This window comes from Scomber japonicus, chromosome 14 (genome assembly GCF_027409825.1).
Source record: "Scomber japonicus isolate fScoJap1 chromosome 14, fScoJap1.pri, whole genome shotgun sequence".
In the NCBI taxonomy this organism is placed as follows: Eukaryota; Metazoa; Chordata; class Actinopteri; order Scombriformes; family Scombridae; genus Scomber; species Scomber japonicus.
Genome location: NC_070591.1, coordinates 13,744,450 through 13,812,957, shown reverse-complemented (window position 1 = coordinate 13,812,957; position 68,508 = coordinate 13,744,450). Strand labels below are relative to the sequence as shown.

The window sequence follows — 68,508 nt, the reverse complement described above, 5'->3', positions numbered from 1 at the left end:
GATAATTTAGGGGTTTTGTAGGAGATCATTGTTTCCTCCACAATATCATCCTTTATTGTCCATGGTGGCAAAATGTCATTCGCTTCCTAAAAATGGGAATGCAAATATCGAATAGAGAAGGAGGAGGGGGGGGGGGGAATTAAGAAAGAAAAAAGAAAGACAAAAGAAAAGCTGTCATTTTGACCGATTTGACACATGATGGATGGCTGAGCATAAAAAAGGATATCAAAGAAAAATATCAGGAAACACAGACACAGAGAGGGGCAGACTTAAATGAAAGACGTGAAGCTTGGTTTGATTCACACAATGACCAGGGCCAATAGGAAAAACCCTCCCAGTCTTGAGGAGGGAAGGGGGTGGTGGGGATTCAAACTAAGGCAGGCTTTACAGTGAGTCAAACACTTGCAAAGACAGACTACAGACAGTCTCCACAGCACTAAGATATGGGCTTACTGTGACTGAATCCTGGAGCTTCTCTATAAAACCTGAACAACAACAAAAAAAACTAAAGAAAGCTAGACAGAGACAAAACGCAAGAAAGAGATACAACTAGAACAGGAAGATGGGAAACTGATCGTGTCCAAGATTTTGAATTTTTAAGTGGGGGGAAAAAAAGAGGACCAAGGACAAGCCTGAGGATACTACAGATTATGTTGCCATGGAAACCAGAACCTGGAAGCGGACGCAAGGACCACTGAAGGTGGACAACTTCCCCTGACTGCATCCTTGACACCTTACTGTCTTGGTGTGCACTGTGGTGAGAGGTACATGAACGGTTCTTCACTATTTAACACTTTATTTAAGAGTCTAAACTGTTTTATAAGTTGCAAGAACTTTTAATGATGTTTTAGTGTCAGCTATCATAAAATCTATTACGCACTAATTCCAAATTAATGCTGCTTCTGACACATGAACAAGCTCTTGAGGCAACCTGATACATATGGACATAGGAATTACTCCACTTTATTGGCTGAATTAGGACTATAAACTACAATTATCAGTGCTGAACATTATTTGTACTGTAGGTGAACAAATAGTGATAATGCATGTGAAACAACAACGCACTGGTACAGTATATAGTGTAGATCACCAAGTGCTGATTCGACATATCTCACGTGAGTGCTTGAAACAAGTGGGCAGTAAGCAACTGACTGCAATAGTGAGACTAAGTGACTCACTACTTCTCTGAATGACTAAGCGCAAAACCATGTAATTTTAACAGCAGTAGTTGTGCAGCTATTTAGTATTTCTGCCAGCAGTGAGGGTTTGATTCCCACTGGGGCCACCCATAATAAAAATATACGCCTCCAAGGCAGTGTAAGGTGTTCTAGATAAAAGTTACTAAATTACTAAATTACTATAATTAGTGGCTAGGGGTTTCAGGGAATTAGTGTTGTGAGTGAGAGAATTAGCGAGTGATGACAGTCTGTTGTGGCATACGTCTCAGTGAGATTAAGAGTTTGTTTTTTCAGTGAATCTAAAAGAGAGAGAATGAAATATAATGATGTTTAAAAACCTGTATTCTATGTTTACAAAATAATCTCTATTCTTTTTCTCTCTGTCCATGTGTGCAGGTGTATATCATTGTGTATGTGTGTCTTTGTATGTTCACTTGTGAGTCATTAGTGTGTAGTCATGTGTATACTAATGTGTATCCAAGTTGGTGTGTGAACATGTGTGTGTGTGTGTGTGTGTTCCTACAATATGCGTGCAGTGAATGGTAGGGAGTTCGGCCTTCTGATCCTTCTTACAGCTCCGGTGACTGCACCACCTTGTACAGTCCACTCTGATGTCAAAGCGGCTTTAGCACACAGACACATTACACTTTCTTTAGTAACAGAAAACCCTTCATTGTAAGCCTCTAAAGATAGTAAAACTGGTGTTTTATAGAAGCCTTGACAACATGTGAAGTTTACACACGGACAGGTACTAAGAAACCACTGAGGAAAGTGGATTAAATAGGCAGTGCATCAGTGTGGCAATGGTTTTTGTTAAGATGAAAACATTTTTGAACTAACCGAACATTCACCTTCCCTGAGAACAGAATAGGGTTAAAAAGAACTACTTTTAGACTCCGTAATAGGCAGTGACATGCTAATGGGCCAGTGACTACTAACTCATGCTTCTACTTTATACACACCAAATGTGTATAAAATGGCTGGCCACAGTATAATAAGATAATATTAGTTTCTAAGGGGAAACAAATAGGAGGAAACTGTATGTTTAGGGGTTTTAAACAAACAAATTCCACCTTGAGTCAAAATGAAAGGTGGTGTTAATCGCTGCAGCTAAGTAGTGTCATCCTGGTTCGAAATTAGAAACGCTGTACTATCATAGCATTTCTAATTGCCCTTCATTCACCACTAAAGCACTTTATGTTGCGGAGGCGAAAGAGTTGCCTTACATTCTTGCTAGTACTTAACTTGGAAAGCATTATATCTGGGCTGCTAGTCATTATCAAGATGGATTGTGGTGACAAATGGCTGCCCAAACTGCCTAAAGCAACCTCCTGGCAATGTTGGCATTAGACACATTTACACAGCAAAGCCCCTGAAAGGAGCCCCCCTGACCCACCCCCCAACTGTTAATGAGCCAACAGCCGAACGTAGTTTGGGAAAATACAATCCGCAAATGCAGATAATGACATGGTTCCTCTTTGTGTAATTGGCTTCAAGTGAAAACATTTCATTTACCCTTCTTTCCCTCTCTCTCTCTCTTTATATCCTGTGTATGTGTGTTTGGGTCTGTGTGTGTGTGTGTGTGTGTGTGTGTGTGTGTGTGAGTGTGTGAGCGCATGCGCGCCAGCACGCACACGTGTGTTGTCACGTATGGGTGTGCAAGTGCAAGCGTGTGTGTATGTGGCTATCCGTGTGTGATTGAGGTTTGAGCTGCACGGTGAATTAAATGCAGTTCTACTGTAATTAACTGCACTTACCAGTCTGTGTATGAGACTTTCTGACGCACCAATAATTGAGGCATCAGGTTTTGTTTGTTTTAACCTGCCTTTGAAGACATGCTGGGAAGACGTTTCACATGGTTTGGTGGAAGTACATCTGTGTGTGCGCAAATTTGAATGTCTTGAAAGGATTCTGGATTCTTTTTCCATTTCTTTTAATAATTGAATAACAGATGTACTAAAATATTTCGAAGCTACGCAGGAGATTTTCATGACTAATTTTGTTTTTTCATTTCACTTTGAGATTTGGAAAAAAGACCCATTGTTATCCAGACACAAAACATTACCATGGTATTATAATGCCATTCTGAAAAACAAAACATAAGTTCCCACTGATGATAATAGCTGTTTTTCAAAAAGGCTTGTGTCTAGCTCAGCAGTCTCTGTGGTATTTGTTTCTGGTATTTGTAATTTCATTAGAGGTCTGAATTTTGGAACCAAGGTCTGCCACAGTTCACTGAAGCATGTCCCCGAAGTATTTGTGGTTCTGGTAAGACATAAAGCTGTGTTTGTGGACAATATTAGTATTTAGCAGACAGAAAGGTCCGGTTCAGTTCTGTCTCAGCATTAACACAGAAAACCACAGTCTCCTTCCGTCTCTGGGACTCTGCAATGATTAGTGCATGCGTCAAGTAGAGACAGACAGATAGAGTGACAGAGAGAGAGACATATGGAGAAATAAAGAATCAAAGAGACAAACAGCTTGCGGAGAGATATGCAGTTTTGGGAAGAGGACATATACTATACATGAAGCCCAAGAGGAGTTGCTTTTGTTTCCCAGTAGGTCATCTGTAGACTATCATTACCCCCTGTCCCAAACCCCACCATCTCTTCAGCTCCTTTCCTTCTATCTCCAAACCCCAACCATTAACTGCCCACCCATCCACCTCAGTGCTCCCCCAAAGACCCTGAATCCCTACCCCAAAACCGCAATTTGTCTTGCTGCAGAGATTGATGAGTATAGTTTGGCAAGACCAGTGCTATCATACTTAGGCCATGTTTGAGAGTAGAGAGGGAGCCCGGCTGCTACCTGCAGCCCATAGGCCATCTGTCATGCACTACGTATGTACACAGTCAGTCAGGTCATCCCTCCAAAGTCCCCGGGGCTTTGCAGACTGTAGCTCACCAGTGTCACAGAGTAAGCGATGGGTAGCTGGAGAGCAGTGAAACACAGAAGCAGAGCCTGTTCCTCTGACCAGGGGTTCATACATTTAAATACTCAGTCAGCAGGAATAAGACGGTGCAGCTAAAGACAAATGAGACTGTGTTGTACATGGAAGGTAGATCATGGGAAGATGGAGTGGGGTCATGACTCCCTGATGCAGTAGGTGGTGGAAGGACCCAGCGGGAGTCTTTGGTTTAGTTATTCTAACCTTATGATGGGTGTGCGTTGGCGTGTGTGCTGGCTTTCAAGTACACTATGTGTGTGCATGCAGAAATGTGTGTCTGCTGAAGAAGCACAGATCTGAACTGCATTTTTGAACATATCTTAGGAGATACCTTTGGCAAAATAATAATAATAATTTTTTCTGAGATGTTGAAAAATGTCCTAATGCATTTTTCCTCAGGACATGAGTTTTTTCCTCAGATGTAAAATTCCATGTTTTTAGAAATAGACTTTATTATAAGTATTGTACCCTCTGATTTGTTGGACGAGAGTGCACAAGTTCTGAAAATAGTTCCCTCCTGCACACATTTCTGACTTCAAAGGAAATCAGATTCGAAGACAAGAAAGTCTTTTTTAAAAATTAAGCAGGTTTTCTGCATCTATATAACTCCATATCACTTGAACCACAAAATATCCTATAGAAAAGGTAAGAATTCATACTATGTCTCTGCTGGATGGACAAACAGCTGCTGTCTAGCTTATGGCAAGTGTTGCTGGGACACTAATATACAGACTTGAGTGCTTGTCCAGCTCGGACAAAACTACTATGACCCCGGGGTCAAGGGCAGAAAGAGGAGGCAAAAAAACAAAGTGGATTATGATAAAGTAATTTGTTCCATGTCAGAGTGAGTTGCAGGTCCAGGAAAGGAAGACAGGGAACATACAAATTTGCACAGCAAAGAGGAGCCTGTGAATAAGAGCAGCCAATGGCCTTGAGGCAGTTGGTTCTCTGTCAGAATTTCTGACTTGATGTCATGCAATGCTTGTCAAGAGCAACATCTGCTGAAAAGATGCTTGAGTGATGGTCAAAAATGTGCTGGCGCAAATACTGACAGCATGCACACGGGCGGATACTCTGTCCTGAATGGCAGAGAAATCATTTCTGTAGATCATACTCCACCTTTATGATGCTAGCATGATATGGCTATCAGGGACACTATGGGTCATTCTCAGTTTGCTCTATAGTATATCACCAAAGAGTAGAAGAGCACCCAGAGGGTACTGTAGAGTTCCCCAACTCTTCCCCTAATAACATGCAGATGGGCCTCTCTAATGCCTGTTTACATATCTGCGGCATAGTTCATGACTAAAGTAAGCAAAGCCCTAATTATTTTACCCGGTGACGGGACCAATAAAATCAACTTCCCCTTCTCGTTATGGGTGTTTAAGTGTATCCTTTGATGGCAGGGCTTTGTTTATTTTTGGAAGAGTTGCGTAGCCGAGAGGAAAGCAAATAGAAGTAATGACACAGAGATGCTGACAAATGGGGGCCCTTGTGATGGATTCATTTCCTCACTGATGCCTGGAAGGCTAGACTGCGAAGGTGGTTCAACATGAATGCACGTTCACACACTTGCAAACATGATTGTCAATTTTAATGTCAAGTATCATTACATATTGCCTGAATTATTATTACACCAGCTTTTTAGATTATATTCATGTGATAACAGATGTTTTATTCTTTGTAAGGTATCTTTTTTTTTTTACACATGTAATGCATAATATGTGTCTCTCTTTTCATAGAATGCTGTGGAAAATAACTATCCCAGTCATACTGGCTGGAGTGCTCTGCATCACAGCAGAGACCAAAAAGTCCCGACCTCAGGGATCAATCCCATCTCCATACAAGACCAAAGGGAACCTGTCCTCAGAACGTCACCACCGACTATTGCAGCAGAAACCAGAGGTGCTATCCTCCAGCCGGGAGGCCTTGGTGGTAACAGAGCGCCGCTACCTCCGCAGAGACTGGTGCAAGACCCAGCCTCTCCGTCAGACTATCAGTGAGGAGGGCTGTCGCAGCCGCACTGTGGTCAACCGCTTTTGCTATGGCCAGTGCAACTCCTTCTACATCCCCCGCCATATGGGCCCCAGCTCGGGTCAGGGCCAGAACCGAGGCCAAGCTTCAGGCTCTGGAAGAAAAAGCCACAACAAGGCCCAAGAACCGTTTCAGTCCTGCTCCTTCTGCAGGCCACACCGTATCACACAGCTCACAGTGCAGCTGGACTGCCCAGACCTACAGCCTCCTTTCAGACACCGTAAGGTGCAGAGGGTCAAACAGTGTCGCTGCATGTCTGTGGATGTGAGTGGCCATGGAAAACTGTGAGGAAGGACTTAAAAGGCCTTTTAAAACGGAAATGACATCCTGAGTATTGTCAAAACCAGAAATTCACAAACTTTGCCAAACAAGGACTGACCTGAAACATGGAACTGGTATTATTAAAACAAAGGTTCAACACTGATTTAATCAGAATTGCAGCCATGTTGGCAAGTTGATGCTGTTGAAAGAGACCAATTCAAATGGCTGTGTAAGAGACACTAATGATGAAGCAGCCAGTTTTCAACAGTGAGCAAGTTTTTCCTATTTGTACATTTGTCACTAGAGAGGAATTATGAAAGTACCTCTGAGTTTGAAAACCATAAAAAATTATGGATTTCCTCTGCGAGAGATCATGTTTTCACCTGTAGGAGCTGTTGACTTTAACTGACTGTATTTTACAAGTATTGTATCCGTTATTCTGTTTCTTTTCCTTGAACTCTTTGGCTCCCAAATGACACACAGTTTGGTGTCAAGGAAAAGATTTAGAGAAACATGAAGAAACACAAGGACTAATGGCATCCACCTGCTTGGACACAAGACTGGCCGTACAGATTTGCCACGAGTATACTAGCCAGTAGAAAAACCATACTGCAGCATGTGTAATGGAGGTGCAATGCAATATATACAGTATATATATATTTTATGTATGTGTGTAAGTATGTATGTGAAAAGTATATTAAATCTATTTCATATAAAACAACAGCGGTGTTTAGAGTGCATGCAGTTCTGTACCACCAAATTTTACCGTTGGACAGTTGATAAGCAGAAGGGGAAAAAAAATCAGCAACGGCAGACTTTTTATTAAAAATTTATGTAATTTCTTTTATTCAATAAATATATTTTTTCATGGTCAAAGGTATTCAATCAAAAACATATTGTTGGTACTGCACATGAACATCACATCACATGATCCTATTGCTCCATTAGCGTATGGGTGTTCACATACTCTCACAAAGTAGGAAAGGCAAAACTAAGTGTATAGGATTTGGCTTAAAACAATAGCAGGTCTCTATCAGATCACACCACTTAGGTATGCATGGGCTTTTTGGAAGAAAAAGTACAATTTAACAACAGAGGCGCTGTATTCAAAACAGATATCAATCATTACTGAAACACACTAGATGGAAGTAAATTTCTCATGTTTCAGCCGATGTAAAACAGGTTTTTCTTCTTAACATATAACATTTAATTACGGATGATATGTCACTGTAATACAGCACTCATTTGACGACTCCACTGTGCAATAAGGCACTTTCTGTCAGGTAGATGATCTATACCTCCCGGATTACAAATGTTATAAAATTCTGTGCTTATCTTTATCGAGGGAGGGAGATACAAAGAGCAATGCCCTCCTAATGAACTAGGATTGGGAACTGCACTAAAAAAAGAAAATAGGCTACATATGGCTTATAAAATGCAGAGAAAGCATGGATATAGTGTTGCTACATATTTCCGACTGCAGTGAGCATTTTCTGGCAAATGACTCAACTATATTTAATCATCTCAGCTTAAGGATGTCTTTTGGTAGCAATATTTCATTTAATTATTGGAGTGCTATCAACTGGTGGCTGTGAATGCCTTTTTCCATTCCACTTTTAAACAATATAATATCCACTTTGGACCAACTCACAATAAACAACAATTGAAAATCAACTGAAAACAAATACTGGAAGCAAATAAATGTTGTAGAAATGACTGATGAGTCATGTCATATTGTACAAACAGTGCTTGTGCAATAGGCTTGGTGATGATAATTTTCCATTCTCTGCTTCAGATCTTCTGACCCAGCTTTGCCTTCTGTGGAATACAAAAAAACACACACACACACACACAAGTCTACATTAGTTACAGGTGGTAGCACTCAACAGGAGATCTTCAACACCCTGAGAGGTGTTTGTATGTAACAGAGTCTGCTAGGTGAAGAGACAAATTGCACACATGAAAGAAAAAAAGGGGCTGGTAGAGGTTAAAGGAATTTTTATATCTAAAAAATTGACAGATGAGCAGATTTCACGGTGCAGAAGAGACCATACAATACTATAAATGAGACAAGAAGAGTAGACGTACTATTCCAGTTGCATGTTTGGGTTTGACATTGTAGGAAGCTTTCTCTCTAGCCTGTTTGAAGCATTCCTCAGCCATTTTCACCCTGGAAAAAAAGACAATAACTATCACTCACTGTCGGCACCTCAATTGCAAATAATTAGATGGACACACTTATTCACACAGCTGAAATTCACTATTTCACCATGTAAAAGAAAGACAAGAAAGAACAACAATTCCAGCCTAGACCGTCCAGACTATGGTCATGTGGAATTTGAACACAATGATCTTGGTTTGTCAAATGGCCAGTCCTCCTACTCTGAAATGACTCACTGGTTTACTACTGCATGGAGAGAGCCAGCAGTGTCACTACTCATTTATGCTTTCCAAAAGACAAAATGATCAGCATGTTGGCATTGAGTGAGTACAACAATTTACACCAATAGACATACATCTTGCCTCTACTCATTACACTACTGTGTGTGCCAATTCTGCATCTTTGCATGGCCATACAACGTAGGTAAGGATAAATGTCTACATTTCCACTGGAGTCTAAAAGTGAAACCAGCAGAGTAAGAATTGGGATGATTGCCTATGGCAAAGAGTTAATGCTTTTAGATTTGTTTTCATTCTTTCCTACTGAACAAGCAAAGCTTGCAACATTTTGCTTCTCTTAAAAACACATATCACAATTCGATCTTTATATGGCATAATGGACCAATTTGCTTTTTGTTAACATACGCAATAGTATCTCTATATTCATCAAACCACTGGAAGCTAACTGGATGCTGCATGCGTTCTTTTCATTACTGGGGTGAGGACACAGATTTGGGTCATTTAACCTCTTTTCCCTTCATGAATTTGAATGAATCTGATAGGATCTTCAGTGAGCACGAGATGTGCTGTAAGTTATTAATGGTTCAGGAACTTAACGCTTGGGGAAAATTCTAAATGTAGGAACACTGGTGCATCTGTAATGACATTTTAAAAAGGTCAGAAAGTGGCCTCCTCTTCCAAAAGCCACAAATACAATGAATGAAAAAACCCTGATGTCTCAGCAGGATTTAGTTTTAGGACAATTGGGACATGAGTCCTGTCAGTATAATATCACATTCTGAAGAAGGAAACTGGTCTTATATCATATGCTCACCGTGCCTGTAACATCAGTTTATTGTGCTTCTTCCAATGATCTTTGAAATCTGTGGAAAACTCGTGCCAAACAGAGAAAAAAGTGTTGGGAGAAACCTCTTTCTCTCCTGCCTTGGGTTTAACTGAGAAGGACACGCTCAACTCCAAGAAGCTGAGAAAAGGAGAACAAAAACATTACTTCAAGACCAAACTATTACAACATGAGATTAGAGAAACCTACGCCGATTATTGTGAAACCTGGCAGTGCTAAGCAAATATGCAAAATATGAAAGTTAATCTTGGAATAATATGCTTTTTCAGAGATTTAATAGTAGAGTAACATAAAAAAACACAAAGCAATGATGACTGTGCATTTCAGGGAACAACAATGAACACAAAACGCAATTACAGGCACAAAAGCAACGCAGTCATTCTGTTTTCCCTGATGGATTAACTTCACAAAATAAAATAAAATTTATGTGTAGCATATAGTGTTCAGCTTTGTCACCCCTCCCCCTGGTGTGTATCCACAGTGTGTCCATGTAAGTCTGTGTACATATACGCACACTTACTGTACAGTATGTGTGTAAGCATCAGCGAGGAAAGAGGTTAAAGATGTACAACCACAAGCTAAAGACAGATCTAGCAAAAGGAAAGAGCGCGCATGGCAGCGGATGACACATTAAAGTGTTAAATGTGGTGGCCATTTGCAGTGGATCAATACAGTGGACAGGTTGGGGTCTCTTTGTTTGGAGTGTGCTATAGGAACACATTCCTCGCCAGCAGTAACAGAAGCCTGGAGCCAAGGCTGTCTACTCTCGCTCCGCTTAGATAAACAACACAGACACGGCAAAGGGGGCCTCCCGTCTACTGAAGGCCTGGCATGACGGCCTGCACCGTCCATGTAACTGAAGGAACCAGGAGTCCTAAATATTGACAAAGCAGCAAGATTATGTTTCTTCACTGCAGTGCGAATATATCACTTCAAACTGTAATGGATTGTATACTCTATGTTGCCTTTACTTTCAATTTCACAATGGGGATCACAACTGGGATCGTGGCTTTGAATGCATGAGAAAAGACAGTGTAGAAACATGAAATTGAATAAGAGTGACTGTAGGTAAAGAAGCTAAAGGTGAAGAAAGCGCTTACATCTTCTGAGTATCTGCCAGCTGCTTCTCCTGTGTTTCCAGTTCAGTTTTGGCTGTAAAGAGAAAAGATTTTAATGAAGGGAAAGAGCTCTCAGTGCATGAGTAAATACAGGATTAAAACATTTCCTGTGTCACCTACAGTGCTACTTGTATATACAAGAGGATTCTACTTGTCACCATTACTTAAATCAACAGACATCTTCAAGGTCACTGCTGTGCCACCAGGTTATTGAGTGCTGGATTGTTCGCTGTTGCACAACTGACAAATGAGCACGGCAGATCACAGGACAAGTGCTTCTTTGTGCAGAGTTACTTCCAATGGAGACAGATGACTATGTGCTTGTGCATGTTTGTGTGTGTGTTTGTGTGTGTGTGTCTGTGTGTGTGTGTGCACGCATGTTTGTGTGTGCATAATTGGGTGTATAAGAGGCTGAAGTGTGTAAGAGACAGCGAGAGGGTAAGGAAACTGGGAGTTGGACACCATGGTACACATTAGACGATATTTGCAGCAGGCCACAACGCTTATCTCAGCAGGCCATCAGGATCATTTTGACTGTGTTATAAATTATGATATAAGAGAACAGCAGTGAAATGTGACAGCCTAAGTCAGGAAAATGCTGTAGCTTACTCCTTATCTAATTTCGGATCCTTGGGCTGATTTTCAAGCCCATTTTCAAATATAACAGTAGTAGTGGAGTCAATCCAGCTGGTTTTTCACTGGTCTAAATCTTCATTTTGCTGCTGCATAACTGTGAAAAGGTCATAGGTTAAATTCCCTCCTAGACAGCATCTCTACCCCCTTAAGGTCAATTATCTGTAAGATGGTGCATTAAACTGTCAAATGATCAGAAATGACCTAAAAGTGGAACCTCCTCATGGCTCTCCAAAATGGACATGACAGTAGATGGGACAGAGTATCTTTCCTGGCACAAATATATGTTCTGCTATTATTCTGGGAATATCTGGTTGCTATGTGTAATTGAAGCCAGAACTATATCTGAAGATCTCAGACAAATCCATTGGGGCCAGCACTATGCTTAACCATTCCATGGTGTTAAAATCACTCTGTAGCCTGCAATCGTGTCCCTCTCTGCTGACAGCTCATCAATAAACGATGACAAATATATGAGTAATATGAATGAGGCTTGTTTAAAGTATTCAAGGGCATTTTCAAACCTGTAGTTAATTTGCTTTGTTCTGAATCAGTGGACGAGTTGCTTCTTTGTTGCATTTTGTCTTTGGGTCGATTTGGTCTCACACAGGTAAAATTTCAAGCAAACCAAAATGTATCAACAAAAGCAGCGAGGGAGCTGTCACTCTGTTCATTGGTCAGATATCTGGCAGGTGGAGCTATGATTTGTTTTTCCTCCAAGATCCTTTCCAAAAATGGACCAGCAGAACTGGCATCTCTGTATAGTTGAGGCCATCATTTGGGCCATATTCCAAGCCCCAATATGTGAATAAAAATGTGTAAAAACTTCAAGATAACATCTTGCAAACAATGTGTTGTTTCATGTTATGCATAGACATGCTGCTTTCACTTGGCTGACAAGGGGGCAACGTATCTCATTGCTGCTCTAGGACAACCCTCAATTCATGTTTACAACACAAAGCCCTTCCTCAGCCCAGCATAATGCACAGCTCTGCTTTAGCCCAAAACATGCAATGTTAGCTGCAGTTGGATTGAGGTTGGATCACATTCATACTACAAACAAACTGTTTCTTTGTTGTTTTGATTGGCACCTGATTGCAATTGCGGTTTTAAACACCAAATGAAATGCACCAAGGGGGTAAATGCACTAGAGTTTGATCCACTGGAACTGAACATGGCAGGTGCGAAAACTCCCTTTATATAAGGATGGTGCTTTGTTATTTTAGTTAAAGAGTTACAAGATACCATTTATTTCATTACTAAAGCGGAAGAATCTGCTGTGAGTGATTAAACAATTTCTACAAATAACAAATACCAATAAAAGTAGATCTCAGACACACGCTGGTAAACCTTCCCCTGAGGTTGGACGATTCAATATGATTAATTGCGTTCTTCTCTATCTTACATAATGATCTTAGATGTCAGTTCTGTCAGTGCACCAGCATTACCATATGATTCAATATGACAAAAAACAACATGTCTATCTGTGATTTTACCATAATGTGGTGAACAATCTTATTTTGATATTTATTTTAACTATATCAGCTTACTGAGAGTTGTAGTTGGTAGGAATGGGGAAGAGAGAACATCAATCTTGCTAATCTTCATGTCCATCAGAAACAGATTATCACATGGCCAGTGCTCTCTTGCTAGTCACAGAGACTCCATCAAAGGCCTGCATGCATGAGAATTTGTGGATCGAGCGGGGAAAATCGAGCTAGACCAAACAGCAGAGCTCCAACAAGTCCGCTCCCACTGTTATTCTGTGGTTAGTTTCATGGTCAGAAAATAAACAAAGGCGGTTTAAACTGTGGAGCCAGAAACAGTTTAACCCCAGGCTTTTTAGAAATTACAGAAATAACAAAAATAAGACATTTGGCTGTTGCTCTTTTTTTCACCGCCACAGTGGAGGAACCCCAAGAATCCCGTCTGGAGCCTTGTGAGTCACATGCCCATGTTATGGTGCTTACATTCTGCTCTCTGAGGAAAAACCTCGTCATTTGCATCAAAGAGAGAGCTCCCATATTTCTCTCAAACACAGGGGAGACAGTACAAGGAGGGGAAAAGAGAGAGGTAGAGATGGAAATGGGAGAGCTTTCATCTGTAGACTTCCTTTAAAATGGACAGTGAGCATTACCGCGGAAGAACATATGCTATACATTATACTCTCATTTGAATACAAAAGCAGTTGGAGAGAGGCCTGTGAGCCAGGTCCTTCAGAAAGATTGGTCACAGTCAGCTGAATATACAGCCAGGGTCAAAGCTAACGCTACATAAAGTATGACATTTGACTTGTTATGGTAAAACAAGCATAACAAATCAAGTCTTACACCTTTGAAGTGGACCACAATATCCCAATATTGTAGATGTCAGATTATGAAGATGAAAGCATGACTGTATGACATTTGGTGGACAGAACTGACAGACAAAGATACATTTTTAGTGGATTTTGCAGTTTGTAACAGTATCTAGGACAAAATGTAGTAGTAGATGTTGGCCTCCTTTCTAACCTGCGGCTCAAGATTTTTTTCCTTTTTAACTTTAGCTTGCTCTTGTGATGTCTACAGGAGATTTTTAGGTATGTTACCGTCATTGCTTTTGGGATAGTAGTGTTGGGCTGTCAGTTGGTTGGTCGACTTCAGACTGCCTTGGAATTTGTTGCAGATGAGAAGATGAATTCGAATGACTTTGGTGATCCTATTAGTGTTCCTCTAGTGCCTCCAGCAGGTCGAAGGTTTAATTTATCCAGTGAAATATAATAATACACAATAATAGTAGATAGACTAGCACAAAAGTTTGTTGATTCATGGTTTCCAGATAATGATGTATACTTATGACTTTAGTGAACCCCTTACTCTTTCGTCTAGCACTACCACAAGGTTCACATTAGAGGTTTTAATTGAGTTGTCTTGACAGCTATTAGATGGATTGGCATGAAAATTCTTATGCCTGACTTTTCATCTAGTGCTATCAGCGGGTAAAATGTTTCATTTGCTGTGGTTTATGACCAAATACCAGCTAATTAGCAAATGGTAATATTCAACACTTCTGAACTAAAACAATAAATACAGTAATCTGCTGAGAGATATGAGCATATTAACTAACATGACCACATTAGCATTCAGCGCAAAAGAACCAGTGGCTAACGACAGCCAGCTAGCTTGGCTAAAAAGGGCAAGGGAAGAGGAAACGCTCATCATTTACAGTCAATTCATAATCATCTTTTTAACAGCCCTCTTGGTAAACACCCCACACTGAAGATTTTTTTGATTTCCTCACACAGTGATAGAGAGACAGAAGGTCAAGAAAGCAGCAGGGTGCCATAATCTTCTCTGTCATTCCTCTGATAGCAAAAAACCTTGTTATTAGAACTGGACAGGAGTAAGAGATTGAAAAAATAAAGGAAGACAGGAACTGAGGAAAAATTTTGAACAAGGACAAATATGATATAATAAGACTACTAAGTAAAAGGGATCAGGTGCGGGATAAGTTCGTTTTTCAGCCTCTCAGACATCCAGTTCTGTTCTCCGCTGTCAATTTGTAGGTTGCATGACAGATAAGATATATTTTGTTTTATACAGTAAAGATCAAGACAAAGGGGCCCAGCTACCAAGTGCTGCCATAATCTGTCAAAACACATACACAGTGGGTTCCAAAAGTCTGAGACCACTTTCCTATTGGGCACAACTTTCCTATTGGTAAAGTGGTCTCAGACTTTTGGACCCCTCTGTAGGTAAACGTAAAACAATAGCAGTAAATTATTCAATACACTCTGGAATAAACAGACGTCCCCATGAGAACGACACAGAGTGAACCCTTGCGTGTGTATATTAACCAGAAAACAGCATGAAGCAGATTTGGAAATGTGTCTGCAGACATAGAAGACTTATTCTGATTGATGAGCTGCTTCACATACTCTCACACCACAGAGGAATTTTCAACTCAGACATGCCAAGGGTATACCAGCGCAGAATCCTTTTTGAATCAGGAGGGGAAACACAGATGAGCAAACCAGCAGTGTTGTCCATCATCTGTTTCATCATTTTTAAAAGGATAAGGCAGGCATATACTACATTATGCTTATTGTGATCCCACACAAATCCCATGAAGATCCAAACCAACAATTTGTTAGTCGGTCTCTCAAAGACTTCCCTTCCCAGTCTGTGGTGCTTAACCTCAAGCCCATTTAGTTTCTTCTGAGTACAAAAATCTTGAAAAAATAAAACAATTCCACAAGCTTTGTGTTTTCAAAGGCTAATTAATTATCTAAAAACCTGTGCTAGTAAAGTTGAACAAACTCTAAGAGGAGTTTATAGTGCATTTGTTAGGGACTATTTTCAGCAGTGGATTTGGTGCATTTCTGAGTACAAACAGCAGGATGGCTAAAAATAAACTATGGTGCCAACCAGTGCAACAGTGTGGCTCACTGATGTGATTTCAATAGATTTAGACAACAATTGAGAGCTTAGACACAGAGGAATACGTTAAATTAGACTTTGGTTACATAGGCAATGCTTGGAAGTCAGATCAATTTACTATTGTCATGGGGTGTATTCAAAAGAAGCAGAAAAATACGAAAAGTATGCACATTTTTGCTTTGCGTTACTTGATTTTAACCGCAGTATCATTTTGTGTTTATTCACGTCTTTTCAGATGGGGAGAAATTAATGTGCCTAAGTAATGAATTTTCAATGAGAGGCAAGTCCATTGGTAGGTAAGCATGGACAATCTAAGGGGCCGAGCGACAAAGTAGTGCAATCCTGTGAAACTGTCACAGCCGCAATCATCTGTTGCACAAACCAGCTGCCAGAGTTTACGTTTTTTTTTCTACAGAACACGCAGTGCAAATCAATAGGTGATAGGTCCCTTGCATGGCAAAGTAGATACCGGGTCTATTCACAGAGAAATACAGCTAGCTTACACAACTGAACTAAACTAAAACTAAACTTGCTAACAGGACTCATTTGAAATTTGGTAGTTATTTAGTTATAGACTGTTCATTTCAATATTTCTAGTTTTAATATTGTTAAAACAGCAGTTGTACCGGCAGAGACAGTAGTGTGCAGAAGCTTATGGCCAGGGCCGGCCCGTGGCATAAACAATATACGCAGTTGTTTAGGGCCACAACTGCAAGGGGCCACACGATCAGTGTGACTTTATGCTTTGGCAGCTCTTCACACACTGCAGTGTGGGATTTTACATATAAATGATAATCCATTACATTTAAGCCCTTACCAAACAAGTTTACACAATACTGATTCACTGCCATATAAATCTCTGTAGTTCACAATTGGGATACAGCTATCTTCAGTCCGTGGAACTTTCCTCTTTCTTGAACTGGCTGGATGAATGTATGTCTCCCGGTTGAGTAGCTAACTTCCGCTGCTAACTTGAACACGGAAGAAATAATTAAATTATGCAGCTCTTCAGACTGTCCAGATGTTACCGGACAGATGGATAAATTCTGCTTATAGAAACACGAGTCGTTTTGCAGTAGTTATATGGCGCTCAAATTATATGACACAGCAACAAACTCAGTGGGTAACCATTGTAACTAAGATACACAGTAGGGTAAGGATGTTATAAGAACTATTAAGCCTCACAGGCCTTATTATATTCCTCATATTGTGTGTCCATAATGCCCCAAATAGTTTCAGTTTTTGAGCAACTTCTACTGCACCAGGACCATCTACCTAGTCAGCTGACATGACTGCTGCTGAGGGAACATGCGCAGAGACTTCAGGGTTATCTCCTCCCTCCTATGATGTGACTGCAGCTCCAGAGATCATAACTGCTCCTTCTTTGTACTCTGCTACCCCTCAACATCCAGTACCAGCACTATCTATAGATCCGTTTTACACATTTGAATAAACTTTTATTTTCAAATAAAGTCAGAGAGTTGTTGTTAATTCATGTTCCATCTCTAGCGTGTGTGTTCATGTTCATTCAGTTATGAGCAGCGTGTGTGATTTGGTGGTTTTGGTGGTTGTGTCTGAAATGTTTTGGGGCCACAAACAGAATCTTGATTGGGGCCACCAAAATCTTAGGGCCGGCCCTGCTTATGGCCTCTGACTGAAAGTCACCAGGAACTCTGGTTTTCTGTTATTTCCCTCCAGTCTCTCTTCTTTTTCCTCTCTCCTCTCTGTATGTCCAATTACATTTAAGTACATTTCCCCTCCAGTCAGCAGTCAAGAGAGGCTAAATTGTATATAACAGACACTGGAGGTCAGCTCGCTACTGTAGATTGAGAAGTGAGAGTGAATCTAAATTTTTAATGTCAAAACTTTAAAAATTAAACTCTGTGGTCTCCCTCCTGCTGCTAAACAGCTCCAGTTCAGAGCAACATCTAGAGCAGCCGCCTGTCAGCGAGCAGCAGCTCTGTTCCTCCAGTCCTCCACATACAACACTCTACGATATGTTCAATTTAAAAAATATATTTTATATATTTGTGTTGCGTAACTCACATCGTTCACACCACCCTAACCCTAACCGTGAAAATGTCAGTTGGTGTTTTATGTAAACACCCCATTACCCTTTAAGGAGACTATGGAAAGTCTATTAACCATCATTTTTAGTTAATTTGATATTTTTTTTAAAAACTCACCTTTGCTGAGAAATGTGTCCATCTTGTCTTTAAAGGGCTGCAGGTTCCCTTCAGAGGACAACTTGCATACCTTCTCCGTCTCAGCTGAGCATGCTGAAAGTACAGGAGATAATCATCATGAGAGTGTAAAGTCTTTCAGAGCAATAATATCTCATCAGGCTTCTGTATTGTGATTAGAAAGTCTATAGTGTACTACAACCTGTTTGGGCTTTGCTGATTTCTGCTTGCTGAATATGTATTGGCAAAGACTTAATGACCTTTAATGGCTAATAAGGCACCCCCAGGAACAAGGAAGACCTGTGCACTGATCCCAGGAGAATGTTATCACCACACTCTATCTACAACCATAACAGATACTGAAACTTCGCTCAAGGCCTTAGAGGTGGAAAGGCCATGAGATGCTTAAGGGAAGGGGGAGGTCAGGATTGGGCAAATGGTAATTCATAGACCATATGGTGCCTCCTACAAAGGTACAGAGTGAGCTCTCTCCACTGTGCTGCTTGCTGATGTCCTTCGGGCCAGCCAAGGCCATTTCTGCGCCGCCTACCTATCGGAACCCCCCTCTGGGAACTGTCATCAAAGCCCACGTCTGTTAGAGCATTCAACTGGCTTTGCTAGGTAATGAAGAGGTCTGCAGGTATAGCATGTGATGATGTATTTATGTATGGCCAAGCATGTGCCACTGCCACTGGGGTCGGAGCAGACGCAAGTCCATTTCCCCCGTGAGCAACTCCATCTTTATGAATTGCAAATAATGAACAGCCTAAAGAATCATTATGGCAGAGGAAAAACAATATTTGGCAACACGGATCAGATACCTGATTGGTTTAGCAGCAAAGATACATAAAACATGATAGAGAACAGACCAGGTTTGGGGAATTGTCGATCGAGCTGCAAGCGCACAACCTCACACATACACATGTACAGACTCTCACGTGTGCACACATATGTTTGCACAAAAACTCAGTCGTTTTTTACCACCTGTAGGCACTTCAGTCTTTGGAAAGTGTTCTAAGTGCTGAGTGACTTGAGACAGAGTAGTGAGAGTGAGCATTTCCCAAAGGCCTCTTTCATTAAGACTCGTTTTTTCACTCAGCCAATCATTTTGGCTTGTCAAAGCATAATCCAATTGCCATGCTTTTTTCCTGCAGTCTCGAAATAGAGCAACCTAACATGTTCAGCCTTGCATGTGGAAATTTTATATAATTCATGTGTTTACTTTATGATAAAAATACAATATCTGAAGTCCCTTCATGATCATCACATGACGTTTTATAGCGCTGTGACATCATTTAGGGATTGCATAATCATAATCATAGATCAATGGAAATTTGCCTTGTTAAACCTTCTTAAATAGTGGCACCAAAAGCTGTTTCTTTTGAATGCTGATGGTTAGTGCTGAAAACAGTTTGATAATAAAAGCTTTAACCTAATAGTAATAATATGTTCATGACAAAAGTAATTTCAGAAGTAAGTGTGCAGTCATGGAAAGTTATGTAATAGATTAACCACAGGAACTGATTGCACAACTGGCTGATGAATGAAGAGTTGAAGAGTGAAAGCCATCAACGAAATTAGTCTGTCCTGTAGCCATATTTAGGACCCCTTTGGGAAAAATGATAGCACACAACGTATCCACAGAGACATGCAGAAATATTCTGAAATTGTCTTCAAACCTCAATGTTGTGTTTGGAGGTTTGCTGCTTACAAGGAGGCAAATCTGAGCTTGAAGAGAGCCTCTTCCAGGTCAGTGAATAGCTGATGAACCTTTGATATTGCACACAAGTAGTGGAAGTTCCCTGACCTTGCACCGTCTCTATTTTGATCTCTATTTCATGAGGACAGTAAAGGCACGCCAGGTCCAACAGGAGTCTACTTCTGACAAGTCACATCTGCTTCTGGTTAACTCGTCTGTACGACAAACAGATGCTATCTCTCTGTTGACCCGCCTCTATGATCCAAACATGACCATAGCTGGTCAGGTTTTGGAAAATTATTTTCCATTGTGCAAGGAGATATTTGCATGGATTAATGCATAATTTATGGCTTCATACATTTCCATGCAAAGGTATTATAAACATGATATGACATTGGTCATGATTTGCTGGATATGGCAGGGCCAAGTTTACTACCTGGTAATCTTGTTGTAAATATATAGTTTTAACATTTTGGATGTGCTCAAGTGAGAGGGAAATTGTGGAGTTTAGGTTGATGACCATACCATTGAGGTCTTTCTTCAGCTTGCGGAGGTCTCTTTGAAAATCGTCAAACTTCATCTGGGAGGCTTGGAAGAGGTCCTGTGGCTCAGGCAAAGGGTAGACACACGTCTCTCTGCCAGCATCCTGGTACAGAACAACACACACATTCATGCACAGACACACAAAGTCAAAGACAATCTTCCTCAAACTTAAAAGGGACTCTCTAGTATATACTATACACACCATGCAAGATTAAAATAAATGTCTTGACCTGCATATACTTATCAACAGTCCAAACATCCCTGTGAAGATATGGCTGAATTTACAGCAGATAATGACCATTAAGCTCAGAATAGAAAGTACGCCACAGTTCTCTTCATCAGACCATTATGAGTGCTAGAACCATGTCATGCAGGTTGATTTTGGCAAGCAGCACTCTACTGAGTTCATCTCATCTGGAGAACCTAATTATTTACACTAGTGCTCCTTTGGATGCTGTGCCAATGAACAGACTGAAGGTTTGAATGAACCCAGACCAAAGCAGAGCAAGAGCGGGAGATGAAGAGTGAAAGACAGAAAGAAAATTATGAAGAGAGAGGGCCAGAGAAGGAGAGAGATTTCTTTCTGCCGTAAATGAGAAAAGGGAAAATAAATAATTTGATAAAGGATAAGCCATGGTATCCTCTGGCAAGAGAGGGGATGGAAAGAGAGCTCTGGAAGGATTTCTAAGCAAATCAGACTAAAACAGAAAAGTGATTCAAATAAACAGGAACCAAAACATACCTCATCAAAGTGCCTTAGATAGTAAGCAACAATGTAGGACAAAAGACTCTGCGAGTTATCCTGAAAGAAAGAGAAAGATCCAAATAAATAAACCAAAATCCCTTTATTTATTAATTTAATCATTTTGCAGCAGGACGTTTTAATTTGTGCGGGGCCATTGACATGACATTGGAAGAGCGATACAACAAAACAACTGTGCTGGACTGGCTGTCATAACTCGGAGCTGTTGGAAAGTTTGATGTTCTTTATGGATACCTTACTTAGTCCACCGCCGCAAAAACACAAACCACTGCGTCCTTATATGGTAGTGCCAAGGGCACACTGAGACCGATGTGATATTGAATAAGAACAGTAAACAAAACGGCCTCTCTAAATCTGTGCAGCAATGGTTCTAGTTTGGCAGCAGAGACGGTCCCTTTCAACTCTTGGACTCTTAAATTCTCGGCTCAACAATACCCGGTGCAACTGTAAAATGGAGTCAGATCAACATTTACAATCATGATTTTCCTAAACCACTTATTTTTTAGTACAATGTGAATTACAACATAAAAAGGGTGCTTGTGTGGGTGCACATTAATCAAACATGCTTGTCTCCTTTGCTTATTTTAAACTCATTTATACAAACACTTCCAGTCTCCTGTTTGCTTGTGAATAACTGTATAACATACAATTTGAGTGTCTGCTATTGTAGAGTGAGTGATGTTTGCTTTCACTCTTGAAACACACAAACTCACACTGCTCTTAACGTCCTTCAGTTTTGGCAGAATGTCCAAGGTGAAGCCGTCGGCCTGCCCTCGAGAACGATTGCCTCCGTTCATGAAGTTGCCAAAAGCAAGCACCAGGCCCAGAACCTGCAATACACATGTACTGCCCTGGAGAGCCTGGTGCGCGCACACACACACACACACACACACAGACACACACACACACACACACACAGAGAGTAGAGATATTAAAACTAATGAGATGAAAACATCAAGGTAACAGACTGAGTAGGAGAAAAGAAAAGGCTGTTGGCTCACCTTGCACACCCTCTGAAGGATTTCTATTTTGCGAAGGATTGAGGTTATACATTCATGGAAAGTCGACTGAAACAGGATGCAGAACACCCGTTCAGAGAAGTTGGGAATTTGGGATAACTGGAATAGAAACCTGATGAAGGGACAAAATCAGTCATCATAACATATCTATTTAATAAGACAGCTTTCATATGATAAATTGTATAGCTTTGGCTCTTACTGCTCAGGCTTGTCCAGTGGTTTGGCATCCTCCTTGTCTTTGGCTGTGTTAATGTGTTTTTTTATGCTGTCCATCTCATCATTTTGAGCTCTCTGTCAGATGAAAATTCAGGTTAAATTAAGGTGGAAATGTATTGTATGTAGTAAGGTACAACATGAAGTTCTCGAAGTTGACAGGATTTAAAAAAAACTGAAATCAAAACTTACAGAAGTGTTGAAAGCACACATTTTGACCAGGCCAATATAAGGAACTATTTACATTTGCCAAAGATTGGTATTAGAGTACTTTATAAATTGATAAGACCTTATAGTCTCTGGTGTTATGCAAAGCGACTACAAGAGGCAGATACATTGATAGATGAACCTTCAGCCTGCTCATGAAGATCATGCCATCTCAATCTGGAGGTAATGCCGTTTTGTCAATTTCTGTTTCCAGTGTCAAGAATGAGCTTTGAACCTCAACATTCATGAATTAAAAAGACTTTTAAGCATTCAGAAAAAAATTTAAAACATCCACAATTTGGTGAACTCCAATCTGCTGATGAAGACCATGTGACATTATCAAAAGCAAGACCAACAGCTAAATCGAACTTGAGGTGGGTTTGTTTTGTCAGCTTAATTTTCAAAGTTTTTATGTGGACAAACTGTAGTTCAAGCATAAAATAACTCTCAAACTTTCTACTTTAACTCAACTGTATACCAGCCTATACATACAGTATAAGTTTCAGAAATGCTTAAGAGTTGCCAGACTACATTCCTGACTATTATCCTGCTGTCAGGCTCTGGACCACAGCTTTATACAAGGTGGTTTAAAAAAGGCAGACCAGAAATGCCCCTTCGTTTCACAAGAGGCAAAGACAATAGATGTTAATGTTTCTGACGCAGGCGGGCAAAACAATAAAACCATCCCCAGGAGGAGAATGTAAACTCTCTCCCAGTCCCTCCAGAGCCAATAGACCCCCAAAGTCTGAGTAGTCTGGTCTCTCCCTCTGTTTCTCTCGATCTTTCTCTCTGGGGCTTGGCCTCAGCGTGGATCCTTGGAAAACATCAAACACCAGCATCAAACGCAGTGAGGGCCCGATTAGTATTCTACACACCGCTGCCTTCTGTCGACGAGGGCAAGCTCTCCTTCGCCTTCTCTTGAGATTGTTTTCAAGTGTAAATATATTTAACACAAAGCAGATCCTTTTCAAAGGGCAGCAGCAGAGCCCAGCAGTGTTTGGTGTAATTGGGGACAAGTAGGCATTAGCGTGTGATCTTTGAATTGCTAGGGCATGTTGCAGTGGTTGTTAGCATGAGAAATGCAGTCCCATGTGGAATATCAAATGCAAAGGAAAGTAGGATGATATTTGTGATGCCAGAATTCTAGCGCTAGCCAAGTGGTATTCATTAGCCAGGTTTCTAGTACAGGGCTAAACAGAGCCAGCCAGGGCTTAATCACTATTTATGTCAATCAATTTTCACAGAGACAACATTTATGAGATTCATTGTACATTGCTCTGCCAAAATGACTCTAAATGACAAATTGCAACTTGTAATATACACGTAAAACATAGATATCACAAGGCACTTGCCATGAGAAAAACTGAGTATGAGTGATCATTTGTAGTGTAAAATTTCGTAAGAGCGTGTATGGCTCTAACTGACCTCTATGACATTTAGCTACCGTCAGCTGAAAGGAGTCAGAACTTCAGACAACCAGTCTGGGCTCAGATAATGGCTTGTGATATTACAGGGGAGGGAGTGGTGTCCCACTATCACTGTGACCCCTTTAATGGCAGTGGCTTTTTGTTCAAAGAACTTGAGTGGCTATAATACGCAGCTCATAGACTGAGCGACTCTGTCCCTGCCTGTGTGCGTTTCTGTCTCTGTGTGCATACAGTGTGTGCATATTTGCAAGGGTCCACATGTTTGTTTGCGAGCATGTTTGTGTGTGTGAGAGAAAAAGAGAGTGAGGGAGAGCAGTGTGTGATCTAGCTCCTAGCACAGTGAGTGAGGGTGTAACCATTTGAAGCCCCTCGCATTCCTCAAGACAGGCTGACTGTGCTGCCAACTGTGGTTTAGGGGGCTGGAGACCCACAGACAGGATGGAGTCTCGCAATACAAAAGAGAAACAATTTGGCTCCTCGACTCAATAACATAGCCTAAGGCCATAAGGGGGAGAAGGAGAGAGAAAGGGCTTGAAGTCTCAGGGTGAGTGGAGAGGTTAGAAGACTTTTGATCCTCAGTTATGACACATTGGTTCATAACTACAGCTTGTCTCAAGCCTCAGTCTCATTCCCATGATCAACATTATTAATATGGTTCTCGTAGCCAAAGGTCTAGGCCTCTCCTGTGTAGTTGTGCCAAAAAGCAATTCAAGGAATTTCACAGCATCTTAAAACTGTATCACAGTTGAAATGTGGAAAACATGCCCGTTTTCATGTTCTATTATTTACTGACCTGACTTCGTATGGGTCCTGAACCGTTTACACTGGGCGGGGGTGACTTCCTATCAGTGAAGGTTGATGAATATGTATTTACTGTATACAAGGAGCCCTTCATAGCCAAAATGGAGACATATCTGGAAGTAGTGATGACAGGTCCGTAATTCTTTTTATGTTAATATTATACGATACAATGTGGTCATTTCACTTGGCGAATCTCAGTGCAGTCTCTCTTTTTAAACCGCACCAGCACTTTCAAGAGGAGCTGTGTGATACAAATGCTGGGGTTTCTCAACTATCACTTCCTTTGCACAGGGGCATTACAAAAGTTGAGTCAAACAGATCCACTGTGAGGAAAAAACTTGTTTACTATGTAGAATGGTTGGTCCTCGTCCAGGCCTGTAGACAGACCTACACAGGAATGACTCCAAACAGCACACATACTAGCTCAGTTTGTGGCTGGCCTGTTTGTTTTGGTATTTAATGCACACTTCCTTTAGTTCATTCTTTCATGTGGAACATGGAACAAGAAGTCCACATAGAAAAACCTGATCACATTGATGTGGCATCTCTGACTGACAGTAAAAAAATTTATTGTTTTGCATTATAAACACATCTTACTATAATTTAATTAAAAAGTTGTTCTTTCCCCACTTATACTATATACAAAAGTTCAGCTTTTGATAATCTTGGAGAGGTATTTCTTGATGGATAGCCATTGGTGTTTTGTGGTTTACCCTCAATGGAGCGCCAAATAAAACAACACTAACAGCTGATGAATGACTTTTTGCTATTTTGTTGATATCACAGCTTGTTGAGCCCTCTTAGGTTTCATTCTATAATAAAATGATTGCCTGTTATTCATATATGGCATGAAATGTCTAACTGTAAATCATTTTATTTTGTCACCAGGAAACTGTTCCAAAATAATAGTTTTACTGCAAGCCACAGAGGAAAAGAAAAAAACAAGACTGCAAGGTTTCCCAGCCTGAATGCTGCAGTCAAGATCAGCCTGAGCTGTCAGTGGTGTTACTTTGTGTAATTATACTGGGTTTGTTGTTCAACACTGTGTATTTATATGATTTTGCATTGGCAGGAAAGTGGAGAAATGTATTTGAGTTTGGGATATTGTCTTTTCCCTGGTCTATTGACTTTACTGAAACCACTGTCAACATGAGCCTTGATCATTCTCCCTTCAAAGTCAAAAATTTGCAAAGTTTTAAGATTTTTTTATTACCGTTGTAACCACAAAGACATGGCTCCTGTCCAATGTAGTGATGAAACATGTTATACTCACATTTTCATAAAGGGCTTGCAGAGTTTCCAGATCAACCACAGCGTTGTCCATATTTAGGACGGCTGTGAACAGAGGGAGAGGATGACATGGTTAATGTCAACACTAAAGAATGTCATGACACTTCTCTGCTACCTGTGAGGAACACCCTTAAGAAGTCAGAAATCAAACCAGCACAGGCAGACCTCTACAATTCATGAGCTCATGATTATAATAGTTTTCAATGGTGGCGACAATTATCACAAACAGTGACAGGACACCTTCTCATATCTGAGTTTCCTGCTGTTTTGTGGCTGAAGGCTGCACAAAGCAAGGACAAAATTCTCTCTGCACGGCCCAAATAGAGTGTCATGTGCTGTATGCTGTGAGTTACATATTTATCAGCTCTCATCACGATAGCATGCAAGGGGCCACAAACTAAAACATAAATACAGAGGTCTTAGAAATCTGTCAAAGGTACAAAGATCTGTGTTTGAACTTCTGTGTTTGAATTCCTGGTGTCGCCTTTTTGTCTCGGCGCGAGGACCTGGCGCCCACGAGCATTAATCCTTTGAAAGTAAATGTTTAAAGACAAACAGAGCCCGGGGGTCTGCGGTGTTGAGGCTGAGGTGTTGCTGTGCGCACAATCACCAAGTGAAGCACTCGACACCTATATATGTATTTCACCATGACATGGGTGTCCAAATTACTCACATTGTTTTGATCTGCTGATTTGCTGTTGAGGTACAGGGGGAAAAGCTAGTGTCAGAAGGGATAAGGGAACATGGAGCAATGTAGTCAGTACCCAATGATCACTTTGCATCTTGTGCTTCGACATGGAACTTGACTGGACTTTTTATTAAGCTTTTTACTGACATAGACATAAAAACTAAAATAAAGGAACGAGCCATGAGAGAAAAACTAAATTAGAGAAAGGAGAGGCATCTGGAAAAAAGCCTCAAGTGATTTTTGTACTGATCAGTTCTGTCTCATGTTTTTAGCTTTGATATGTGCTCTCTGTTTCCTTATGTAATCCCATAGCCTTTTTCCATTTCTCCACTCTTGCGCCACTTTGGCATATCCACTCCTTCTTTGCTAATCTTTTGCTGCTGCTGTCACTCTGTAACCTCTTCACACTCTCTTCTCTTCCAAAGCCACCACAGAAATAACTTCCTTCTCTCTGACTCTCGCTTTTTCTGTTTCTCGCACTCTTCTCTGGTAACCATTTGGTTTTCATTACAATCTGAACCAGAGTCTGGCTGGCTGCTTTGATTGGAGATGGGTTTTAAAAGACATGGGAGAAAGCCGTATCATTGCTCTGACACAGACCTCTTATGACCAAAAGCCAGACCCATCTGCCTGGGTGTACCCCTACTACCACATTCAACCCCAGCATGGCGCCGGCAACCACCATTTAATACTGTGACTGGCGCTCCAAAAGCCTCACAGGAAGCAGACATCCCACGGAAGTGTCCTATGAAACATGCAGAGTGTCGGCCAAGTCTGAGAACAAACAACAACAGCTGTGAGGAAAGGAAAAATGTGTTGATTTCTCGCTGAGCAATTGGACCGTCATAAAACAGACACAATCTAAATCAATGATTCAGAAGTTGTTTTTCTTCAAGTCGGCGATATCTAAGTGATGAGGGCTTTAGTCACTGTCTTCGTGGAATTAAGAGGAATTAAAACAATGATTCACTACACTGAAAGCGACAATTACAAAGTTTTGATGAATGAATCTCCCTCTTTTGTAAACAAACTGTCCGTCGATTCTTTAATCATCTTAAACCTCTGACAGCACAAGGGAACATGAGATCATTTCAGGGATGGGAAAACAATAGCAATAGTCTTTTGGATTTTGTTCTTAGTGTGAAATAATTACCATTTCCAGCCTATCATTATTCATGCTTAATAATCAATCAATTAAAAGGCACGATAAAGTAAATAAAAAAGCCCTTTGAGGGATTCCAGGTCATTATATTGTTTGTGCAAGGTGGTAGGCATCCCAATGTTTTGGGGAATAATAAGCACAGAGTATTGAGAAGTACTTCAACAAACCATCACGATATCTTCTCCCTGATCTTACTCTCCCTGATATACTTCAGTTCCCAATCAGCTTTAATTATGTACCATGGCAAAAACTGTCCTAACATAGGAGATGAATGACAGTGCTGATGAGAGTGGCCCTTACTTGCCCTCCCACTCTGACCTGAGATGGATGCACCAAAGGCTGACATTAAGGCCAGAAACACAGAAGAGTGAAAATTAAGTCCACAAGATGCTTTGAAGATACTGTCGACAAAACAACCCCAACAGAAGTAAACAATTATTGCTGCAAATATACAACATGTACCAGCCATTTCTCTGTGGTGCATATTAACTTTGATGTTACTTACCAAGCTGCCATGCTTTGAGATAACAGATTTGAGACTGGAATAGAGGCTATACTGCGGGAGGTTTCTTTGAATAGGATGGGGAGATGTGGAAGAGTGTTTAGACACACGGATGAGGGAAGACTGGAGAGCAATCAGAGAGTAACTAAAACAGGAAGACAGTCAGTTCCCATCAACATCTCCTGAATGACTTCACTTTAACAAAGCCGTTTAGACAAGATGGTGACAACTCATCAGAGAAAGACAGAGCTGTGGAGAAACATGATGTGGATGTTAGATGGGGAGAGATTATTCAAAATGAGAGCAAAGAAAAGCAGAGGGGAGGAGAGTCACCCATAAAGGCAAAAGCATTTCAGATGGCTTGCAACATTATGACTTGTGATAAAGCTAACTACAAGTGGGGGGTTTAAAGCTTTGGCAGCAACTTTAGGAATACTCAATCTCACTCATTTCTTGGTAGACAGAGAACAAGATGTATTTTTAAAAAGTAGGATAGCAGCACTACAAAAAGGATGGTACAGTACATGTGATTTCTATATATACATAAATTGCTCAACAAGATGTTCTGGCTTCAGAGTAGCATTTAATACATTGTTCAGTGTATGTGTGTTTTTAATAAAAAAGTTTGTTGTTAATTTTAAGTTAGTGCTTTCCTACAAACCTGGAGATGATTACTTATTCTCTATAAAAAGGGGAGGAGGAATGTATAAGAAATAACTGGGTGAACTAGTAATTAAATTTAGTATGAAGATTCTTTTTGAGTACACTCACAGAAAGCACATGTGTTGCATTTGACATGGGATGTATTTTATGGACAACTAAAAGAAGATCAAGCAATAATAAAGTGAAAACAATGTAAAGGATAAGATATTTACTTTTCTTTTATTGTCAACAAATCCCACGAAAGGACCAACACTGTAAGTGTCTGTTTCTTAATACTTTCCAACTGTTCCTTACACTGTCCATGGCTCTTAACCAAAAATCTATCCATATTACAAGAGAATGACAAAAATCTGGAAGCATGGATCACAGTTTTATAGTTTCAAATACACAAAGCTGGCATTGTAGTTTTAATAAGGGTTACTCAAATAAATAGTGAATTCATTCTGGCATATTCTCATTTGTGGACTTACGCATTTGGTGCTCTGGTGTGTAGTGTGTGCAGTAGGACCATGTGTGTGGTTGGGTTTAAAATGAACTACAGTGCCCAACTTTATGGTAATGATAGAACACATCATCCAGTGCAATAGTGTGGCTAAGATATTTGTGTTTTTAGTCATTTTTGGACAGTTACACTGAATGTCAGAACAATATTACCCTTTTATGCTTCAGAATTTATGATGTTGGAAATATGAAATGTATATGTTGTTTATTGGTAAATCTACTATACTTACCATACCTACTATACTTTCCTAAATACTAACCATTGGTGCTGTTAATGTTATCAGCCTACCCTTATGGAGGCCAAGTTATATATGAAGTGTGCAGACACACTACAGTGTTCTGTCATTTCACTGCAATATTTGTCACAGTGTCTCTGCAAAACTCAACACTTACCATTCTGGATGTCCTTCATATCAAGATGGATGCTGGACATCAGAATACCCACAGCCTGCGATCGCTTGTTGCTCAAAAGCTTCACCACCTAAACATCGATGAGACAGAGATGTGAGCATTAAGGATACACAAGGGTAGAGTGAACACGGATGTTAATACTCCATGTACCCCAACCACATAAGCATATGCTCACGCGCATGCACACGCACACGCGCACACACACACACACACACACACACACACACACACACGCCCAGACATAACCTTTAATAATTGACAGGAAACAAAAGACAGGAACATCACTCCCCTAGTCTTTCACTCTATGGGAGGAAAACTTACATCTGTTTAACCACAAACATTAGGAAAATTACAATGCTGCCTGGCTGATGATGATAAACATTTTTTTCCTTTTCTTGAATTCTTGAATCTATCTCGAATCTATCATCTTTCAGTCATGCAATTAAAAAAATGAACAGATCACTTAGGCAACAAGAGGCTTATTTTCTAAAAGCAGCATGATCACATGGATTAAGGTCCTGCCACTGATTAAACATACTGAGAGTCTGCGTGGTTTTGTTCACATTATCCTATATGGTCTTGCACAATATAAGGATATTTTTCAAAGGGAAAAATTATACATCAAAACTAATAACTTGTAGTCAAAACTGCTATATCCAAAGATCAAAACAGCTCCAAAGAATGCAATATTAACAAAAGTTGGCTGAATAATAGTAGCTCCCACTTGTCAAACAGCCAGGCGTTGAATATCAAGCCATTGTTGTTACTATGCATGAAAAACAGCATCCAAGGGGGCCATTACGGACCACAACTCGCCTGAGCAAGCAGAAGTGTGCGCTGGGTAGCAAAGTGGTGAAGGGACAGGACAGGAAACCCGTATCCTACTGTGATCCAGACAGAACGCTTCCATCGAAACCAGATCACACAGACCACAGACCTCTCAAACACACAGGAAGTTATATCACCAGGCCCCAACTGTCTCTGTTTTCCCGGCTAAACCACAGCTTCAGGGGACAGACTGTTCAAGATATGATGCCCAGTGGCTTCTACTGTGAGCCTGTGGTAGCTAGTGCGGGGCAGCTGCTCAATAGCAGTAAGAAAATAAGTCATTAGTCATGTTTTATTAGCTGACTTGATTCACCCAAATGTACAAGCAGATTATAGTAATTTAAGATAGAGTTCAGTTTACTTCCTAGGAGAAATACCTGATTTTACAGATAGTTCTGGGGTTTTTTGTTTTGTTTTGTTTTTTTGCATAAATTCAACATAAAAATCCCCTTGCATTGTATCAGTAGTATTAGTTTGGAACAGAACACAGCTGGATTCATGAACCATTCTAGTTATTGAAATTATTTTCGGGACAAACACTTTAAACAAAAGCCTTTCAGGACAACAAAAACAACCATGGAAATTTCATCTAATACAGTGTTTTTCAACAGTCTCATGAGAACCATGTGTCTAAGTGTTTGATTTAAAGAAATCCTTTAAGTCACATTAATTATATGTTGATCGTTTGATCCATTTATCATTTCAGGGTTGGCCAATGTGGACTTTCATCAAGCTCATACAGCTCTGAATCACATGTGAGAAACAAATCCCTGAGGTACAACTTGTTCTCTTGAAAGAAGCTGAAAGAGACCTGAAAATGAAAGAGCATTTGAGTTTTGAGTGGTACAAAGAGAAACTTTAATAAAAAAATGTCATTTAATCTTTGTTGGAGTTAGTGATATTTTTTAAATAAATAGCTGTTTGAACACTGTCATCCATAAATCACATTAAATTTAACATTTAATTAACTTTTCATGAAACTACAACAGATATCTTAGTATCTGGATATATAATTGCTGTATATATCTCATCTAATGGAGAAGAAAGTATGGAAACAGTGAGTACTCAAGTTATTAATAAAAATCTATCTCTGATATTCAGAGACAAAGAATATAATACCATTACTCAGGCGGAGATGAGGGTCCTCAATAAGTGACATTTTGGTCTTTTAGATCATACCATGATAGATCCATGGTTAATAGATTGCATTAATATAGTGCCTCTATACATTATCTTTAATTCAACCAGTCTCACAAACACATACACACAGAGCTGCCATGGAAGGATCCACCAACTCTGCAGGTGGAGGACAACCCACTCCATCTCCTGAATCACTGCTGTCCCATTAGTTGATTGACAGAAAATGAATGTGCAACTACTTTGATAAGTAGTTGCACTAATTGATCACTTAATTATTTACACATCAAACACATCATCCAAGTTATAGCTCATCAGTTGTCAAGATTGTAAACTGAATATCTTTGGGTTTGTACTGATTAAAAGATCAATGTCAATACATTTACCTTACTGACTCATAAAATGATATATTATCAGAGGTAGAAGTTGAAGTATTGACTTCAGCAACTATAATACCACAGCCAGTATGTTCTCTTTTGAAATTTCCATTCTGGTGCAGAACGTCTGTTTTTGTTTCAGCCTGTGTGATTCTGCCCATTGTCCATTCAACCTGATTGTAGTGCTGGCATGTAATTTTGACACATTTCATGCCACCACAATGTCATACAGTGTTAAGAGGTCATGATCATTTCACGTATTTCTGTGAAATCATGTTGATGCCCCCCAGGTTGCCAGATACGAAACACTGGCATGCAAACAGTGTGCTGCAGCCATTGAAGCAAGCAACAACCAAACTGGGTCAACTGAGATAGTCTGGGGAACAAGGGCGGGGGGAGACATCGCTCTTCAATATTTTTAATGTGAACTGCAGTACCCATTTTAAACGCTTGTTGTCAGTGTTACATATTTCTCCTATTATAAAAAAAATAAATCAGCAGAATAATCATTGATTAAAACATTAGTTACAGCCCTTCTGTCATTCATATCCTCCTTTACCCTGCTTATAATAAATCTTTATTCCCATGGGATGGAAAACATTGACCCCCAAAAATCAAACACTATTCAAAACACTGTTGAATTGACATGTGCCATGGAACAAAAGCTGCAAATCTTCAATCTTGAGCAGTTTTATGTCACCGGTATAATCCAGCAGTGCACTCAGTGTGTCATTACATCGCCATATATAGGGTAGGATAAAAAAAAAACACTCAGAATTTTGTGCAGATAGAAAGAAGGGTCAACACTTGACACTGACGTCTTATACTGATGTCAGCAAAGGCATTTAAACTGGCCGAGCACTGACGTCAAAGCTGCTCTCTAGTGGTAGCTCTGAAGAGGTTGCTTGTCCCCTCTCATCAGTAAAGCAGTTGAATTCACACCACACAAGGGGATGGGATCAATAGTCTTGAGGCCTGGGGCTGGTCCTCATGAGCGGGAAACAAGTGTTTTTATTTGCTTATTGCTGGCCTCAATGTCCTTGGCACCATTGCTGTGTTTGAGAACATCCACAGCAGCATCATGCAGTGATGACCAAGGGAATTCAACCCACACCCATCTCAATTTGTCTCTTGTCTCTAACAATTTAACAACAAAACCACAACATGAGCCACTTCGTGATGTGGTAGCGGACTTATTTAGAGCTCCATCAATCAGGGAATTCTCTTTAATACAGGAAAGTGCTTTCTGGTTGTTCTTGGTCTCTCAGTGCTGTCTCATCTTCTAGATCAAACTGAAAGCGCTACTGTTTATCTATGCTTGCAGGGGTAGTGCTGCTCTGTACAGATGTAAATGACCGCTATTGTGTCTCTCTGGTGTCATAAAAACCATCTGACATCTCCTGGAGTGTCAACATACTTACTGATGGCTATTTTTGAAGTGTGTTTGAAAAGGAATCCCTGAGCTTAAGTGTGATTGTGATGGGCAAACTAGCTTAGCTTATCTATTCTTTCCCATTGCTGTTTACCTGTGTGCTCTATTGCATGACCCCCCCCCCCCCCCCCAAAAAAAAAATGATTTGGGTGGTAAAACTACATTGTGCTGTGCATTTAGCTTCAGTCTACTAAAATTACAGCAGCTGCATTATTGCTGTACATTATATACAGAAAAATATGGATCAAAGTTTGCATGAAAAGAGTAGCCTAGCATTATGCAAGTGCTTCAACAGACTGTATAGGAAGTAAAGGATGATGATGCAATGAATTATTGGAATTGTAGAAATTATTCTAATTCTAAAATAATTAAAAGGAGCAATATACTTTATTCAGATGATATCCTCCTAGAATTTGAAAACTTCAGATTTTAGTGACTCCCGGTAGTAGTAACAAGCAGCATGGATTTTCTCCAGGATGGTCTTAATTTAATGGAAACAAAAACTCATGCAGTAAGAATAATTTGAAAGATTATATGATAAAAGAAAGCCCCATACATGAGAATTTTAGTCTAGCTACAGCAGTTACCATATTACTTCCTGGTACCGGCATATTCCTCATGTAAACATATAAGTAACTCATGCTTGTGACTGATTTACAAGCACATGCTGCATCTTCATCATAGCTTGAAGATTACATATTTCTCCTACATACTGAGTATTGCAAGAACTGTTACACTCAAGTGAACACATGAACGGATGAAAACAATAGATGCATAGTGGCTGAGAAGGCTCATTATATATGAGATATTTTCTCTTTCTGACAGACTTACAGATTTGTTTTTATCTACCTTTCTGACAGACTTACAGATTTGCAGATCTACCTTGCAAGTCTTTGGCTATCATGTTTCCATATTCTTCAAAAGTATCAGAGATGTGACGTTTTTACTGAAAGTGGCACCTAAGTGATTCATAATCCTTTGGGACTTTTATAAGATGGCAAAACAAGTGTGAGACACTTGACAGGCCTTCTTCATCTTAGTTTAGTCAATCTCCTATTCAGCAGGAAAATTTTTTGGAAATGGTTTCATATTTTGGCTTACAGTTTCAATTCATCCCCTCTCATAAACCAAGAAGATTTCCCACCAATATCCATGCCTGAGACCTACACTTCATCTCGGCAAACACTGTCGGGCGATCCTACTGGGTCTCAATTAGATGGAAAAAGTTCTTCCCTGGTGCAACATTATTTGTGATTTAGATCATTTATTTAGCCAAACAGTAGATTAACATAAAAATCTTGACTAGAACAGTTTTAAAATGTATATCAAATATTTCTTCACTATTAAACTAAGTCATACAGAAAGCACAATGGGAGGAACCACATCACTCTCTCTCTCTCTCTCTCTCTCTCTCTCTCTCTCTCTCTCTCTCTCTCTCTCTCTCTCTCTCTCTCTCTCTCTGTGAGGTTTCCTCACCGCACGCAAGACATTGGCTCAGTGCCACTGGATGGTCACGGGGGAGTCGGGTGGGAGCCAGAGCTCACACCACATAATAACTGTCTGGCTGTAGCAGTTCTTCCTGTCACTCACAGCAACTCAGAGAGTGACAATGTGGAGAGAGTGAAGATATGAGCTCTAAAGTGTTCTATATTCCGTGAATTCAGGGGATATGCAAACACACACACACAAGTCTGTATTCACAAACAAACAAATAAGCACAGAAATAGTACGTATATATAGACAGACAAACAGAAAGGAACAAGCACACAAAAATACAAAATCATAAAACATACCTGCTTGGCCTTGGACTTGCTGATTGTGTCGGAAATTGGCTTTTTCTTTTCCTTAACAGCACTTTTGGAGAAGAGTTCCACAAATTCTTCAAAGTTTACAGCTGGTTCATTGATATTCTCCCACACCAGTGAGTCACTCTGTCTAGAAGAGAGGTTAAAAAAGGAATAATTCACAATGCAAATATGTAAGCTATAATCTGCCATCTACAGTGAAATATACTACATGGTGTAAGTGGTATTGTTATTATTTTTCGATAATTCTCGATTTTCACTTTTTTTAAAAGTACTCATTTGTCATCTTTTGCAGAGGAAAATCCAAAAGTTTTTTACTTGACAGTTTTATCAGACAGCAATTAAATTTAGATTTCAGTAAATCAAGTAGTCTATTTCTAGATGTTTACTCTACTACTACTTTTCCAAGCCTTATTAAGGAAAGAAAACCTGGTTCAAGTCAACTCACTGCTGACCACAGTGCCTGGTCTGCATCACTTTCATTTTCCACAAGGTTAGCATCTCTATTGCCGTCACAGCATGTGGCCGATCTTTATCTTAAGTGGACACGTTTCCTCTCAATTCTCTACTGTTCAGATAATACCTTTGTGCAAATGATCCATATCTATCTTCACTTTATTCAGCATATCTTTACTTTTTAGCATGCAGCTGTATGCGTGTCCAGTAGAGTGGCTTCATTGGCTTGGGGGGCTCTATCACTCCCTTGGCAGGGGCAGCTTCCTGGGCCATCATGGAGGGCATGAGGCCTGGTGGTGGTGGAGGCCCAAACCCTGGGGGTGGCGGTGGAGGAGGAGGACCCATTCCTGGTGGTGGGGGTGGTGGAGGAGGGCCCATACCCGGCGGTGGGGGTGGTGGGGGTGGAGGTCCAAAACCAGGCGGGGGAGGAGGAGGTGGTGGAGGTCCAAAACCTGATGGTGGAGGAGGGGGAGGAGGAGGAGGAGGTGGTGGACAAGGTCCAGCCCCAGGTAAAGGTGGGGGAGGTGGTGGTGGAGGAGCAGCACCTCCTGGTAATGGTGGTGGAGGTGGGGGTGGGGGAACTGAATGCGTGCTGCTCTGCTGCCTCTGCTGGCACACGCAGACAAAGTGTTCTGTAGATTTGGATGGCACAGAGGACGACACACTGTCTGATCCTCCGCTGAAAGGCACATCAAACTTAAATCCCTCCTCCACAGGCGAGGTCTGGACAGATACCTCCTGGCTCATCTTTCCCAATCTTTCTCCTCTCATCTGTGAGGCCTTGTGGTGGGCAGTACCCAGGGCTCCCATATTATCCCCGCTGCCTTTTGCCAAGGAGGCCTGCTGGCTCTGCAACATAGCAATTTTAATCCGCAGGTCATCGATGGTCCTCTCCAGCTGAGGGATGAGACAGCTTTCATCCTCTGAGGATGACTGACCTGACTTCAACCTGCTGGTTTCTGTCTGCAAACAAACACAATAAGACTTTAACTTGACATGCAAATAAAGCTTAAAAGGTACTTAAAAGCAGGTATTCAAGCCTATTTTCCCTCTAAATGTTAAAATACATAAACATTTGCTCACAAGTCTTGGACACATTATCCTTAAATAAATTACTCTTTTATAAAACAGTAAAAACACCCACAACTGAGGGAGCTTAGTGACAAGGCTATGAGCTAAAGAAGGGTCAAAAAAGTCCATTATGTCTAGACTCCATCAGACCTCTGGCTCCAGACTGGTTAGAGCAGGGATGAGGGGATACTGAGAGATTTGACCCCAGAGACAGTGAGTCTCGTTGGGCCTCACATGGGGAGGGTCTGTGTCTGCTAGTACACATTCCCAAGTTGTGGTCACATCATTGAATGTTACAGAGAATGTTGAGTCAGTATGGCCTTCCTAATTTATTAGTTCTTCTATGACGCAGGGAGGCTGACTGTGGTAAGTCTATCAAGACAAGCCTGCCCTCTGGTGGGAAAAGAACAAATCACAGTTAAGCCATTTAGCTAAAAGGAGCTTATCCATAGCAACTAATGAGTGCAGGTGACTGAGATTTACTATGTCTGTCAACATACAGATGGGTAATATGGGTTATGCAGTTTTGGATTGCATATCAAGATATAATTAGCATCAAAAGAAAACCTTAAGAATACCGTCTTTCACAATGTACCCATATCATTTATCCTGTAAGGACAAAAAAAAAAAAAAAAAAATCTTCAGGTTTAGGAGGGAGGAAGAGAAAGAGGATCCAGGTCTGAAATTTTCTTTATGTTGAGCACTTTACTCTTTACTAGAATATACACAGTATTTTGCTGGTGTATTTTTATAAAAGCAATTAAGGTAGCACTTTTCCAATGAATATATCTGTCAGTAAGTGGTTCTTGCAGAGATATGTATGTACAATATGTAATGGTACACTCTATATCATTTATTTACATAATTTAGATTTGTAGACTAACAGTTTTGAATGTTTAATTTGTGCTGAGTTAAACATTGTACATGTAACATTAAAGAAGAAAATAAGAATAAATATAGGAGTGACAAGACAAAGCCAAAACATTTGTTTGTCAATTTCATTAATGTAGTTTCGAGGATTAAGATTATATCTAATGTTAGTAGTGAAAAAACAAAAATGTAAAACTGCCCTCAAATGCTGCACAGTACCAGTCACAACAAGAATTGTGTACACAAGGCAAACACTGAAAAATAGTTATAAATGCATAGTAAACCAACCGGAGAGTGTAGTGCTCCTGCATTCTTGGCTGATGATTGATGCAAAGGAGATCTCAAGCTTTGTACTCTGCCTGCAGTTCGCCCCGCATAGAGTTCCCACAGGTGGGAAGATACTGGCAGGCCAACAGATGCCCAGGTGTACAGCTGCTCCTCCTGCAGAGTTTACAAGTGCATATAAATGAGATCAAAACCACAGTTAAATGCTTGTGATTAAAAGGTTAATAACATCCCCCAATGATCTGAGACAAGTGGTAGCTCTTTCTGCAAGCTTCAAGTGTGGAAACACTTGAGGATAATAAGCAGTAGGAGCTGAACCATACATTCTCTTCCCCTTTGCATAGTCAATACAGCAGTTAGTTCAAAAAACAGAGACTGTGAAGCTAATTATGAATCTCTAGCTTCTGTTCTCAAGGCTTCGTAACGTTTACACAAGTCAAAAGGTACAATAATTAATGAGTACTAGTAGGCTGGCTTTCAAAGTTAACTGTCCTGTCAGTGTTTTATTCTGCAACTGTTCCATTATGAAACATGACGTCTTCACTTGACATTACTCTATGATCTAGAGTTACTGTCCGACCTCATTTATTAAAGGGCTGTGCGTCAATGGTAAGAGATAAAAACTAAGCCTGAAGACACATTGAAAGAATTATTTCTGCACTCCTCCTCCCCCTCTTTCTTCAAATGGTCTACTTTATAATCACTTGGACATGTGTATGCAATACTGCCTTCAAGATGCCTCAACATGTGACCACAGTGCATCTTTGGCAGCTTCTTGATGTTACTGTTATGTGTCATATAAGGGACTATATGTCAATCATAGCTGTAGGTAGGTAGGTATGTGAGTCTAATTATAATCTGAGAATTAGTGTTTGTATATTCTATATTATCTTAAAGTACTTATTTAAAAAGACTCTGAAGACCATATCAGACACTGCAGTTAGAGCAGATCCCCTTTTAAACCAAAGCTTAGATTGCCCTTTGTGTTATCCTAAATGCTTGGGTACTTCCCATTTTATTGTCAGGAAACAAATGCAGTGAGGTTAATGCCATGCAGTGATGAACCACATGCTAATATGTACCAGTGTAAAACAAATTTTAAACAAGGAGAGTACAAGAATATGCTCAATTTGTGTAAACTTAATGTGTTTGTGAATCATTTGTACTGTAAGAATTCTGAGGTTTTAAATTTCTCAGTCAGACACAAACTATATGGATGTTTGATGCTGAGTGTTGTTTTCAGGAGAAAACCCATTAGTTGGATCCTGGCAACCTGACCAACAGCCACAAACAAACACACTTGTTTACTTTAGTCACTGTTGACATATTTACATAGACTTGCATTAATTTCCTGGAAACTTACCCTAACCATAACCACTACACAAGCTGTCGCCAGTCAACTGGTCTTAAATCTAGTGTGTATCCCTGAAAGAGATTTGAGTCATGCCCTGTCATGTTTCCATCACTTCAAAAGGACATTACATTGACTTAAATTCATTTCCTGGGGACTTATCCCAAGCTTAACCGTAACCACTACTTGCCTAACCCTAAGCATTACCCTAACCTTAACATAATCCTAAACTTACCTTAACTTTAAACCAGATATTCACCCTAAAATTAATCATTTACATTAAGGAGACTTGTTCTTTGTTATTTTTGTGTCCCCATAAGGGAGGGTAGTCCCCACAACATGACTGTGTAAACAGATTTATGTCCCAACAACGTGAGGAATACCTGGACCACACACACATACAGACACACACAAACACACACACACACACACACACACACAATACAAAGCATGCAAGATTGATGTAAACCCATGCCACTCATTAGTATCCACTCAGCAATGTTTTTGCCAAGTATAAAAAGGTTGTCACTTGATTTATACTCAGTTTTTGGATACTCATCCTCCCCAAACCACATTTCTGGACTGAATGAAGCTGATGGAGTATTTAATTCCAGGCAGTATGTAGAACAAGAAACCAACCATGAGTACATTTGTTCACTCCAGCAAAATACAGTGATGAAATTGGATACAATGCCATATTAAGGTAGCAAAGTGGAAGGAAAATAGAAGATGAGAGGAAAGGATAGAAATAAAGAAAGAAAGATAAATGATGCAATAAGTGATTAATTTCAAGACTGAATTTAACTGTAAAAGGAGACGTGTATATAAAGAGAGATATTAAAAGGGGAAAGGTTACACTGAAGCAAAGATAGACTGTGGTGATCTCAAACCATTTATTTTAGAAGGGTGATTAACTGTAAGATAGAAAGCAATAACAATGAGATCTGCACTCGCAATGGCAACAGCAAAGGTTATTCTTGGTCAGGCTGAATAATGCAGGACTCCAGGCCAAGCCCCCGACTGAAGAAGGCAAAGACTGGGGACAAAAAAAAATAGAGAAAAAAAACAGCAGCCAGGAGTTTCTGTATACCATCCTGACATGGTGAGCTTTTTGCTGGGGAAGAGCAGCCTGAGCCCAAGGCACGTGGAGTTGTTACATAACATGGTCAGCAGATGGTCTACGCAAGCACAGACGTGTATGTGTGCTTTTGTGTGTGTGTCTGAGTGAGTGTCAGAGGGACTACTATTAATCCAGCCATGCAAGAAAAGCCTGAACATGTATGGGTCTTTAATTTACTCATGCAACTGTGGACTATTGGCAAAGTGTGTGTGTGTGTGTGTGTGTGTGTGTGTAAAGTTGTGTGTATGAGCCTATGCATATTGTTAAGCTACGCATACTGTAAATGCAAGAACAATATATGTATATATCTGTGGGGGAGGTGCCATATGCAGCTAGTGACTAACACTAATCTGTTCACATTCTTTGGTACTCAACAGACAAAATAAAACTAGGAGTCTACAGCCATGCTTAGTGGCTCTGTGAGACTGTAGCCTACTTGGCAAATCATTGCATCGAGCTAAATGCTAACATCAACATCCTGATGTTTATCATGTTCACCATCTGAGTTCAGTCTGTTAGCATGCTAACATCTGTCCAATTAGAACAAAACACAAAGCACAGTTGAGGCTGATGGGAAAGCCATTAGTTTTGCACATATTTGGTCATAAACAAAAGAAAAAATATGACAAATTAAAATTTTAACATGATGGTGCGAGATGAGGAATCAGGGGATTATCAAAGTGATTACAATCCCTCCCATGGGGAACATGCTGCTGATAATGTGGCTCATACAGTCTGTGGTGTGGCTATAAATAACAATCATCATGAAAGAAATAACTAAGCTTCTTTTGACATCTCTAAATGAAGTAAGACAGCTAATTTAATTATCTTTTCTTCTCATTAAAGATTCACACACATTGCAAGTGATATAGTCCAATTAATATATAGTATGAGAATTTGTCTGAATTTTCTCCAGTTATACCTCCATCCCTCAATCAGTTTTGTTGGATGAATCCAAGCTACAAGGACACTTGATACAAATGGCCCTGACAGTGGCTGTGGTGAACTGTGCAGGGTAATGTGATAACACATGTGCATGAGATTAGGTCTGAGCAAAGCGTTACTGGGATAGAGAATTAAAGATTCATGAAATCAGTGTTCATATGGTCAGCCAAATTCCATGCTCTATTGCTCTTTACAAGATGAACTATCTCTGGGATGAATCACAGTAGCAGTAAATATAGAAACACAGATTGGGTAAGCTTTGCACAGCATTATATATCTACAGAAAATGGTTGACTAAAGTTGAAATTGCACTAGACTCTTCGAAAGTGTATTTGATCTACTGGGACAAACTCCTCCTTTGTCTACCAGCCAATGTCTCTCCTACTTTCAGGCATTCAACTACAATAAAAAATTACTCTGAGAAATCATTTTGTCTTTCTTTGTTTGCCCTTGGGATAATCACTAAAATATGCATTATAATTCTTTCAAGTGCTGATAGCCATTCAGTGAATTAAATTTTGATCTTCATGTTTTTAAAGATTGAACTACATCCCTTCAAGTTGTGTTAAAATGAATACTGTCTGAGTATACCTCCTACTTGCTCCTACAACAGCCTTGGGTCAAGCTAATGCCAGGCCATGTCTTTTTTTTTCTTTTTTTTTCTTTTTTTTTTTAAAAGGAGTGTGGTGGCACATAGTGGAGAGAAAGCCCTTACATTAAAGACTGGCGTAGTGGCTGAGGCAGTGATGTCACCATGGAGCTTTCCAGCACTGTCATTGAAAGGGTGAAGCAGACCCTGGACCAACATTCGGTGACACAGTTCCTTTGCTGCCTCTTCATTAGACCCATCTCCTTGATGAAAACACAGCCTGTCCAACAGAGCTCGACCTGATATAGGAAGAAAGTGCAAGAATGGCCTCCATTATTGCTCCATGTATGTACAGAGAGGGATGTTCAGATACATTTGAAACCATTTGGGACTTACTATTTTTATATTATGTATTTTTAGATATAATTAATATGGTGCGGTTAGCTAAAGTGTTCAAGAAGACACCTCATGTTAATCCATCAGAAGAATTGAAAATAAATCTCTCAGTTTCAGATGTGATAATTAAACACCTACATGTGCAAACTAAACTCACACCATATACACTGTCAGTGAATACATGCAGTATAGTGTTAATTGTGCCTCTCGAGATATCCTGCATGCACCAGAAAACTAATAAATGCTAAATAATTACAAGAAAAAAGGTGCCATACAGTACATCAAATAATCAGTTTGTGTTTTTATACTGTTATTTAGGATTTATAGATGATAGATAAACATAGTATGGCTAGAAAAGTTTTGGGTGTCAGAAAGAGAAAATAGTTAAAAGGCATGATAGATTAAAATCGACTCTAGGGTTTTAAGTTTTGGTAGACAGCAAGCAAAGAATAAAGATTTTTTGTCACAGAGTGAAAATGAAAACTCTTACTCCCTGAGCAGGTTTGGATCCTCACTAAGGACAAATCCTGACTTTTGGTGGTGACAGAAGCAAAAGTAATTATTAGGGGGCTGGAAAAAATATCAACTATATGACAGCAGCTGAAAGATGAAGCTGAAATGGAGCATGTGGAGCCTGAAAGAAAACACAACTATTATTTATTAAGTCCAAGCCTGACACACTTTTCAGTGAGTTGTTAACGTTGTTGATATTTTACAAACCATGTGATTCAGGGGACAAAACCAGATAAATTAAAGAAGTCCTATGACTTACGGCCCTGTGGACGTTGATTTAAACACGTAGATTGACATAATAATGAAGGGTAACTCTGGGAATGGATTTCTCATAAATCGTGTGACATAATTGTCAAGGCAAGGAACAATCTTCAAGACACAGACCAATTAAACTCTTACACTTGATTCAGATCCATGTTCAACCATGTAAATCCAGAATTTGTCACATCAATCTCTGGGAATATGTATGCAGTTGTTTGACAGTTAAATTATCATTTTATCCACTCCTCCTCTCTCCTTTCTGTTTTCCCACAGCCTCCTAAAGGCCACATGTGACCTGGAAAACTCGCTGAACTGATCAGTATCACATGTACTGCTGAATGACTGAGTGACCTCAGTGCTGAAATAACCATTTTCAGTGAATATAAACAGGACAGCATATGTTCTTCAGTTAAGAAATATGTCCTAGGCTAATTGTTGTTGTCAATGGGGATTTGAGACACAATGGAACTGCAGTAAATTCACCTGATGAAATGCAAACGGATCTCATATCATGACTCATTTTTGTCATGCAGATAAACTGTCACTTGGATTTAGCATCCACAAGTGTGCACTTTGATTTTACTGGCCCCAAAACAAAAACACACACGCACACAGAGGATGGCATCGCCGTGGGTGGATGGCAGTGTTGTCATTCGGTCCTCTGATTTATGAGCACAGGCAGACAGCATTGGGCAGCTGAGCTCTTGAAAGTCACCACAACAGAAAGGAGGACAGAGTGACATTGTTTCATTAGAGGAGGCATTTGTTCTGAAAAGACACTCAATAGAGAACCTCCACTGTTTCATCTTGGTTTTTATGAGCTATTGTACTTTTAAATCATAACTCTAGTATGCCCACTGTGATAATTTGTATAATGTGATCATTTGTAAGTCATTAGAATTTAAATCACCATGCAATTACCATAATCATTTCATAATACCATTGCATAATAATCTAATCTTAGATGGAGATGAGGTTTGGAGCCAAACAAATAAAAGTCATATCTTGCCCATTGGGAAATCCCTGCAACAATAGGAATTAATGACTAACTTACTCAAATATTTTAAATGGGAGGATTCCTTGTTTTCCCCTGATATAATTCTCAGTCAGAAGGATGCTTCTGAGAGAGCAGAGGGGTCAATATGACTTTGAAAATAAAGTAAAAGTATGATTAATTTACTGAGGTACTGAGGTGCAACTTCCACACAGGCCACTACATTAAAGTCTGGTGATGTTCCATTTTATTTTACTGCCAACAAATCCAATGAAAACCATTTATATTTTCATCCTATGAAAAAATGTAGTTTATATAACTAAACCCTGATACTGTAGTGTATTCTTCTGTGCCATCGCCCTACATTGTTGTCAAACAACAATGAAAAACATCATGAGCCACACACACACACACACATTTCTTCTTCTGCATATGAACAGGGGCACTGTTTGTTTTGAGTCAGTCTCACATAAACTGTCCTGCTGCCAAATGATCACTAGAGGACCAAATCTGCGACTGAATAAACAGTAGTCGATAAATGCATTGGTTATTCCTGTTAGGAACATTAGCTTTGAGTGCCCAGCTCTTGAAAGAAATTTCTAAAAAGGTGATTCTAAATGTTTTTAAATCAATGCCAAAACAAAAGTATATGTGCCTTTCTTTGCAGTATTTAAAAAGAGGTCTGTCCCATATTGTAGGTCGGTGACGTAAGTCAGCCAGATGTCTTCAGTCAGGAAAACCATTTTGCTCTAATCCTTTCTTTGCCACCTCTTCATTCATTACTTCCTCTGAGACAGACCTCCTGGCTCCATTCATATTTCCCTGTATTATCCACTTCACAATTCAAGAGGCTACTCCTTTCTGGTTTACCAGTCAAGGAGTCCAAAAATACCTCTCACTCTCGCTTCCCTAAATATTACCAATCACCCCATTGAAAAAAACAAAAAAAAAGTAGCAACATAATTCATAAAGTTGATACCATCTTAAAGTTGACACCAACATCTAACCACTACTATTGTCATCAAATGCAATCAAGAATCAATGCAATGATGCTCAAGATGAGAAGTTAGGTTGTTAATAGATTACAGGGTTATTTCCATAATTATGCATTAACCAAAGCGTGAGTCTACACCAGTCGTTTATGTTTTATTAACAGCACTTTATATCTGACTGATTCAACTTAATTTGTTTAGTCATATTAATCACCTGCTTCATATGTGACTCACCAGAGAAGACATCCAGGTAGGGTGCTGTAGTAGTAGTGGTACTGGAGGTCTGGCGTCCATAATGTGCTCTCCTAGAGCCCAGAGTCCAGTAAGTCCCTTCTGTGTAACCCTTCTCTGGTGTCTCTGGCTCTGAGAATTTGGCCCCATCACTCTGCCTTCCTCTCAGTTCATCCACCTCTGTGGACCAGTCTGCAGACACACTGAAGGGCCCAGCAATGGAACAGGACCTCTGCTTGCGTCTCCTAAACCCCTGGCCCCCACTTGATCCCACTGAAGTAGAGATGGCATCCTTCCTTGGCACATTGGGGCTGGTAATGGGGGAGCCAATTGGAGAGGTGAGCTGCCTGGTGGTAGTCTTAACATAGGAGGGGTGGACTGGAGGGTAGAGCTTAACAGTTGAGGGGGAGTTGGAAGATGGTCGTCTAGGTTGAGAAGCATTTGGGCTGTCTGGTGTTAGCTGGCTAATGGACATACTGCTCTTCCTCCTTTTGAGGGACAGGAAGTCCCACCTCCTACTTTCCTCAACCTCCTCCCTCTCCATAGACAGGTCCATGCTGCTCACACTCTTGTGAACTCCTATTGGCCCTGCACCTGCCCCTGTAGGGTCCAAGCGGACACATGGCACACTTGTAACTTCGCTCTGGGCAGCCCGATTACCTTGACTCAGCTGTGGGTGCAGAAATGGGCTCTCCAGGTCATCCTGGGGCTCGTCAGCACTCTCATAGGAGGTAGTAGTGGCTGTAGTATCAGGGAAGCTATACGTGCTGTTGGTCTTTGGGAAAAGGCTGCCACTGCTTCTCTCTGTGTCAGGGGCTGAAGATGGTGGCCCACTCTCGCTCAGGGACCCAGGACCAGATGAATTTCTTGATATGGGTATGACACGGCCTTCGTTCTCCAAGTTTTTATATTCTTGAGCTAAATATTCACTGTCAACAGGTGGAGAGAAAACTTCCTCAGCCAAGTTACGCAGATGATGAGATATGTTCTCAGGGACTTTGCTCCCCCCAGAGATAAACTCTTCTGATAAATGACCAGTCACCATTTCTAGAACCCTGTCACTGGCCACACATTGGTTTCTTATGGCCTGCTGGATGTCAAAAAGCAGATCTTCATTTTCAGCTGCTGCTGAGTGAAAACTGTAATGGTCAGCATCCGACCCAGAACTCGTCTTTCGGCCCATCTCATCCACAATGGATTGGTGACTGTCTGTGTTCAAATAGCTTAGATCCCCTTCACCATCTAGCATGCCCATCTCATCAGCTGACAGGCTTGCCTCTTCACCAGGCTTGAGCCCTGCTTTGTCAAAATGTGCTGACCTCCCATCTTCCAACATGTCATCCTTAGACAACCCTTTTGCCTTGGAAAAACTCTTCCTGATCTTCATGCCAGAAAACACAGAACCCTTCGACTCTGACTTTGATTTCTTCTTACCATTTTGTTCCCCTCCTTTGCTGGTCTTGCTAGACTTCTTAGATTTTTTATCTACTTCCCTCTCATCAGCATCATCATCACAGGAGACATCCCTTCCTGCTGCACCACCTCCTCCTTTCTTCTGCTTTGCCTCCTGGTTCCCCATGTTCTTCAGCAGGCGGACACCCCTGGCTAACAGGCCATTCTGCTGGGGTCGAGACTGGGCATGCTGGGCTTCCTCCTGGGCTGATGCTGGTCCTCTGTTGGTCAGCGTCCTCTCAGAGCTAGATGATCCCTGCTGTTTACTCACCACAGTTAAAGGCAGCTGTGAGGATGATGCTGCCTTCCCCAGTGCTGTTGATGCTGATGATGAAAGGAGGAGGAGACTGGCACTGACAGCCGCGGGCTCACTACCACTCACTCCTCGCTCTGCCCCCCTCCCCTGCACATCCTCTCTCACTCTCTGATCCTTTCTCTCCATTTGCCCCTCCTTTCTATCCCCATCTGCTCCTGTACACTCATCTGTCTTGCATAACGGGCTGCTATTTGAGCGAGCTAGGCGCTGAAGCTCCGGAGTGCACTGCCCTTGTCCGTTTTCAAATGAGGGGAAAAGAAATTGCTTTGCATGCTGCGGCTGGTGCTCTAAAATACATTGTTGTTGGTGGTGTTGTTGATTAAGGATTGAGTGCTGCTGTTTACGAAGGAGATTGGTAACGCTACTCTTCCTCCTGCCTTTGAAAGTAGTGGTAAAGAAACTCTCTTTCAGAAAGGGCACTTGGGTCTCCACTGTCTTAATAGTCTGCATCCTGACCACTGTGGCTTCATCCAGGGGGGAGACCGGCTGATGTAAAGGAAAAAGAACAAACCACATTCATTCACTTTATATTTTGGCTTAGCTTCACAAAAGCAGGGCTGACATTCAGTTATCTTCTGGATTGAAAGGATAAAATGCAATTTGACATTTGAATTTTGATTTGTTTTGTTGCCATGCAATGTGGATTTTTGTGTCAAGTCATCTCAAAATTTGGTTTCACTTTTTTTTTTTATCAAACAAACATCCAATTGTTCATATCAGTCTCTTTTACTGTAACTTAAAATAAAATTAAGTTGCCATTATGTCTGTAGCCTATGTAATTATGCACGAAATAATCGTTTAATTGTAGCAAATTAGTTTGAAATCTTTGTTTCACAAATAATAAAAACACCTTTTGTTGATAAATATTGTCAATTGATATGTATTGAGTCCATTAAGAAAGCCAAATGACACTTATGGCAAACATTTAATTTCCAAACATCCTTAACTGTTAGTGGACATTTAATTTGTGTGCACATCAAGAAATGCCAGTACCACACCCATAATGCATATAGACATGGTACAGGCAAAGGACAGTCAACAAACACACATTATCAAGACTGCTTTAAATTTCTTACAGAAAAGTCAAAAGTAGCTGGTTTTAAGCAATAATACAAATAAAATGGTTAAAAATTAAAAACACCAATCAATTGGAGGATCCTAAGAAGAAGCTTTTACCAGAAATTGCCAACTCGTTCACAAAAACTTGTTTCCTATTCCCTTTCTTGATATTTCAGGACGTTTTGGTCTGCTTTAAAACTAATATTATGAAGCACTTTACAACACGAGTCAAATTAAACAATATATGAAATGTTGAGAAAGAAGAAACTTCTTAGTTACTTATATCATAAATGACAGTGTACTTGCCTGCCTGGTGGATTCTCCTCAGTGATTCAGAACTGACTGAAGGAAACACAAATGAGTGTTTGTCTTCACCGAGCCGCTCCTTATCCATGGGTCACATGAAGTTGGTATTTTCTTTATCACATGTCTGGTCTCCTCAGCCATCTCCCATTAGCACTGTCTGACACTCCCCTCACTAACTTCATCGGGCTTCATCATGAGGACATTTAGAAATGTGCAACACTCAAATACCACTTATTTGTTTATTCAGTTTCTGGTCAAATCAGATACTCCATGTTAATATTGTAGTGTCAGAATGTAATGCAGGAATCATATTTAACTGAAAATTAGTCAAACACTTCCACCACCAAACATAATATCAAGTGGCTCAGCATTCTCCACTTTTGGATTAGTGCACCCTAGTGCCACTTTTAAGTCCATCCCGCCAATCAAGAAATTCGTTTCAGCTGTGTCCTCCCACTAAAAGCTGTTACCCAATATATCAGTGTGACTATTGTTAATTCAACTACTGGTTTCTGATGAGCCATGAGGTATTTCACTAACATATAGGATGTTAAATTAAAAAACAAAAAGAAACATCAAATATTTAAAAACTTGGTAGATTAGGCAAACTTCTGAAGAACCAGTAAGTCTAGTGATTAATGCAAGAGCTAGTAGAGCACTGACACTATCATTATCACTAAGACAATCAGTATTTTACACATAAAAAGTACAACTCAATGTTATGGTTTTGGCAGGATGTGTAGTTGTCACAGGGCCACCACTGGAAAAATTAATTAACTGCATGAAAATCGAGGCCTTTTCCAGGGAGCAGGTAATGTTGAGTTGGTTTTGAATTAATTAATTTTCAACATCATGCTATTCCCCCAGTACAACATTTGAGTGGCAGGAAGTGAATTGTACATCTGTATACTAATCAAAGAAGCAGCCTGTGATCTTAAAACAAAGGAAAAATGCAATTTCGGAGGTTCAAAATATTGCAATACATTTCTTCAAAGCAAGTCTCCAAAGAAGAATGGAGGCCATAATAATACCAAACACTGCAAAGCACAGTGGCCTCACAGCAAGTAGGTCATGGGTTCGAACCCCTGTGATCCCAGGTCATTTCTGTGTGGTGTTTGCATGATCTCCGTGTGTTTGTATGTATTTCTGCTCTGGCTTCCTTCCACCATCAAAGACTATATTTTAGGGTTAATACTCCTGTCAGTGCCCCTGATCACTGGCAAGGGCAAAAAGCACTGGGACTGGTCCCCAGGCTGACATCCCCAGTGTAGAGGATTGGTCAAATGCAGAGGACACATTTGTTTTCAGTATGAGTGCTTAGAAATGAGAATAAAGAAATATTTATTTTAATATCTGTTGTACAGCTATGTGTTGAGGTTGACATCATATAATAAAAATAGTAAGTAACTTGCATTGAATCTGTCTTTGTTAAAAAGTGACTTTTGCACAATATGACATATCTACAGCTCTTATAGACCTGATCATAACTGGACTAGAACAGTCTTGACCTTTTACAACTGATGGCAAAATACAAAAATCAGATAACTTTTCAGATAACTAAACATGGAGTCACTTGTCCCCATTAATTACTGCTGAGGTGACATCAAAGAAGGGATCTAACTGCTTTGGTGAGGTGAGGTATGTGACAGGTTTCAGATGTAAATGTGTGTTATAGTGTGTATATGAGGCAGGGCAATACTGAATAAAAAGCACTACCCTGAAATTACCCTGGGTAAAAAAAAAGATCAGATAAATTACATCAAACATGTAAACAACACAATCATAACTTGTGACACAAAAAACTGATAATTTCTGTCAAAACATCTTTTGTTTGTTTATTGACATAAAATATGAGTATGATTGGCATACTTGAAATGTAACAAAATGTTTGTGTTCACCATTTTGGTAGTTTACATTCCCAATATTTAAGTACAAAAAATCTCATATTTTCAATGAAGAACACTGGAGTCATTGTGTTGAAAGCAGACCAAATATCCACTGATAACAGGCATGGGATACTTCTCTTTTGCCTACAGCACATAAATCATACCATTATGTTTGACTATTGTGTCCACTATAATCAAACATTACACTCTTATCTGTAGTATGCTTGATGTCATAATAAAGTTAAATCTTTTCCTCCAATGCCTTTATATTAAAAGATTTGGGTGCTGCAATGATGTACAAACTTATGAAAAGAATAATATAATGTGCATTACAATAGCATAAAAACATGTTTTTGCCTTAGTTGGCATCTTTATGTTGACGTCTGTTGGTATGCGGTGTTTTCTCACTCTTTGTACCTGATGTAGACTGTTAAGACAGCTATCAGTAGACCCTTTTCACAGCAGACACTTTGACCTTTCAAAGCAGGAAATGCACAGGTGTGAATAATAACAATAACAATGGCCCAATTCCATTAATTGTGCCAGTGAGCCGAGTCAGTGAGTGAGCATGCACAATACCAGAGCCCTGAAAGTGGCTCACCTAAATGGAGCCACCATTAATGTTATTAATGTTTTTCTTGCTTTAACAAGTGAAAATGTCTGCTGTGAAAAGGGTCTACTCTATTTACAAATCAATCACTGTAAGTCTCAGAAATAAGATTGAAGAAGAAATCAATCACCTATAAATCATAAACAAACTAAACAGAAAATATTGTACCTTCAATGATTGTAGCAATTCTTTTTTACATGCCAAATAGATTTTTTAAATACAAATTAAAATGAATAAGCCAATTCATGAAACAGACTTGTAGAATGTATGAATAATTGCTTCACAATTTTGTCTGGCCTTTGTACTGGCAGAATGGGACTTTGATATTGCACTATGGAAGCTGGACTAAAAGTGATAAAGCCTGGACAACAAGTCTTTCGCAGGCCACTAGAGGCTGCCATTGCTCTACTAAATCAAAGATGGACAGCATCTTACAAAGTGTTCTATAGATGTGTCATTTTGTAGAAATTTAAAATAGTGTAAAATCCAAAACACATCTTTATAAATGGACATCTTTGTGTGTGCAATCAATCATTGTGTATCAAGTCAGAAATATCCAAATGTACACAAACAGAATATCATAATTGTATAATCATTACTCATGACAGAAAACCGCAAGTACATAAAACACAACCAATGTACTTATTGTCTTCACCATAAAAACCACAACAATCACATTGAACACAACAGCAGTTCACTGACTGTGGTGCCACACAGAATATTCACAACTCGGTTCATCAGAAGAATCATTTTCAGACTGGCTCAAAATCTCAGGAATATTTAGAAAACCAAAGATGAATATCACAAAAATAACAGATCTCTGTTGACTGAAAGTAAGGACACAATTTAAGAACTCTATATTTCATCAGACACAGGAAAGCTATATCCATGTAGAAAGGCAATGTACAGATATTCTGATAAAAACACATGCCAGTCAGGAGCATGGCAAGTTAAATCAGTACAACGCAGAAGCCTGTGAACACAAAACAGTTTGTCTTGATTTTCAGTGACGTATTACAGATACATAGTTTTGTTTGAAATGCAAAACCACTCTGCACGTTACAGATCTAGCTACCCACAGAGAGAAATGATAAGAAATGTGAATCCCCAACCCTGTGACAAAGATATCCAACACAAGATTGACCCTTGTGTCAATTGCACTTCAATATTTCTCCTGCAATGCATTTTAAAGCCCTTTTCTATTATTGTCCACTCAGTTTGTTTTTCTCTCAGCTACACTTTCGTGAAATGGTAGAGAGTTCTTCAAGAGGGAAAGCTTTCATCTCTGGACCTCACCTTATACACCCCTTCATGCATATACATAGCTTTGCTAAATGAATGCACTGACACAGACCTCAAAACCATCACGAAGGATTTCTGTGTGTGATGCACTAGCAGAGAAACACATTTAGGATCTCTAAGCAAAGAAACTCCACAGAAACAACTCTATGGATGGATCTTCTTTCTCCTCCTCCTATGTGAAATCTTACAATTTCTGATTTTCAACCATCTAAACTTCCTTTCCTTTACGTGGACTCCCTGGGAATCCTCCTGTGGAAGACCACTGACTGCCTTTGCTGGAACTGCTGCTTCCTCCTTTTTTTCTTGTCCCAGCGGCACAACAGTATCATCTTAAAGGTTGTACGGAAAGTCTTGTTGCACAGGGCGTAGCACATGGGGTTGACTGTGCTGTTCACATAGCACAGCCAGTACCCCACTGCCCACAGGGTCTCCGGGATGCAAACTTTACAAAAGGCATTTATCAGCACCATGATGTTGTAAGGTGTCCATGTAATGATAAAAGCAAAGAGAATGGCACTAAGAGTTTGAGCTGCTTTCCTTTCCTTCACTAGGGACATGCGCTTCCTCTTGGTGATTTGAATCCGAGCTCGGGATGCAAAACGCTTAGCTAGAGCTGCCTCCTTGAAGGACATTGGGACAGAGGGCGATTTGGTGGTTGTGCTGGTGGTATTAGTTTCAGTGGCAGTGGTAGTGGTTGTTGGGGGACCATCCAGAGAGCCTCTATTAGGGGTTGCCTGGATGTTAGACATGGACTGAACCTTGCGTGAGCAGAAGCGTTGGTGGTAGCTATTTTCTGTATTGTTTGCTCCATCAGGAGTAGTGGCGGCAGTGGTGTTGGTGGTGATGGTTGAGAGGCTGTCTCGGTTATACTCCGCCCCTCTGAGGGGGTCTTCTTCTGAGGCTGCATCCAGATCCTCACATGAAGTGAGTTGAGAGTTGACAGCAGCCTTGATACCAGGCAGGCTGAGAACAATGGAGAAAATAGCATGACTCTGGGAAATCATCTCTCCGCCCCCACAGTCCTCATCCTCTGAAGACCCAGAGTGGTCCAATGAGACTGCAGCATCATTGTTGTTCCAGCTGTCGCTACTGCTCTGGTCTGGGTCTCCATCTCCTTGTCGGGTGCTACCAGGTCTCCAAGAACGAACTCCAGGCCAACAGCGGAAGCGGTCAAACAGCTCCCGACATGTGCTCTTTCTCTGGGACAACCTGGTTAGCTCATAGCTGCTGCAACTCCTGGAGCTTCCTGTCTGATGTACAAAACGGGCTCGCTCACTCTCCCCATCCCCATTTCTTCCTCGTATGCCACCACGACACCCTGAACCCTGCAACTCAGCTAACTCCTTCGAACGGTTTTCAGTCTCCTTATAAATCCGCCAGTAAAGAACACTCATTATTGTCACAGGCAGGTAAAAAGCTGCCATGGCTGTGCAGAAGGTTATAGTGGGCTCTGACAGGAACTGTATGTAGCATTGATCTGAAGGTACTGTCCTTTTACCCTCAAAATACTGCCATAGAAGGATGGCGGGGGCCCACAGTACAAGAGAAACAAACCAGGCTAGGCCAATCATGATTCCAGCCCGCTTTGTGGTCCGTTTGGCACGGTAGGTCAGTGGCCTGGTTATTGAAAAGTAGCGGTCAAAACTGATGACCAGCAGGTTCATAACTGATGCATTGCTGGCCACATAGTCTATAGCCAGCCACAGGTCGCAGGCCCAGTTGCCCATGGCCCAGTAGCCCATCACAAGATAAGTGGTATAGAGGTTCATGGAGATGACCCCTATGATGAGGTCAGCCACAGCCAAGCTCAGTAGAAAGTAGTTATTGACTGTTTTTAGCTGGCGATTAACCTTGAAGGATACCACTACCAGGATGTTGCCGATGATGGTGACCAGTGATAGCATACCTGTAAGCAAGACAATGATGACAATCTGCCACACAGGGTGGCTAACCAAGGGATTATGGGCTGTAGTTTGGTTCCCATTTTGTGATTCGGAGGTAAGGTTTAAGAGTTTGCTGGTGGAAGAGGAATTTTCACCCAGGGTATTCATTGGAAACCACCAGGGGCCTCCTCCGGTTCCTCCTTGGTGGAGAGCATTGGATAGTGGATAGGCTCCTACCGCTGGTGGCGAGGTGTTGGCAGTCAGGAAGAGACCAGGGTCTGTGCTGTTGGAGGTCATTGTTAAGTCCTGGCATATTCTAAAGAGATATACAGAGTAGAAAAAAACAGAAAAAAATAGGTTAGAGGGTAGGGACTAGGGAGAGAAGGAAGACTATGGAACAAAAGGAGAGGTAGAGAGGGGGAAAGGATAGAGTGACAAAGAGAATGAAACAGAGAAATAACACATGACATTCCTATTCATATCCAGTAGGTGAGGCTAGAAACCTGCTTTATCGAGCTGGATGTCTAAAAAAAGGCAGTTGAAGAAAGATGTTTGTTTTTCTTTCCTGTTAAATATTGTCTTGTAATTTCATTTGTAGATGATCCGCATGCACACTGAAAATGCATTACAAGCCAAATTATATATTTGTACTAAATAAATTGACATATACTGAATTACAGTTTGACATTTGAATCAACAAGGCAAGACAGCCAAAGACTTTCAGTCAGACAGAAAGTTTGCAGTGGCCACCTGCTTCTTATGACATCTAGCCAATTGCAAAAACATTTAGCTTACACACAGGTAATGTGTTTTCCCTAATGGTTGTCTGTAGAGATGACTGTGTTTGGCTTGCACCTTGAACAACATTAGATCTCGGAGAGGGGCTGTTTCATGATGTCAGATCAGGTGTGGCAGGTTGAGTTAACATGCTGGTGATCTTTATTCAGAATGTATCTCTGGTGTCAGCTCTGGTGTCTGTCTATCAGTCAGTCTGTCAATCAAACACATACAAAGGAAAAAGAGTGATATGTCTTTTTACTGTTCAAACTCTGTTGATTCAGTTGTCTAAAATATGAACATGACAGCCATGAAACTGTACAGCTATAAAGCATATCAAAGACAGAATAAAGTCACTGATTATGTTGCTGGCTCTGGCAAGGCTATAACATTTTCTAAACATCATCCTTTTCTTTTGGCTGTGGATCACCCTGCTGTAATTATGAGCTTGCAGAAAGTAGGAGGCATTGAGAACAATGAAGAGATCAATTAATCAAGTACTCTAAGATCCTGGTCTATTTTCATGTCTGAATACAGAGGATTGTGGTGTCATTTTGATTATACAAAGTCTTGGTGCTGGTTAAGCTACCAGATTTGATCTGGTGTTCCAGGAGCCCTCCAAGTAAGAAAGTTGACGACAGATTTTAAGCAGAGAAAGCGATGTGGAGACAAAACCTAATGGTGAAACAGAGAGAAAATAGCACTGCAAGAGCTAGCAGCGTGATCTAGAGAGTGTGGAGTGCCGTTTGTTTTTTGATTGGAAATCAACGTTGCGATGGAAACACAAACAATAAACAAAAGATCCTTTTGTTTTTGTCATATCTGTTATTTCATTATTGGATTAAATGACATTTCATAGCAGCATGTCACACCAAATTCAAATTTTGCAATGTAATTATGTATAAGGAATGTGGGGTTTTGCATTCAGATGTGCGTATGTTTATGTATGTTTGTGTAATGTAAACAAAAAAAGCTATGCTTAATGAAAAACAGAAAAGTGAGGAATGTAGAACTGTCACAGCTCAGTGAATGTTTTGTAGATTTCTCTACAGTCATGTAGAAATATACAATTTTAGGGTTAGGGTTAGGGTTACCCTAACCCTAACAAAAGCAACAACAAATTACAAATCACATTCTGCATTTTATTTAGAAACTCATGCATATTTTCTATAATTATTTTTTAAACATTGCTATAATTTAGTCAATTATACTTATATTTTGTTTGCATTCATATTTATGTGTAATAATGGGCATACTTATTTTTATTTTTTATTTGTTGAGGAATAATATCATGATGCACTTTCTAAAAATCGTGTTTAAAACTCAGGATTCACAGCACCAGAGCTCCCATAAGTCACTATAAGCAGCACCTTCAACTATGATGAAAAGTGCTGCTTTTTGTGATTTGAGATTGCAGCAGTCATTACTCTCATTTGGATTCATTTCAAATAAACTGCAGGCAATTGGTCCAAGTGCAGCATATAACACTGTGCTTCCTTTTTTAATGTGAAAGCTGAATGTGTTGTTCTTCCACTGACAATGGTGCATGTTAGGCCTGACAGTAACCGGAGGCAGCCTGTGTTAAGAAAACCAACAGTGACCTGTTACCAGGCAAGACAAGTAAGAAAAATCAAATCCCTCCTCTAACCCACACATACTGCTGCACACACACCATTTACACAAATACCCTGCCAAATACATGTGCTGAAAACCATTGTAAGCACAAGCACAAAAACACACTCCGTAGCACTCATACAAAGCCACAATTGCACACACACACTTTTTCATCTCACAGGGAAAGGTGTTTGAAGCTGAGTGTTGCGCCTGTGCCTTGACAGAATCTCAGACCTCCCACAGAGCTATTAAAGAATCCCAGAAGCCAACAGCAACTCACAGCCGTTTGTGACACTGAGCGCACACTGCTACTACTATTATCAGGAGGCTTCCTGCTATCCCCTCACTGTGGACACATGACTGCATCACTGAACACACACACACACACACACACACACACACACACACACACACACACACACACACACACACTATACAAAATCCTCTTACATTTCACTGTTTATGTTAGAGGAGCGCCATCACATGCATACAACTGTGTCATATCTGCACAGAAACACACAGTAATTGTAAGCTTGCATATGTATTCATAAAACTTGGAATTGTATCAATGTACTGTGAGTAAAAAACAGAACCAGGAGAAAACAAATCAAATTCCTAGCTGAGTATAAAACAACAATGCCACTGATAAATATGTAAAGAATTCCAACATTTACAATAAACAGAAAACGTAAAAGCCTTTAAAGAAAACAAGGTTTACTTTTAAGTTCACAAAGCAAATTATACAGAGCATGTGAGACAGCAATGTGTTACTAATGAGTGTTAAATATCTATTAATTGGCTTACTGGGGCAAAATGTGTCTGTGTGAAGATAAGGGCTCAAAGGGTATGGAAATCAGTCTATCTGCTACCTTGCTGTAAACACAGGGGATGGAATTATGAAATTAGAAAAACAAATTTAAAAAAGGAAAATTAGGCAAATAGTAGCACAGTAAAGTCTTGACTGTCTTGTCTGGAGAATAAAGTCAAAGGCAGCTTGCAGAACACAGGAGAAAAGATTGGATCGGATTAGATAAAGACAAATGTCAGACTTCCTGTACTTTACTTGCCTAATTTTTTTTACATCAGTAATTCATTGTGGGTACATGTGGATCAAGAAGTCCCTCAGTTGAAATGATTTAAAGTATCAAGCCCTTTAAAATGTAATCATATGTAATCATGCTCTACTTCCATGCACTATATTGCTTTATGCAACTGCAAAAATATTTATACTTGCTGCTGCCTCTGATTGCAAAGGTTATCTACCATAACTTTACTTCTGCTGTCTCCTGGGAGCAGAAACAGTTTTAGTGTTTGTTTTCCACTATCAAGCTCATCAAGCCTGTTCAGTTGCAAACTGCTTGCAGCAGATGACAACATCCTTTTCCAACATGGGTGGGCTATTGAAACAATCTGCAGCTGCAATTACAATGACGCTATTAAAGTCTCTCACTGTCTCTCCAAGCCAACATTAGGCCCCATATCCTAAGTTTAACTCCCAGGCACGTAGATGTGATAGTTTCAGGTACACAGAGAGATCGATACTCATTTACTGTGATGCAACACAATGTGTGTGGTGACCTTTTGAGGCACTTGTCCCAGTATGGCTGGATCCATCTAAATGATTGGGTGACTAATATGTAGCCATTGGAAGTTTATGTTTTCATCAATTAATTTAGCAGAGCAGTAATATAAGCAGATGATGTCCAGCAAAGATGAATGATGTTGACAAATGCTTTTTAATAAAGCTTGAACCTGCAATCATTTGAATATTGATCACTTAGGCAACCTAATGAATACCCAAAGTTATCATATAAAACATTTTTTTCTTTATTTACATAGCAGTCAAAGAGGTTTAATCAAGGCAGTGTCTGCATTATGAAAGAAAATAAAAGATACATCAACTTTCCTTTTGTTTCATGTAGCTTTGTCTCAAACATTAAAATTTGGTGGTAGTGAATTATGTACGGTGTACTTTGTGCTGGCAGTGGAGGAGGACATCTGGAGACAGGCAAAGGTTTTAGCTGTTCAGTATGGTAAAGCATTATGGTAAAAAACAACTCAGGCGGAAGCAGCTTGAACACAACTACTGTCAAACAAAGCATTACAAGACTCAACTTGAAAAACAACCTGACGATACAACCGCTGAAAAACTAATCAAAGATCGGACAGCTAGATTGGACTGACAAAACTGGAGTTGTCAAGCTTCAGCAAATCCAAGAGAGAAACTACAGACTGAAGCATATATATTTAGTAAACCCAGGAGATGCAAGTAGTATGTTTGTTATTATTATTATTGGCTGGACACTGCTGCCTTACCACATAATATCCAAATCCGACAATTAGACGGACAGCATGTATGAGAGATCAAGATTTTCAGCAGTGATAACTCAAACAGAGAAATTACAGGGAAGAAGAGGAGAGAGACAGGGAATGACATACAACAAAGGTCCAGTGCTGAGATTGAACCATAGTTATCAGGGACACATCCTAACAAACAGGCTGCCAGAGCAGGCCTGCAATGCCTTCAATGCCTTCAATGCCTTCAATTTAATCTCATAAAGATTTGTATTCATAAAACTACCAACCAATCATCTCTGTCAAGCCTTTGTTCTACCTCAAAGCCGGATGATGTGTTGTTTCACAACACTGGATAACACTCAAAGATATACCATGTCTAATGCAAGTCATCCTAACTGATAAAAGTTGGTGAGGGTGCTTGTTTCAGGGGGAAATGTGATCTGGCAAGTAGTACCACAACACTGACTGCTGTGGAGTTATTGATTTCCTTCTATTGAGCGAAGCAGCCTTGCTGGTAAGAGAAGCCTGGAGTGGGACCAACTGTGTCCCAGAAGTTTTATCTTACATTTGCTAATGCTACACATACACATGATGTAAGTCACAACTGCAGTGGCATTTGCTAAAAGTAGACTTAAAGAGAGGTACACTGGTAAGGGAAGAGCTAGACTTATAGGTATTTTGATAGCCCAAAGGGCGACCACATAACTTTGTTCACCCCTGCAAAGACATGCTGTATACTAATTCAGCTCAGTTGGGAATGAGCACTTCAAAACCTAAATAAAGTTCTTAACCCCTGTATGAGCTCTATTTAAAAGATTGTTTCAAAGACTGCTATCCCCCAGCTGAACACAAAGCACATGAAGACAGAAAAAGAGCAACTGCAGTCTGTTACTCTTTCCCCACCACCTCTGATATGTAGTCCTGTGAAACATAAAAGCCCCTCCGACAATGCATTTGGTAGACTCACAGTGTAGACATTTTTTTTTTCACATTTTTGCCTAACAAAGGAAGTGACTATTTCAACTCAGTATGATAAAAACTAATAGAAGAGCTATGTCAATCTAAATATTTCTAGTTTAACAAATAATTTCAAAACATAATACAGATGGTGAGAACTGAGAATCCTACATAGGATGGTTGATTAAGTTGTTTACAATGACAGTATCACTTATGGATACTGTATAAAAAATAGTTTGAAGATTTTACATTTAAGCGATCCATTTAATTTCTTTTTGACATTGTCATCAGTTAGGGATTGTGAGGAGGTACTATGTAGTGCTGGCCTTGTCCTTCTCATCAAAGAAAAAGAGACTTTGCAGTTGCACAGGATGAGCTCAATCTATCACAAGCTGGTGATGATGGGGCTGCTGCCAGAAGATGGTGGCAAGGGTTGTGAAACAGTGTAAGGCCATCTGTCAGGTACTCACTGTTGACAAGAACAAGTATTTAGTGCCTCCTTGGCAGGAGATGCACAAGCTGGAATCCATGAGCAATAAGTTAACTCTTAAAGTTCACTGATTTTCTGTTGGGCAAATCTAACTAAGGGCCTTGTTATGTTAAGTCTTTACAGGACCTCCTCCTCCATCCAACAGATGAGGACACAGTTGGCATAGAATGTCCACCATCATAGACATTCTCAGTGAGAAATATGACACAGCAAAAGATGACCCTCTAGACATGTCATCACCGGTGGAGCCATGCTTCAAGACACATTGCCTCAATGGAAGTGAGGCCGAGGCAATCAAAATGTGGGCGGTGTCTGATGGCAGGGGGCAGACCACAAACTTCAAAACTAAGCAGAGCAGAAGTTGTGGAGGAGGATATAAAGCCAGCTGCTGCAGCTATATGTGCCAAGAGGAACAGAACGTTTTTAAAGAAGCTTTTCAGGTTCTTGTAAAAGCTATCTACTTTAAGTATTTTCAATTTGTGCATCTCTGCAACCATTTGACCCTCTAAGAGGATTTTCAGTGGAGGAAGTGACATTGTGGCATTGAAAGTCTAAAGCAGCTACCCTGTATGCAAGTTGTAGTTTGTGATGTTTTTACTTGTATGTTTTGAGTATAACTTGTTTTTTGACATGATATATGTATGATGTAAAGCAGCTTAATATTTGTATGTGTTATTTATTTGTTGCCATAACATATTTTTACATGGCCCCTTTCCTCTTTCTTTGTGATAGTAGTATAGCTGTTATTCACCTCTATATTTAAAGTTCCCCCTGAAATTGAATATCCACAGAATCAAATATTTAAAGCTGCACTATTCAATATTTTGAAATAACAATGGGTCAAATCACAATGTGCAATATGACAGGTGTTACTTAAAATGTCAAACCCACAGCTAATAATCACATGACCCCACATTTGCCCTTTAGCTCTTTAGGACTGAATGAATGCTAATGTTGCTCCATATCCACTGTGAAAAAACAACAACAATTTGCTAACATGTTCATTATGACAACTTTATACAGAATACACAATTTTGTGCTTACAGTCTGGTGAGTTGCTCCCAAATGGCCAAACAATGAATGAATGACTAGTTGTTCGAATCTTGCAGGAAATAAAAGTCATAGCTTGGTCAAAAGCCTAATTCCTGTTTTTGTTATTCTTGTGTCTTTGGCAACATCTGTGAAAGAATATCTGGATAAACAAAAAACCACAACTTCTTTTTCGTTAAATTTCAAAATTATAGTTTAGCAACGTACAGTTACCTTTATTATATTTATTACATGTATCATATGTCCAATAATGCTGTGAAAAGTACAAATATTTGTGTTGACATGCTAACTTTGTACCCCAGACATGGCATTTAGTCTGGGTAAGATCTCCATCTGCTAACACTGTGCTTCAATTTCAGATATGTTGATCCCTACAGCTGTCTCCAAAGCAAACACATTCAAATGTAGGTTTTGGCAAACACATAGTCAGTGTGGTGTTAATATAAAGTGTTGGCATGATATACCAAGAAAGAGTTAGACACTTTGGAATGACTGTGTGCCTTTTCCCAAGAGCAAAGGTCTAGATAAGGACAGGTTAAACTTCTCATCTCTGTAATTTATGGGATGCATCTGAAAGGCCCCATCTCTTACACTTTAAGTCCAACTGACAAGAGATGTGCCTCTCTAACGCCGAAAGCAATTCACCCCCTTATCACAAACAGTGCTTAAGAGGTTCTCTGAATCCACATATCAAACATTAAAGGATATGCTGAAGCGATAAGGTAAATTAAAAAAGCCAGAAAAATAGTTGAGAGTTTACTCCACTAGATGATTAGGTACTCTCCTTTAGGGGGAATGTGTTGTATATAAAATAAAGGAAAAGAAAAGAGTGTATAAAATGTTTCTTTCAGCATGTCACTAAGTCACTGAAATCTCGCTTATGATGCCACATGTGAGCGTTATGTTCCATGGTGTGGATTTTTGATAAATGTATCTGTACATAATTATTATAAATGTACATGATTCATTGTGTTTATTGTTTTATTTATATTTGCTATGAAGTTGTATTTTTTTGCAAATCTCACTAATAGACAGCGATGCTATGCTTCACACAAAAAGCAGTGCTTTGAGCTAAATGCAAATATCAGCATGCTAACATGCTGATGCTTAGCAGATACAATATTTATCATTTTCACCATCTTAGTTTAGAGTGTCAGCATGCTTACATTTGCTATTTAGCATTAAACACAAAGCACAGTTGAGCTTTGAAGGTATTTTGTCATGAATCAAAGTATAGGACAAATTCGTATTCTGACCTGATGATGGCATTAAAAGAAAGTTAGGAACATAAATATATGTGCCAAATTATTTCAAAGTAATCCATCCAGTAGTTGTTTGGATATTTCATTCAAAACCACAAATGCCAGGGAGTAAGTCAGCTTAAAATTCTGGAGAGCATTCGCTTCTATGCAAAATTTAATGGCAATTCATCCAATCCATTGATTTTCATATATTTCAGTCTGGACCAAAGACACTGCTATCCTTAGAACGATGTCATTAGAGAGACAAAAAAAAAGCCAGAGTGCCAGAATAACTCAAGTTTTTGTTTGAAAAAGCTCTTCCTGACATATTTTTAATTTGGGAGCGTGTCTATGTTCCCACAGCCCTATGTTCCTACAGCACCTATGTTCCCACAGCACCTAGGTTCCCCCAGCACCTACTGTATGTCCCCACATTTCTAAATAATTATAAACATTTAGACCCTATGTTCCCACAGCTCTACGTTCCCACATTTCTAAGAGATTATTCAAATTTAGACCCTATGTTCCCACAGCCCTCCGTCCCACAGACATGTGGGGTGTCCTGGTACCTCTGTGAGGCTAAGAGTGAAAGTCCCTCATGAGCAATAATTTACAAATCAAGCACTGGGGTGGGCACAATGCTGTCCTGATTGGGCCGTCTTTTTGCGCTCGCAAGATCAGGTAAATCTGGCTTTTCTCCTCATTGGCATAACCAGGGACTTATGGAGCCGAATTTTCAAATTTCACAAATTTAAAAGATTTAAATGTTGAAGTTCTATCCAATCTCCTAATGCCTGTCTATCATGCTGGAGACTGGGGTTTGTTTCCCACTTGGGCCGAAAAGATTCATGAGTGACACGGGGTGCCGTAGGACGAGTGTGGGGAAAATTTTGGGGGGTGAATGTAATGGATGCAGTTGTAAAATATAACCCTAACCCTAACCCTAATCCTGTGGGAACATAGGGCCTAATTTTGAAAAAAAAAGTTAGGAAAGTGGGAACATAAAGCTGTGAGAACATAGGGCTGTGGGAACATAAAGCTGTGGGAACATAGGGCTGTGGGAACATAGGGCTGTGGGAACATAGGGCTGTGGGAACATAAAGCTGTGGGAACATAGGGCTGTGGGAAAATCGAGCTGACCCCATTTAATTTAACACTACATTTTCACACTGCTTAATATTGTAGTCAAGATAGATGTACATTAACATTTATTTATCAAAAAGAAAAAGCAATATTCCAGCCAAAAAAACAATTTAGTAGGCTGTCATTTTTTGCTTGTACGGCATGGTATGAATTGTAACAGAAATATATTATTATATATATAATATATAATCAAGTGTAAATCTTGCTCTTGGGGAAGAAAATGTAAAAAATGTAACCAGTTAAAACTTCTCTGCCTGGAGAACCTGAAAAACAGGACTTGTGTCTGTACAATAGAAGAAGTCCCTTCAGTCCCTTAATACCAGGAAGCAGCTCAGCATAATTATTCTGCCCTAACCTTGTTTATTCTCCTTTATGACCATGGGCAGCCAGGAGATCTGCTTTTATTGAGGTGTCTTTTTTGCTGCAATCCAGATTACTGCCGCAGAGTGTCTGAGTCCTGCTTACACTGGCACCACAAGCCATAAACAGACGGCAGTTTGACGGGAGTTTAGTCTGATAAAATAACAATGTGAGGAAGTGAAATAATAATCAGTGTGAGAGGTTACACATCGTGCCAAGGATGGCTGTGCATGGAATCCAGCCAAAAGCCGTTACTTGGAAATATATCTGTTATATCAAGAGGAGGTAGAGGGACAGTACAACTATTTACAAGGTGTAAAATGTACGCGAATGTAGGACGCCCTTGTTCAAATGGTTTTATTCATTTCCTTTTTATTGTAACATTAAATTTTTGGCCTGTTTACACTTGGCATCAAAATCTGTCTTGGGTAATTTGATCACAAGTGGACATTGCTAAATACAGGTGTGAATGCAACTAAGACTGATGGCCAGACAGAGGCCCATGCACATTCACACACCAACAGTGTCAAATTAAAGTGTGAAAACAGAGGCCGGAGGTGTGGGGTGGGTATCACTGCTTTATGATAATGATTGAGTGGGTCATTTCCATTTGAACAACTCAAAAAATGCAGTTTTACAACAACAACAACATATTTGGTCTTTGCAAATATAAATGATGTACTTTGTATACATAGAGTGGGGAAGTGAGATCTAATCAGAAGTCGTCACATAAGATACATATGGAGACACATTCCAATGCCAGTTGTGAACTGACATACTTTGAGCTGTCCACTTGTGATTGGATCACACATGATGTATGTAAATGCCAGGTGTGAACAGGTCCTAAGTTCAACAACAACACTATTAATCATTTCGGCATATGCCCCAAATATTTGTTTATGTCACCGAGACCTCTAGTGAACATATGAATTATGACCCTCAGGAGCGAAAGAGGTGTGGTGTTGTTGGAGTCAGAAAATCTGCAAAAGAAACACCCGATTTTGACACTTTAGACCTCTGTTCAAATGTTTGTCTCTGTTAACTATGTGCCACAATTTTCCCTAGCCTTTGTGGCCATAATTTAGATTATTCAAAAAAGCAATGTGACAAATGACAATGTGTAATGCCAAAGACGTCACTCATATTGATGCACCTACAGAGAGCTATCGCCTGACTCTCCAGCTTTCCTTTGGCTTTGCAGAGTGGCAAAACAATTGTCAGGTACTGCAGGTTTAACAAAGTAGAAAATTTAACCCAAATTACAATGTCTCTCTGATCCTAATAATGTCATTTTTGGCCTAAACCTAACCAAACCTGTCCACAGGTTACAGCAGTTTTGAAAGGCCGTGACAACTGATATTGTTCTATGTTGTATCAGAAAACATTTAGGCATGTTGTTACAAACAAATTTGTATTGTTATGTTGATTACAAGTATAATATGGGCATTATGAAATTTCACCCGAAATGTATTAAGTTAACACTATACAGTTGTATATACTGTCGTACAAACTTAATTTCTTGGTCTTGTGGGCTTCAGAGTGTTGTAGCTGTTGAAATAGACTAGCTAGGTGTGAGGAGAAAAACCTACACGTGGAAAGAAAAGTAGGATGTTGTTATGCTTCTGACCAGTGCTAGAGGCTCATGGGATTTCACACACATCCTCACCTCTGTGGTGGGTCTCTGTGCTTTTGACAGCCCCAGTAACAAGCTGCTGGAACTCTTTAGACATGGCACTCTTAGACACTTAGACATGCCTGTGTAGTATGTGTGTATGTGAAAGCAAGAGACAGGAAGAAAAATAGAGAAGCAAAATAGAGACGGTGGAAGAATGGCTCAGGAATATGTCAAACCAAAAAGCTGAGGCCACTTGAGAATGACTGCAGAGAGAACACTGAAGTTAATCTTTCTTTCATTCTCACAGTAAATTTAAACCTGGATGAGGTCCAATGCATACCTTGTGTGTGTTTTAAAACAAAAGCTAAGTTACTGTCATTGAAATTAGGCTCAGTTTTATGGTGGATGTCACAAAGGAACAAGGGGAAAATGTTTTGCTTGTGCGTTAAATTTGCCACAGTGACAGCTCGTTCCTAACAATTTGCACAATCCAAACTATGAAATACCACACTTTGAGAAACAATGTCGTTTCGTGTGAAGGCTAATTCCAGGCCTGACCCTTTGCCTCTCTCCTCATGCCTGCACTTTAGTACAACCCCTACACAGATGCTATACACATGTAAGTGATAGTCTATTGCGATCAATCCTTAAAAGGAAGTGCAACCATCTGCCTATTGAACACTCCAAAGAGACGGAGAGGGAGAAAAAACACACACTCACTCCTATGTAAACATGCTTCAGCAGCAGGAGAGGGGTCTTTAAATGCTGGAGGCAGAGATGCAGGGTTGTGTAGGGGGTACAGGAAAGTGAGGGAAAGGATATTGTAAGGGCGCTTGGAATGCACAGGGAGACGTAAGTGGTCACACCTCCTGCTCTGGGAGTGTAAGTTATCCAGCTGTGGGATATTATGTGTTTATATGAGAGGGGAGGAACAAAACAGACTTCTCATCTCAGGACAGAGGGTTGTCAGATGATGGAGTCCATATCTACTGCTGTGTTGTGTTATTCTCCATTGAACATTGATGCACACTAAAACACAATTTGCACACATATGCACTCTCCTCTCAGACATGCTTACATAAGACAGCTATACAGGACACAAGCACACCCATACTGTACAAACTTTATCACACATTCACTGTGTCTTTCACTAACACACTTACAGGAGTGCAAACACACATCATCGTTTGCCAAAGCTCAAGCACTTGAACAGGCAGTGAGTCAACAAGGTGATTACAAGGAAATCTTGAAAATAATCCAAGTACCATATCACCATAAAGACAGGTGTGCTGACAGGACTGGTTATAATACTGTCCAAACACTTCTCCTGGCGGATGTACTGTAGACAGAAGTAAACAAACAGTTACCAAAGCACTAACTGAATTACAAACATGGACACTCACAAAGACTTGAAACACACACACAACCTCACATCTCTGGCTGGCCCTCTGTCTCATTCACTCAAACATTGCCAACCCTGTTGCCTCACCTCTTCCCGCTCACTCTGGCTGCTTCTCCCACCAACACACACAGAGACATAGACACACACACACACACACACTGACTTGGCAGAGGGTGTATCCTATTTCATCCAATAATATCAAGCCAGGTGACGTGACTGTACCTGGCACAGGAGCCTAAAATAGCTTTTAAATTTGATTCCCTAAATTCTCCAGGGGAGTCATACTGGTCTCATCTGTCTTTCTCGGTATCAAAAGCCTATTCTCTATTAACTGGCTCCAGATGAAGCTGATGTGTAGATCTGGAATGACAGGTCCCACAAAATAAATAAAGAAATAAATGAATAAATCACCTGCTCCAGCACAAATTCATACAAGCATCAGTGGCTTACACATATGGTAGCTTTACACAAACATGCACACAAAGAACCAAAACTGGACAGAACCTGCTTATACCTAAAATGCAATTTTTTCATGTCGACTTGCTGTTTCTAACTTACCCTGCTCAGAGAAAATCCTTGTTGTGTATTTTGTCAGGTACAATCTCCATTACGCTCAATGTCACAGAATACCACAGTATCAGGATTTGTAAGAATCAGTAGTCAATCAGAACAGAATGTTTTGCAAAAAACAAGTGTGAAACTTTGATTCTGCTATAGTTTTAATTTTTCAAAATGTGTGTTGAATTAATCATTTATTATTCATATAACAACACATAAGGGTGAGATGAGATCTTGTGCCATGACGATATCATCAAAGTGAATTTTGTATCGCGAAGATGATCGGTTTTCTATCGCTCATTCACACACTCGCTCATGTCTTCTTTTTATAATGTCACGTGTGGATCTTTAACCTTGTTGCAGCTTCTACCTGCTGAGAAAGTCACAGTCAGAAGTATGAGATGAGGACAGGAGCAGGTTAACCTCAGGTCTCTACACTGAGAGACTGAAGTAGCTAGCGCAGCTATGGAAGCCTAATGATGCCAAAAGTAAAATGAGTCACACTACCAAGTTATAACACAATTTATATGTTGTTCTACTTGTGTATTTATGTGATACAGGACTTGTGCAATTTACTTTTATTTCTTTGTTTTTTTATTAGCAAGATGTTATAATTTTTGATAATTGGATA

The 68,508-nt window shown here is 40.0% G+C and overlaps 3 protein-coding genes across 4 annotated transcripts; 1 reads left to right on the top strand and 2 right to left on the bottom strand.

The window, feature by feature from the left end:
- The first annotated feature begins 702 nt into the window (after nucleotides 1–702).
- On the top strand, nucleotides 703–6,468 carry grem2a (gremlin 2, DAN family BMP antagonist a). Of its 2 annotated transcripts, none has more exons than XM_053333078.1 (2): nucleotides 703–764; nucleotides 5,868–6,468. In XM_053333078.1, the coding sequence occupies exon 2, from the start codon at nucleotides 5,869–5,871 to the stop codon at nucleotides 6,445–6,447; it is 579 nt and encodes a 192-aa protein (XP_053189053.1). In that variant the 5' UTR covers nucleotides 703–764; nucleotide 5,868; the 3' UTR covers nucleotides 6,448–6,468. The 2 variants fall into 2 exon arrangements, with proteins under 2 accessions (XP_053189053.1, XP_053189052.1); XM_053333077.1 differs by lacking the exon at nucleotides 703–764 and having other exon boundaries at nucleotides 5,601–6,220; nucleotides 6,284–6,468.
- Nucleotides 6,469–8,211: 1,743 nt separating this feature from the next.
- On the bottom strand, nucleotides 8,212–47,776 carry fmn2a (formin 2a). Its single transcript, XM_053333075.1, has 17 exons — nucleotides 45,562–47,776; nucleotides 42,298–42,470; nucleotides 38,170–38,322; nucleotides 36,119–36,903; nucleotides 35,473–35,614; nucleotides 29,888–29,975; nucleotides 25,962–26,023; nucleotides 22,240–22,331; nucleotides 22,023–22,152; nucleotides 21,735–21,881; nucleotides 21,001–21,060; nucleotides 20,241–20,361; nucleotides 18,020–18,112; nucleotides 10,765–10,816; nucleotides 9,635–9,784; nucleotides 8,509–8,590; nucleotides 8,212–8,238 (listed from the first exon to the last, which is right to left on the bottom strand). The coding sequence occupies exons 1-17, from the start codon at nucleotides 47,774–47,776 to the stop codon at nucleotides 8,212–8,214; spliced, it is 4,572 nt and encodes a 1,523-aa protein (XP_053189050.1).
- Nucleotides 47,777–52,713: 4,937 nt separating this feature from the next.
- chrm3a (cholinergic receptor, muscarinic 3a) lies at nucleotides 52,714–59,241 on the bottom strand. Its single transcript, XM_053332943.1, has 2 exons — nucleotides 59,230–59,241; nucleotides 52,714–54,678 (listed from the first exon to the last, which is right to left on the bottom strand). The coding sequence occupies exons 1-2, from the start codon at nucleotides 59,230–59,232 to the stop codon at nucleotides 52,714–52,716; spliced, it is 1,968 nt and encodes a 655-aa protein (XP_053188918.1). The 5' UTR covers nucleotides 59,233–59,241.
- Between the last annotated feature and the right edge of the window lie 9,267 nt (nucleotides 59,242–68,508).

What these genes read in the sequence shown, in the direction of transcription:
- grem2a (XM_053333077.1), top strand. Translation starts at nt 5,722, where the DNA reads ATGTCAAGTATCATTACATATTGCCTGAATTATTATTACACCAGCTTT. An exon ending in CCATATGGGCCCCAGCTCGG is followed by an intron (nt 6,221 to 6,283) that starts GTCAGGGCCAGA and finishes ACAAGGCCCAAG; the next exon opens with AACCGTTTCAGTCCTGCTCC.
- fmn2a (XM_053333075.1), bottom strand. Translation starts at nt 47,776, where the DNA reads ATGCAGACTATTAAGACAGTGGAGACCCAAGTGCCCTTTCTGAAAGAG. An exon ending in TCCTTCAGAGGGTGTGCAAG is followed by an intron (nt 21,882 to 22,022) that starts GTGAGCCAACAG and finishes TGCGCGCACCAG; the next exon opens with GCTCTCCAGGGCAGTACATG. An exon ending in CTGGCAGATACTCAGAAGAT is followed by an intron (nt 9,785 to 10,764) that starts GTAAGCGCTTTC and finishes TCCTTTTCTCAG; the next exon opens with CTTCTTGGAGTTGAGCGTGT.